At 35.9% G+C, this 64892-nt stretch overlaps 4 protein-coding genes across 6 annotated transcripts; 2 read left to right on the forward strand and 2 right to left on the reverse strand.

Annotated features, from left to right (window-relative positions):
* Positions 1-7998: 7998 nt before the first annotated feature.
* Positions 7999-11812, forward strand: LOC145087834 (uncharacterized). Of its 3 annotated transcripts, XM_079025918.1 has the most exons (7): positions 8000-8345; positions 8445-8512; positions 8928-10320; positions 10415-10642; positions 10725-10805; positions 10896-11201; positions 11294-11352. In XM_079025918.1, the coding sequence occupies exons 3-7, from the start codon at positions 9220-9222 to the stop codon at positions 11345-11347; spliced, it is 1770 nt and encodes a 589-aa protein (XP_078882044.1). In that variant the 5' UTR covers positions 8000-8345; positions 8445-8512; positions 8928-9219; the 3' UTR covers positions 11348-11352. The 3 variants fall into 3 exon arrangements, with proteins under 3 accessions (XP_078882045.1, XP_078882044.1, XP_078882043.1); XM_079025919.1 differs by adding an exon at positions 11547-11812 and having other exon boundaries at positions 7999-10320; positions 11294-11354; XM_079025917.1 differs by lacking the exon at positions 8445-8512.
* Positions 11813-16415: 4603 nt separating this feature from the next.
* On the reverse strand, positions 16416-17212 carry LOC145087835 (nucleolin). The gene has a single exon (XM_079025920.1). The coding sequence runs from the start codon at positions 17163-17165 to the stop codon at positions 16623-16625; it is 543 nt and encodes a 180-aa protein (XP_078882046.1). The 5' UTR covers positions 17166-17212; the 3' UTR covers positions 16416-16622.
* Positions 17213-29342: 12130 nt separating this feature from the next.
* LOC145087837 (uncharacterized) lies at positions 29343-32533 on the forward strand. Its single transcript, XM_079025922.1, has 6 exons — positions 29343-29909; positions 31129-31218; positions 31328-31428; positions 31527-31573; positions 31653-31729; positions 31816-32533. Exons 1-6 carry the CDS (start codon positions 29577-29579, stop codon positions 32170-32172), a joined length of 1005 nt encoding a protein of 334 aa, XP_078882048.1. The 5' UTR covers positions 29343-29576; the 3' UTR covers positions 32173-32533.
* Positions 32323-34926, reverse strand: LOC145087836 (mitochondrial phosphate carrier protein 3, mitochondrial-like). Its single transcript, XM_079025921.1, has 5 exons — positions 34529-34926; positions 33338-33743; positions 33021-33235; positions 32805-32929; positions 32323-32713 (listed from the first exon to the last, which is right to left on the reverse strand). The coding sequence occupies exons 1-5, from the start codon at positions 34820-34822 to the stop codon at positions 32662-32664; spliced, it is 1092 nt and encodes a 363-aa protein (XP_078882047.1). The 5' UTR covers positions 34823-34926; the 3' UTR covers positions 32323-32661.
* Positions 34927-64892: the final 29966 nt, after the last annotated feature.

Genomic DNA, 64892 nt, shown 5'->3' on the forward strand with positions numbered 1-64892 from the left:
TATTCCAAAAAAAAAAAAAAAAATACTAACCACCCGTTGGATAGGGAAAATTAAGATCTGGTCTCTGTAAGGCTTCATTGAAAATTCTTGTATCGTGTGCAGTCCCCTCCCAACCGGCCCAAACAAATGTAAAGCACATGTTAAAATCACAAACAGCCATTATATTTTGTGTTGCATATCCTTTTCGACCAATGTACTTCACTTCATCTTTTTGTGGAACTGATGCCCTAACGTGTGTCCCATCTATAGCACCAATGCAATCCTTCAAATTCAAAAATATATCATAAATAAATTATTTGTTAAAGTTTGACTACCAAGAAAATAAACATTGGATAATACCTTGAACATTGGATAATACCGAGGGTTATTTAATATATATTCGGGAACATCATCATTATAGTTTGCGTCTGGCTTGATGATGTCGGCACTCAGTTTTAGCACGGCTTCCAAAACTGTATGGAAATGCCTGTGAATCGTTTCCCCTGAATGATTAAAAAATTCTTGCACAAATCTATTGCTACACCCATGCGCCAAAGTCATCAAGAATATTCCTACAGACTCCTCTATAGATACTTTTCGGCTTTGTTGTAACCCGTAATTTGTAGCAAGATCTAAGCATAACTGTCTAAAAACCGGTACGTTAAGTCTAAACAACTCATAACAACGTCTACGATGGCCATTTAGTACTTCTGTAATAAACATGTGCCCTGTGCGATCTGAAGTGTGACATGGTGTACGTAAGTTACGAGCGAGTATTATCCCTTTCAAAGCTAATCCACATAACATTTCAAATTCTCTATCCTCTTCCATTACACATTCTTCATTATCATTTGATGAATTAGAATCATCACTATCCATCCTACATAATACAAATAAAATGATGTCAACCATTAACACATAACATAAAGTCAAACAATAACACATAATATAAAATGTCAAAGGACAACACATAATGTCAACGGATAACACATAAATGTCAAAACATAACACATATGGCTAAATCATTATTTCATAAGTAACTTAAGAAACTCCATCTTGGCTTCGTCGGTCGTTGGAAACATAAAAGCTTCACGGTTTTGCTTTTTGGTGAAGACAAACAAGGCTTGTGAAAAATTGTTGGACCCTTCACGAAAATCGGGGAACTTGATGACAATGGCCATGCAATCTGCTATTGTTGGGGACGGATTATTTTGTGGATAAGTTTGTGTGCTTTTTGATGATATGGCATCCAATAAAGCATCAACTTTTTCTTCATAAATAGAATTTTTACTCTTGGTTGGACGGTTGTTGGAAACAGACTTAGACCTCTTCCTTTTACTTGAACTACTTTCATTGAGACTAGTAAAAAGAGGCTCATCATCATCTAAATTGATTTCATCACTATCTCCTTTGCCCTCCATATTTTCTTCGTTTGGATTGCTATTGTTTTGAAATTGTAATGGAGTCATAGTCTGATCTCCAACGGCAACAGAATCCCGAAACAAAAAAGCATATTTCTCATCAAATATGCTCAAATCTGTGTTCCTAAATTTGACATAATCTTTATTCTCCTACAAGACAAAAAGATATTGTAAATCAAATATGTTCAATCTATATGCAATCATAACTTAAAATAATTAAAAAAAAAAGTAATCATACCTTTATTTTCTCCTCCCACCACTCGGGGGACGCATCTATTAGGCTTCTCGTCCCACCGAGTCCGGTTTCAAGTCTCATTAAGCGGTCATAAAGCTTCCACTCTTTTTTCATGTTCTCCCATTTGTTTGTTAGTTGTTTTTTTTCAAGGCTATAACCTGTTTTCTCCTTAATACGTCTTTGTATATTTTCCCACCCAATTCTATCAAAGGAGGAAGTGGCTTTACGACCTTTTTTTTTTCAATCAAACACGAATCAACAAACACCATGAAGCTACGATTATCCCACCCAAATTTTGGTTTTTTCATTTTTAAAGATGTTTCACAGTCAACATTTGTAGTGTTGTTTTCATCCATTATCTGTGAATACATATAATATTAACATTTAAGCAACAAACCAATTTCATTAACCCTTCTAAATGATTTCATTATTTTATCAAAATTCTAATCAAAATAGAAAAAATAGATTATCACAACATATCAATTTCACAATATAGTCAATTTCGCTTAAACCTATTTTGGCACACCAATATTTTCAACAAAGAGAAACTTGTATTGTTTGTAATGTGGATGAAGTATATAAATAAGTGATCTTACAAACGACATTTAAGATGGTATTTAATATGCTTATTTTGCAACAAAATGATGTACAACATGATCCCATATAAGATGGTAAAAACTAAAAACCCTTTAATATTTCTTGTAATTTATTGCTAACTTGAAAAGTAAATTCAATTTTGTTTTTCAATCAAAATAATTTTATATGACATATAGTAAATTCTTGTAATTTATTAAATAATTTTCTAAGTAAATTCAGTTTTGTTTTTCAGATTTGGGTTTGCTTATGATGAAATTCTGTTTGTATGTTGACTTTGAAAGTCAATTCCCAAAATCTTGCAACAAAAATCGATGTGAACTTTTTTGTTCAAATATATAACTCTATTGCTATAATCCAATATCTAATGACGATAACATTTTGGTCTCAAATCAATTTCACAGCAAATAAATCGGAAGGAGCACATTTCACAGCAAATCAATTTGACAGCAAATAAATTTCACAGCACATCATATCAATTTCAGCAATCAATTACACAATATCAATTTCAGAAATCCTAAATCAAATTGAAATCGGAAATCAAATGGAAATCGGAAATCGGATATCAAATGTAACATCATAGATCGGAAATCAAATGGAAATCGGAAATAGACAAGAAGAGATTGCAACATCTGAGATCGGAAATTGAATAGAAACAAACCTGTTCGCGGGGTTGCAGGTCGCCGGCGTCGCCGGTGTTGCAGGTCGCCGGCGTCGCCGGTGTTTGTTGCAGGTCGAGAGGTCGAGATGCGAGAGAGATCGAGATGCGAGAGAGAGTGCTTGAGCGGAGAGAACAAGAGAAGCTGTGAATGGACGTGAATGAATGTGGCGTTAATTAGGGTAGATAAGGGCATATTGGTAATTTCCAATTTTTAGTTGCTGAAAAGTTAGGAAAAGTCATGTATACGTGACTTTTCAAAAAGTCTCAAAATACTCTATACAAAAAGTCATTTATAAAAGTCATTTTTACCTTACCAAACATCTTTTTGGACTTTTTCCAAAAGATAAAGAAAAAGTCATTTTAAAAGTCAATCCAAACACCCTCTAAGAGGGTGTTTGGTTTAACTTTTGTGGGGCAAAAGTCCTTTTTGTAAAAGGACTTTTTGGAAAAGGACTTTTTGGAAAAGTTATTTTTTAAAAAGTGTTTGGATTAACTTTTGAAGGGAAAAGTCAAAAGTTAAAGTGTTTGGTTTAACTTTTATATGTAAAATGACAAAAAAGGACATGTTTACATATTTACATTGATTTACTACTTTACATATATTATTTTATATAAATTTTTTTTAAACACATATTACAATTTTATAAACATTTTATTAGAAAATATAAAATATAAATTTTTTTTAAAATATTTCTAATTTTTTAGATCATACCATGAAAATATTAAAATTAGTACGATCATACAAATTGTAAATAATTTATAAGAGGATTTTTTGTATTAGATCATGACAATATTAGAATTACGTTCATATAAATGTAAAATATAAATTACGTTCATACAAATTAAAATATTTCTAATTTTTTGGATTAGACCATGACAATATTAAAATTACGTTCATACAAATTGTAAATAATTCATAAAAAATATCATAGATAATATTACATTCATCTACGTAATGTGATTATATCTTGTGCAATAATATCCCGTCTCGCTGCCATATATAAATCATCATTGCTCGTGCGACGTGTACTTGGACCTTCTTCATAAACATCACTACCGGTATCACCTCGTACGGGATTGTAGGATTCTTGTTGTGCCCTATTAAACGCTTCATCAAACCTACCAACCTTTCGAATGTAGTTATGGATCGCCATCGATGCTATCACAATTTTCACTTGGTTCTTGTACTTGTAATTAACATGCATGTCTCTTAATAACGCCCACCTAGCTTTCCACACTCCAAAAGTTCGTTCAATGATATTTCGCAATGATGAATGGAGATAGTTAAATTTCTCTTTCGGTCCACGAGGTTCTCGAATAGCAGCCGTGTGTCCACGTCGAAAATCTGGTAAATGATAACGAATATTTGTGCCTTTGTATGGAGCAAGATACCCTCTCGTATTTGGATATCCAGCATCAACAACGTAATATTTATCTGTAAATAAAACAAACATTTATTATTCGTTTCAAACAAGTAGAAAAAACATAAAACTTGTATTCCAAAAAAAAAAAAAAAAATACTAACCACCCGTTGGATAGGGAAAATTAAGATCTGGTCTCTGTAAGGCTTCATTGAAAATTCTTGTATCGTGTGCAGTCCCCTCCCAACCGGCCCAAACAAATGTAAAGCACATGTTAAAATCACAAACAGCCATTATATTTTGTGTTGCATATCCTTTTCGACCAATGTACTTCACTTCATCTTTTTGTGGAACTGATGCCCTAACGTGTGTCCCATCTATAGCACCAATGCAATCCTTCAAATTCAAAAATATATCATAAATAAATTATTTGTTAAAGTTTGACTACCAAGAAAATAAACATTGGATAATACCTTGAACATTGGATAATACCGAGGGTTATTTAATATATATTCGGGAACATCATCATTATAGTTTGCGTCTGGCTTGATGATGTCGGCACTCAGTTTTAGCACGGCTTCCAAAACTGTATGGAAATGCCTGTGAATCGTTTCCCCTGAATGATTAAAAAATTCTTGCACAAATCTATTGCTACACCCATGCGCCAAAGTCATCAAGAATATTCCTACAGACTCCTCTATAGATACTTTTCGGCTTTGTTGTAACCCGTAATTTGTAGCAAGATCTAAGCATAACTGTCTAAAAACCGGTACGTTAAGTCTAAACAACTCATAACAACGTCTACGATGGCCATTTAGTACTTCTGTAATAAACATGTGCCCTGTGCGATCTGAAGTGTGACATGGTGTACGTAAGTTACGAGCGAGTATTATCCCTTTCAAAGCTAATCCACATAACATTTCAAATTCTCTATCCTCTTCCATTACACATTCTTCATTATCATTTGATGAATTAGAATCATCACTATCCATCCTACATAATACAAATAAAATGATGTCAACCATTAACACATAACATAAAGTCAAACAATAACACATAATATAAAATGTCAAAGGACAACACATAATGTCAACGGATAACACATAAATGTCAAAACATAACACATATGGCTAAATCATTATTTCATAAGTAACTTAAGAAACTCCATCTTGGCTTCGTCGGTCGTTGGAAACATAAAAGCTTCACGGTTTTGCTTTTTGGTGAAGACAAACAAGGCTTGTGAAAAATTGTTGGACCCTTCACGAAAATCGGGGAACTTGATGACAATGGCCATGCAATCTGCTATTGTTGGGGACGGATTATTTTGTGGATAAGTTTGTGTGCTTTTTGATGATATGGCATCCAATAAAGCATCAACTTTTTCTTCATAAATAGAATTTTTACTCTTGGTTGGACGGTTGTTGGAAACAGACTTAGACCTCTTCCTTTTACTTGAACTACTTTCATTGAGACTAGTAAAAAGAGGCTCATCATCATCTAAATTGATTTCATCACTATCTCCTTTGCCCTCCATATTTTCTTCGTTTGGATTGCTATTGTTTTGAAATTGTAATGGAGTCATAGTCTGATCTCCAACGGCAACAGAATCCCGAAACAAAAAAGCATATTTCTCATCAAATATGCTCAAATCTGTGTTCCTAAATTTGACATAATCTTTATTCTCCTACAAGACAAAAAGATATTGTAAATCAAATATGTTCAATCTATATGCAATCATAACTTAAAATAATTAAAAAAAAAAGTAATCATACCTTTATTTTCTCCTCCCACCACTCGGGGGACGCATCTATTAGGCTTCTCGTCCCACCGAGTCCGGTTTCAAGTCTCATTAAGCGGTCATAAAGCTTCCACTCTTTTTTCATGTTCTCCCATTTGTTTGTTAGTTGTTTTTTTTCAAGGCTATAACCTGTTTTCTCCTTAATACGTCTTTGTATATTTTCCCACCCAATTCTATCAAAGGAGGAAGTGGCTTTACGACCTTTTTTTTTTCAATCAAACACGAATCAACAAACACCATGAAGCTACGATTATCCCACCCAAATTTTGGTTTTTTCATTTTTAAAGATGTTTCACAGTCAACATTTGTAGTGTTGTTTTCATCCATTATCTGTGAATACATATAATATTAACATTTAAGCAACAAACCAATTTCATTAACCCTTCTAAATGATTTCATTATTTTATCAAAATTCTAATCAAAATAGAAAAAATAGATTATCACAACATATCAATTTCACAATATAGTCAATTTCGCTTAAACCTATTTTGGCACACCAATATTTTCAACAAAGAGAAACTTGTATTGTTTGTAATGTGGATGAAGTATATAAATAAGTGATCTTACAAACGACATTTAAGATGGTATTTAATATGCTTATTTTGCAACAAAATGATGTACAACATGATCCCATATAAGATGGTAAAAACTAAAAACCCTTTAATATTTCTTGTAATTTATTGCTAACTTGAAAAGTAAATTCAATTTTGTTTTTCAATCAAAATAATTTTATATGACATATAGTAAATTCTTGTAATTTATTAAATAATTTTCTAAGTAAATTCAGTTTTGTTTTTCAGATTTGGGTTTGCTTATGATGAAATTCTGTTTGTATGTTGACTTTGAAAGTCAATTCCCAAAATCTTGCAACAAAAATCGATGTGAACTTTTTTGTTCAAATATATAACTCTATTGCTATAATCCAATATCTAATGACGATAACATTTTGGTCTCAAATCAATTTCACAGCAAATAAATCGGAAGGAGCACATTTCACAGCAAATCAATTTGACAGCAAATAAATTTCACAGCACATCATATCAATTTCAGCAATCAATTACACAATATCAATTTCAGAAATCCTAAATCAAATTGAAATCGGAAATCAAATGGAAATCGGAAATCGGATATCAAATGTAACATCATAGATCGGAAATCAAATGGAAATCGGAAATAGACAAGAAGAGATTGCAACATCTGAGATCGGAAATTGAATAGAAACAAACCTGTTCGCGGGGTTGCAGGTCGCCGGCGTCGCCGGTGTTGCAGGTCGCCGGCGTCGCCGGTGTTTGTTGCAGGTCGAGAGGTCGAGATGCGAGAGAGATCGAGATGCGAGAGAGAGTGCTTGAGCGGAGAGAACAAGAGAAGCTGTGAATGGACGTGAATGAATGTGGCGTTAATTAGGGTAGATAAGGGCATATTGGTAATTTCCAATTTTTAGTTGCTGAAAAGTTAGGAAAAGTCATGTATACGTGACTTTTCAAAAAGTCTCAAAATACTCTATACAAAAAGTCATTTATAAAAGTCATTTTTACCTTACCAAACATCTTTTTGGACTTTTTCCAAAAGATAAAGAAAAAGTCATTTTAAAAGTCAATCCAAACACCCTCTAAGATCTTCCCGAAAATAATGTGTTTTTCCCGATAATAAAAAAAAAAGATCACGACATCGATTATCCATTGTGCCTAGAAAGGTTTCATAATTGTTAATCACATTTTGTACGGTTTAAACATTTAAAGAAAGAAAAACCTAAAACCATTGTATTTCGTTTATTGCAAGTAAAGGTTATTGCCCTCCAATAAAATGCAAACCATTTTTATTTGTTCATCGATAATAGTTATAAAATATAAGTACTTAAAATTAAGGGATTTATTGTAATATAGTTATAATCTATTATTTTAATATGTTCAACCTACTTATCATATTCACCTAGAAATTAGAAAGATGAGCTTAAACTCGAGCACATCTCAGCTTGTTTTAAAAGAGCTGGAAAATTAATTGCATCTTTGAATTTGGTTGTGTCGAGCTGAGCCGATCCCACAAGACTTGAATATTTACCCCTGAACTTCCATTAAATTACGTTTACACCCTCACCTCCTCACGTATATACCCCCACCTCCACCCCGATTCTGCCACTTCTCTTTTCCCCTTTTCTTTTGTGCGTTCTGGTTCGTTTCTGCGGTGGTGCTGCTCCTCCAAACCTCGTTGAAGGCGGAGGCGGAGGAGGATACATACTGAGATAAACATAAGGAATTGAAAGATACAGAGCCCATGGGATTCCAATGAAGAAACAAGTGTATAAACAATAACGATAAAATACAAAGCCTACTGTTCAATTCATCTTTTACTTTCTTCTTTTTCATTCCACATTTTAATATTTTGATTTTTACTTTAGCTTGCTCTGTGTATACATCATTGCATTGCATCGGGTGATTATCGGAAGATGATTGTTGACGCTAACATGTAATTATCCTCAACGTAGTTGTATCCATCGTCGACCACCTATCATTTCGTATTATTCATCTCGGCTCCAATACTTTGCATAACCAAGTCAATTCAGATCCTTCCTCAAACCTTTTTCCATCATCAATCTCACTACACTTTGCTTCAAACCGGATGCCGATCTAATCCTTTATTGCCTTCCCGTTTATTTATTCATCTCTATCTGGATGTCCTATGTGTAATCATCTCCGTTTTCGTGGAATCGATTTTGATTGCAGCTACATTTGTTTATATTCATCGCCCTTTTGACTTTAAATGCCTTTCTCTTCTTCATTATCACTTTAATACCATCGCCGCATGATCTATAGATTTTGATTTCACCGTATTGTCTACATGTAGGCTGGAAAAACTTATAGATGCCTTTGCTTAATTTCAGGCATGGACATTGGTTAGGCTGCACCCTCTGAGTACGGATGCATATCCATTTTGTACTTAAAGGTCTTGACATTTCAATCCGTGTTTGAGAACCATCATGAGCTCAGCAGAAAAGAGAAAGGGATTCGTTGATTAATTGCAGAGGCTAGGTTTTGCTTTTGGTTTAATGTGTTGATCGAACCACTAATACTCATAGGATAGTTACTTAGTTGTATACAGTAGTTTGATAGAAGAACAAGGTATACAGCCCCCAAATAAGAGAAGAGATTGCTAAGAATAACTTGCTAGATACTATGGGATTGCCACAAGATCCTTACATTGGAACCTCTGAGGTTGCAGGGATATCAAGCACCTTGGAGCACAGTTTTCCTGTAATTGATGAGGAGAGTTGTAAGTTAAATGAGATGAAAGCAGAAAATACAAGAAGAGAAAGCGTTGGATGTTCCCTTGATTCTTTATTTGGTGATTGTGTTGTTAAAACCTCATTGGACAAATTTCAATTTCCAGATGCTGTAAGTAAAGAGTCCACTGATGTCAAAGGGACAAGAATTGGTTCAAAGAATAAGCTTGATTTGTCAACACCCAAATCTACAAAAACTGTTACAACTTCGTTTTCAAGAATTGTGGGATTTGAATCTGGTAAAAAGGATTCATCCTCAGATGCATTTGATGGAGCTTCAACCAGACAGGTATATGAAAAAGTAACTGATGTGCCTATTGCCAGGAAAAGGATGTTGTCACCACTGAACAATATGCTTTCTTCTCAACCATCTGACAATGATGATATAGATATAGCCTCCTGCAACAATCACCAAGTTTCTGGTAATGTTAAAGCTGATGATCACAAGATCAAGCTTTACAAGAAAGCAAATACCTCTAATCTTGTGTGGCCTGTATCCGATGGGCCAGTTCTTGATGCAAATGAAGTGCCATTTTTTCCACCTGGATTTAAGGATTTTAAAGACTCAAGCAAGCAAAGATTGCAGACCAGGCCTATCCCAATATCCACAGATAAGTTGACCTTGTTGACCTGTTCTTCTTCATCTCCCCTTGGTCCAAGATCTTCCAATGAAAGAAAACATTCATCATCCAACAATGTGGAGAATCCAGATGGAGAAACAATAATCTCAGGTACCATATTTGCATCAAGCGAAGTGGATTACAGGATGCCAAGCAATTCACTTGAAGAAATCAGCTATTTATGTGAGGAAATTGGGTCATCATGTTCTCCTAAAAGTTACACAGGAAAGAGTTGGCCTTTCCACAAACACAAAGAGTTAGGATTTCGGAAGTTAAGGCAAAAATCAAGGGGTCTTCCTGTTAGGAGATCATTAGTTGGTTCTTTTGAAGAATCATTGTTATCTGGCAGACTCTCATCAGGAGACATTAACAAGGTTAGGATCATTTCTTCTCTTACAAAATAGGAAGTTTCTTTCATTCAGTTAGGGTTTATCTCTAACACATTCTGCACATCACATTCATGTGCAGAAAATCGATGGTTTTCTAGCTGTTCTAAGTGTAAACGGGGGAAACTTCTCACCAAAAGCACGCAAACTTCCCTTTGCAGTTACCAGTGTTGATGGAGATAGTTACTTACTATACCATGCTTCAATAGATCTTGCAGGAAACAACTTATCAAGTAGCATTCTTCACAATGATGATTCTCAAAATGCTAAAAGCCGTTTGCGAATTCCAATGAAAGGTCGCATACAACTGGTATATGATATGATATGATATGTTCTTTAAATTTTAATTCAATTTGAAATTAGACTCGTATGATTGGATTCAACTCTTGCAGGTTTTAAGCAATCCAGAGAAGACACCTCTTCATACTTTCTTCTGTAATTATGATTTGAGCGACATGCCAGCTGGCACAAAGGCAAGTTATTATATCTATTAATAACATGAAAATTAAATTCAAAATGGAATGGACTTTATGAAATATATTTTGTGGATTTTGAAAATGTAGACATTCCTACGACATAAGGTCACCCTTGCAACTTCCAGACAGGGCACAAAAGTGTGCAATGGTGCTGGTTGCCAGGTGGATGGTGACATGGCGTCCAGTGTATGTTCTTCAAGGGTGAATGGAAGTGCTGCCATTGTTGGTGCTCTACGCTATGCTCTTCATCTTCGTTTTCTATGTCCCCATAGAAAATGCTCAATATATGAAAAGAATAAGTTAGATAATGATCAATTGGAGCGTAAGTTTTTCTTGTGCAGTGATTTGAAGGTGGTGTTCCCACAACGCCATTCAGATGATGATGAAGGGAAGGTATGTATGTTCATATTGTCTGTATGGTTCTCATTGTTAATCGGGTGTAAATCAAGAAGTAATGTGGATTTATTGGATGTTGTTAATGACAGTTAATTGTAGAATATCATTTTCCAGAAGATCCAAAGTACTTTGATATCGGGTGATGACACGGTATGTTGTTGTGTAGGTTTGTTTTTATAGAGGATGTGTACATGGGGTTGGTGAATTTTGATATATATATATATATATATATATATATATATATATATATATATATATATATATATATATATATATATATATATATATATATATATAAGGATGTTGATTACTTATGATGTGGTTGTCTCATTTGTGATGTAGGTGAGGCACCATATAATATATTATACACATATACATATATATAGGAGTTAGAAAATAAATGTGAAGGACTGTTTGTATATGCTATTTACCAGTAGATAGATAGATAGATATGGTAAATTAGAAATATGATTCCCTTGATTTTTGGTTTACTTTAATGTAAAAGCATTTGTGTTCTTTTGTTTTATGATGTTGAGTTTAGACATTACAATTCATGTAGAATGTTGTTTTTCACATGGTAATGTAAAAAAGAGGTATGGGAAGGTAAATCATATTTATGTGGGAACTACATAGAATATGTATGGTAAGTGCATACTAATTGATGGTTAGATTGTTATAAGTAGGTTAGTAGGTTTGGAAAGGAAGTGGATACACTTTAAAAAGAGTTAACTCACTTTTAGAATGATTGGTACGGGGTGGAAAATGGCAATGTAAATCGTGTCAATGTAGCATGAAGCGGGTTGTACTATTGAAAATGGTATGGTCTTGAAGGGGATATGATACAGCTATATCATTGATTGTATAGTGCAAACCGTAGTACACTCATACATGATGTGTACAGTTTGTAATATATCTATATAACCCATACGAGAGTAATGTAACTCTGGTTTATGTCAAAACACGGTACAAGACATGTCTTGATAGAGAGAGTTCAGAGCCCGGTTCTCCCATGGGTCGTATGATTGTAGCAGGAGTTATGTAGACTGTACACAGGGTAAAGTGTACGGTCTTGAGGAGGTAAAATGCGTATTAAAGTTGTCAAGATCGGGATCCTATGTAGGATCGTTTTTGGGTTTGCAAGATCGGGATCGGGATCCTAAGATCCCATAAAATAAAACATAATTTTAATTTATAATTTTTAATCATGAAAAATATTTTAAACATTTAATTTTTGTTCAAAAGTTATAAAAATTTCAAAATATTAGTCATAAGTCACAACATAAAATGATAAACGGTAAATTGGTAAAGGGTAAAAGACATAAAGTGGTAAAAAAATTCATTTACAAAAAAAATAAATAAGGGAAGATAGGATCGGATCGCGATCCTACGATCCTACCTACGATCTTATGATCCTACCTGCAATCCTACCCAAAATACGATTCGTTTACGATCCGAATCGTTTTTCATACCTATGATCGTAGGATCGTACGATCCTACGATCAGGATCGCGATTTTGACAACCACGATACTTATATATGGGTGTTCATATAGTATGCAAAGGAATTTATGGGTTTTCCGTTTGAAAATGGTACAATCATACAATAAAATGGTAAAGTGGTTAAAATATTGTTGGACTACTATTGATCAAGTGTTTGATTTATAAATTAAAAGAGGAAATAAATCATTATTCACCTATTTCAGTTCTAGAGATGTATGTGTTCAAGGTGCAATGTTGGAGTGTTTTGGGGTGCATAGAAGATCAAAGGAGGAGATTAAACAAAAGTTTGTAGGGAGAATCATCATCAAGGAAAGACCATCTTATCATCTTCTTAATTGTGTCATTCCTAAGATTTTGGCACATTTAGAGGAATTTAAGAAAAGAGCCAAAATTTGAGAAATCTTCCTTCTAACCTAAGATTACGAGTTATCAATCACTAGTAGTGAGAATAATAAAGTTAATAAGACCATTAAAATCCTTTGCATTATGTGTATATGGGGTGGAAGCCTAGGAGACCTCAAGGTTAATTACACTTACCTATTGTGAGATTCAACTTAATATGATAAGTTGAAGGAGATAAGCTTATGTATAATCCAAAGATGAAAGTCATCATAGGATGAGAAGCTAATTTGTTAATATGATGACTTGAGTTAAGTCATCTAAAGGAAGAAATTGTGTCTAAATGGCATAATGGTAGATATATCATATTGGGCAATCGTATCATGTTTTTGTTTGATATAATACTTCACGATGTGACTTGATTTGTTTTTTACTAACATAAAAAAGACCCAATTAAAACACGACAAAGATAATATGAAATAACCATTAGTTTAATTTAATTATACAAAACACGACAAACATATGTTAAAATCGTGTTAATTTCTTGTCAAAATTTTCACATTAACACGACACAACACAACTTCGTGTTTTTTTAAGCTAGACATGAAACAAATTCGAATTTCAATTTCATCTTCGTATTGTATTTTTTCTGTGTCGTATCATCAATTGACACCCCTATATAATTATGTTGAATATGGTAAGTGAAGTATGTACTTGATGTTTTAAGGACAAATATATCAAACCATAATGTGCACAAGCAAAATCAACCTCCCTTACAAGGTGAATAACATGATAAAATGGCAAACATAAGTCTATATGAATCAGTGGCGGATCTAGGGGTTTGAGGGGTCCCGAACCACCACTTGATTTCAGCTTATAAGTGAGAAAAAAAATCTTTTTTTTTTTTGTGTGTGTTAAGGTGCAATCACTAAAAAAAAATATGTGCAGCTATTAATATATGTTGAATGAAAAAAATGATGTTACTATTGCTATAAATTCTTGCGTCCACCCCAGATGGGAGTCGTGAGTGAAGAGTTAGTTGTTAGTTTATAACGGAGACTTGAATGCAAGGCAAACTTGACTTAAGTTATTCCATCCGGAGACCAAGCTTGGGTGGAAGGCCAAAGATAAAGAGCAAAACTCAATTGGCCATGTGGGATCGAGATCAGAATCCCCTAATATCGAATTTAAAAATTGCTGCCAGGTTGCCAAGTTGAAATCAAATCCAAAAATCGGTGGCGATGTGTAAGTGGAGGAGCTTGTAATAGAGACAATCAAATGAAAAAGGTTTAATGGGTATCAACGGAGACTATGATCAGAAACTATGGCTCGACTCAGTGATGACATGGAAGAGGAGGGTGGCATGAGGGGCAATAGAGAAGGCGAAGGTAGGAGTGTGGCAACATGTGGGGGTTGGTATGGAAGAGGTTGGCGGCATGGCGGACAACAAAAGTCTCTGATGACGTGTTGAATTTGAAATATGCACAATACAAAGCTTACGCTGATTAACATAAATTCTTGTAACATTTTTAGATCAAGGATTCTCTAATACTTATGTGTGTGTGTGTGTGTTATGATCTTAACATGATTTGTTCTAAAAATTGGGCTCTGTCCTGTATTTAGGACCCATTGTTTAAGTTTTGTTGTGGGTTTGTGTTTTTAGTATGAATTGAATGTAGAGGTGCACAACCGGGTTGCCAAAAGAAACACGAAGTTGGACTTGAGGCGGTTTAGAATTGGGTCGAGATGGAAAGCCCAGGTTGCCTGGGCCAATGTGCATCTCTATCAACAGCCGTAGAGTACTAGTCTACTAGAGCATCAAATTTGAGAAATCGGGGAATCTGGTTTCGCTGGTCTCAATTAACTACATAACATTTATTAACTGTTATGTAGTTATATTTAGATGGGTATTCAAACATATTACGACATTACTAATTTTTATGTAGTTATATTTAGATGGGTATTCAAACATATTAAGACATTAGTAATCTCAAGTTTGGATGCAACCTATAAATCGTTTTTATTTAAAAAGTTTATCTTATTATTTTGAGTATACTGCTTATATGTATATATCATATTTAATAGGTTAATTATTTATAATACGAAGGCCATGTTTAGGGTGCTAGCTTAATAAACTATATCAAGGTTAATAAAAAGCTAAGTTATAAGTTATTTTAGCAGTCTAACATGTCCTAATAAGATGCACCAAAAAAAAAAGGACAGGTCCAGACTGCATGAACATGGCGTGTTCAGACAGCTGGGTTTGCTATATTAACAATGGAATCCGGTCCAAAAACTAATTCAAAATTAAATTTTTTTGAACTAATCTTAGGGACCTGTTTTTGGCCAAAAAAAAAGTTACCATTCTGCTCCCAAGTGATGTATACATATTGATTTGTTACATTTCGTTTCAATGCACTTAAAATGCCATCTTTTCTTCAATTCTTGTTAAATTATGTGTTCAACTTGCAGTTTTTCGTGATCTGGACTTTCATATTTTGTGCAGTATAGTTGCAAATAACAAGACTTGCAGTCCAATCTCCAATCAGTAGAACTATGAATATGCTTAACACTGGAGAGCCATGACAAGAAGATGAAAATCATGGAATACATATAAAATGAAAAACTTGAACAAGAAATAGCTCAAGCCACAAGTACAAAAGATGATGAAGATGACAATTAAAAAAACAAAACACTTATATTAAATGTAATACTTTTATTCAAATGCTTTGATTCAAATTGGATAGTTTGGCTCCTTAATTACCTATGTTCTATGTCATGTAGTCTTGTAGACAATATATAGATAGCCCACATCACAACATGTAATGTTATGAGTGTTTAAAACACATACACTACTACTCCTTAATGTTTATACTTTATAATAATAACATAAACTCTTCCTTCACTTCACTTCAATTACTAAAAACAAAACATACTATGGATTCAAAGACAATTCTTAACAAATCATAATGTTCATGCATGAAGATTTCCATGTAATGTATGGAGATCTTTTTCATGCCCAAGTGACTAGTGCTGAAGATGATAATTCATAACTCCAAACCAAAATCAAGATTTGACCATGAAAATGAACATTCCAAAGGACATGAAGAGTGAATGAGATTGGATATCATGATGGTGAAGTGAAGTCATTCTGATTAACACTGTGTACAGTGTATTTGATTTCAATGGAGAGCTATCAAGGAGCTAAATAAAGATAGCCAAATATGATCTTAAGAGTAGAAGTATAGAGCAAAACTACTGCAGCTTGATCCCATTTCAGTTTCTTTCGTTTGTGCATTTGGGAGCTCTGCCATAACTAGCCTTCTAATTGTGAGAGTAACTTAAAAGATTCCAGAAATCAAGTAAAGCAAGACTTATCAATGGCAGCTCAATTGATATTAATACGACAGCATATTCAAACCCTAGACGACCTTAATATTTCTTACACCACAGAAATGTGTTCACTCTTCAACAGTAGCAGCATTGCTTGTAAAACCTTAACGTCGGCAAATACGGTTCTAAGTTTAAAAAAAAAATAAGGTGGATTCTTGAAGCGGAAACTAAGCTAACCTCCTTGAAGCTTAGGCATCGTTGTCCTTATCGTTGGTGAACTTATCATTAGAAATGCGCAACCCCGGAGGAGCCGTACGACGCCGTGTCCTTGAAGGAAGAATGTTATCCAAATCGACCTCCGCCAACGGATCATCGGAGAGATCATCATCATCACCGTCTGATTCACTCGCGCCGTCATCATCGGAAGAGTCGTCTTCTTCGGACTCTTCGATCAGCTTTCCTTTACCCTTATCATCCTTCATTATCCCTTTCCCCTTCCGATCAATTTCAGCTCCGCCGTTGGAATGTTCAACTTCGTCTTCGTCTTCGTCGTCGTCATCTTCTTCGTCTTCCGAATCGACATCGTCTTCTCCGTCATAGTCTTCCTCTTCCTCTTCCTCTTCCTCTCCATTGTCGTTGATAACTTTCTCTTCGGCGGCAGCGGAGGCGTCTTTAACGGCACAACTCTCTACTTGGTGCTTCTTTGTGGACTCGACATCTGCGTCCGTGGCAGTTTGCTTTCGCTTGGACGGCAATACATGTGGTTCTTCGTTGCTATTCAGCTCTGCCATGGCTTCTTCCAAAATCCAAACTCCCAACCCTTCTTCTTGTATTTAGGGCTTTTAGTAGTAGCAATGAAACTTGAAAACCTGCTCGCATATGGTCTCGATACGGGTTTCGACATAACTGGACCCGGGCCCAGCCCACGGACTCTTTTCTCTTTTTTCTAATTTTCAAAATGATTTACTATTTAACTCCAACAAAATGAAGATATTTTTACTGGTTATTAATTCATGTATTCTATTTTGTAACTATTTAACGTAACGGACTTATATGTGTTTTTTTCAAACACATTACATCAACGCTATGGTTTACTCAAAAATGTCGATTACAGCATTAAGCAAGCGTTACGGGATGATTTGTGAAGGTATTATATTGTCATGATCAGTAATATCGTTGTACTTATCGGACAAAAAGAAAATGGATATTGTCCCATCTAGTTCGGTTGTTCTTGGAATCTAAGGGGGCAACACGAGTGATAATGTGGTGTTTGTTTAATCGTTGGAGTTTGGATGAGTAGTAGTAAGTGGACTTAACTATGTAAATGGAATCACAACAAGTTAGGAGTAACTCATGGAGAGATATTGTTGCTTCATTTCTCATCATGACAAGCCCACCGCAAGACAAAACATGTTGGCATACATATATGGAAAGGCTAATCCCATTTTATATAAGGGTCGGTACGACACCATAAAATCCCGATGATGGGGTATTTTCAATTTTAGCCTTGAGTATGAAAGAACAATGCATTTTGGCCTTTAGGTTTGAAAAGATTGCAAGAATGGTCCATAGTGGCATTTTGGTAATTTTGGTTAGGAGGTAGTACCTTGAGCGTACATTGTGTATGCTAGGAGTATTGGGGCGGACCCTAGTACGTTGGGCGTACACCGCATATACAGGGCGGACCCTAGTACGCTGGGCGTACACCGCATACGCAGGGCGGACCCTAGTACGCTGGGCGTACACCGCATACGCAGGGCGCACGTGGTGGAACTTTAAACCCTAATTTTTAGGGTTTTGTCCATATTTAAGCATCATTGTCTCTTATTTCTCATTCCCTTACTAGCCTCCATCTGGGAAAAGTGACTCCCAAGCTAACCCTAAGTGAGAAGGGTGCATCTTGAGCTTATCTTTGTGTTTTGTGACATTCTTGAATAATAATAAAAAGAAGAAGGTGGTGAGAAGAGCTTGAAGCTTGGAAGCAACTTGGATATGAGATTATCACCTTGCTAGCAACCTCCAGGAGATAAAAAGTTCATAACTTGATCATTGTATCTAGTAGATCTAACCATGTCTTCATTTAGGGCACTTTTGGTGCCAAATATGGTGATTCTTGAGCATGGCATGCTCTTAACCAAATAATTCATCCTTTCAGACATTGTGACGGCTCTTGAGTCATAAAAATGTGATCTTGGTGCTTAGTTTTACTCCATGCATGCTATAGAAGGTCTTAAGGCATTAAGATGTTGTGATTTTATGTATTAAGCACTTAATGAACATGCAAAGTCATAAAGTTGAAAACTTTATGACTCTTAGTGGCATTTTGCCTTGGATTTGTATTTGGATATATTAAGTCGGAGAAATAAGCTCATAATAGATTAAGAAGAGGACTATTGCGTACGATGGGCATACCGAAGGGTACGTTACGCGTACGCAGATTTGGCCCCGACGCCTCGGACAACAAGTACGCCCCGCATACATCCGGAGTACGCCCCGTGTACAAGCCCTGTGTTGACTCGATTGAGTTGACTCGTTGACTTGTTGATTTTGACCAATTATGACCAGGGGTATTTTGGCAAAATTTTATTAATTTAGAATGGGTAATGTTTTGACATTTAGGATTAGGGTGAGTCGGTATTTGGGAGCAGAGTATTGATCAACTATTCGTCAGACTGTGAGGTTAGTTTCCATACTGTTCTTGTGGCTCGAAGGCACCAATGCCGACCCTTTTGGTTATGTATCCTAGTATTTAGGATGTTGTTATATAGTAGTAATATGTAGATCTGTATGTTATTCTATTAACTGGTTATATGATTATCTGTTGTTGGATATCTGTTATTTGTTATGTGCATGTCGACATGGTATGATGGGGTTGAGATTGTACTACTTGTTGTTGTAAGCCAATAGTCTGGGGTATTCCAACCGAAAGGTTGTGGGCCGAGGCATTCCAACCGGAAGGTTGTGGGTCAAGGGTAATCCATGCAACCAGGAGGTTATGGACCCGTTATGTATTGGACATTCCAATTGTAAGGTTGTGGGACATGGGTAATCAAACCATAGGTTATGGACATATTATTAGTTTGATTATATGCTTGTGTGGTGGTACTTTAGGAGAACTCACTAAACTTTGACTTACAGTTTTAGTTTGTGGTTTCAAGTACTTCTGAGAATCGTGGGAAGGCGAAGGCATGATCGTACACAGCTTCCTGTTTTGTCAGTGGATCTTGGGGAAAAACTCTGATTTGAAATAATACTTTGAAAACAATGATTGTTTTGTAAACAATGTTGATGAATGGTTGAGTTTCAAAGATTTTAATTTTTTGTGATTTTTGAGTGTTACAAGTTGGTATCAGAGCTTTGGTTTGAGTGCATTGGATGATCATTCGTGTTAATCCAGACTCAGACTAAGGAATTGCAAAAGTTTTTTAAACTAATTTTCCAAAAATTGTTTTTAAAAGTAAATAAGGAAGGATGTGATGCGTACGATCATCCGGGGCAAGAAAGTATACCCCAAATTACCCACATTGTTATTTGCTATTATGTTTATGGTAGAACAGCATGCTAGTGATAGGCTAGGGATCTTCAGGAACTGCATGATAGAATTGCCTAATAGCCTTGGGTTTCTTCTTGTATTGAATTGACATCATTACTGTAGTTGCTTAGTGTATACATCATAGTTGTACATAACTAAGATTTTATAGCATGAGAATGTTTGGTTTAGCCTTATTTCCTATTCTTATCTGATGAAAGGCTTAGGTTTGAATTAGGTATTCGACTGTCTATAGGATCCAATGTTATGTATGATTAACATACACGAGTGTTGCAGGGTTGGTGGAAGTTTCATGGATAAGTACCATTAGGTGCGGAAGGTAGTATGGGCACGTAATCTTGTAAGCACAGAACCCGTATGCGTAGCAGGGAAGTCACAACCCCTAGGGTTTTGTTGTGGAATGGGTTATATGGTATGATATGCGCCTCATCTAATATTTTATGGTTTATTTTCAGTATGGTGGTTACGAGGCGATTTGAGTTAGGATCCGTATCAGGAGTCGGAACGAGTGGCTAGGATAGGCCAGGGTTGTTTGAGGATCAGGTTAAGGAGATGATTCACGCTGAGGTTGTTTCTATTTTTCGGGGGCAGATATCGGAGTTGTCTGGGTCTATCAAGACCTCCATGATGGAGTTCTTTGACGACCGATACGCGACACTTTCTGAGGTTGTTGCTGATGCAGCTACCGCAGATGTCGTTGGTGTGGGGATTAGCGCGGGGATAGCCTTTCAGTATAGTGAGGAAAACTCACCTGAAGCAGCAAGACATATAATAAAACCTTTGAAATGTATAAGATGGGTTGTCCACCTCTCCGAACACCTATATCCCAACAAAATCTCTACTTAGCTCACATATCAAGTATTAATGAATAACTTATATTATACTTAATCGTTACCCCCCCCCCCCCTCACTTTGTGTGTATATATATATATACACACACACACACAACAACAACAACAACAACAACAACTGATCCAAGGATTGATTTACCCCCCCCCCCCCCCCCCAAGAAGGTTAATGCCTACTAATAAATGTCATCCTTTAATTTTAATACATAGGCTCCTATATTAAATTAAGTTTCAAAAACTCTTGTTTTTAAGTGCAAATAATGTTTACAAGCAAATATACTAATATGTTTATACAAACCTCTTTTTATTTAGAATATGAGCAATATGTGGATTAATTATAAAATAATACATTTAAGTATTTGATAAGTAAATGATTTGACAATTATATACAAAATATGGAATTTTAATTAAAAGAAAACAATTATTAATTGGGCTAATAAAACACTTCATCGAGTCCAATCTCAATTCATTGAATCCATCAGAGAAGTCGAAGGCCAAACTACTTACTAATACCTACTAGGTTAACTAAGTCAAAAATATTAAAGGCAGCCAAAAGAAGTTACATGTGAAGGAAGATGCACAAAACGCATGCTGACAGGCATCAAGACTGGTCGACGGGGTACAACACCTTCGATACAGCTATCTTTGGTGGATCCTTCTTCTCTGGGGGCAAAACCAACCCCAATCTTGGCTCCCTCATTGGTGGCCCCATTCCAACGATCTTCTCATTCCAGTAATAGCGCCTAAATCCATCAAAAGACCACATGCACCTCGTCGGAGCTGAAGCAGATCCCATCACTGATGCTTTAAATTCGCCTAACTCCGACGTCTCCCCTTACTCCGGTGTCGATGGTCCTACTCCATCTCTCGTTGTCTCTGTCAAGGTTCCTGCTCGACAGGTGGCTCGAGAGAGATTCACTGCGAATCTGACGCCTTCATCATCACCGGATGTTGAGTCCCCCAGAAAAACTAAAACCCATGGGAGGGTGTATATCTCGCCAGTCGCCACATATGCACACCAGAGACCAAAATCCGAGATCTCCATCATGTGCCATGCTCCACGGAGATTCGAAACAACCACAAAAAAATGCCAAGAGGAATGAAGACCACACACACACACACTTGGTTGTCAATGCGGTTCACTCTCTTCTTCTCCTTCAACCCTACATTCTCGATACATATCTCATATATATGGGTTATGGTAGTTGGCTCTGTTCTTAGAAGGAGAATTATAACACCCATAAAAATCAAGCCAATTTAAAACTTTTTCAACCATTCAAAACCATTAAGTTATTACAAAGTGTTTTCAAAATAGTTTAAACATCAGAGTATCCTAGAAATCCATATCATAAAAATGTGAGTAGGTGTACGATCACGCGTTCGCCTTTCCGCGATCATCTGAAGTGCCTGAAACAAAATCCAAAACTGTAAGCTCAAAGCTTAGTGAGTTCCCCCAAAATACCCATACACACAACAATATACATATAATCACAAACAACATACTATAGGCCCAATCAACCATCGGGTTGGAATGCCAACATACTATGGGTCCAGTCATCCTCAGGATGGAATACCCTCGGACCACAACCATCAGGTTGGAATGCCCACATACTATGAGTCCAATCATCCTCGGGATAGAATACTCATGGCCCACAACCATCGGGTTGGAATGCCTTGTCTGTTGGCTCTCGCATAAAGCAAATAAGCCTCAACCATAAATCAAACATGTGCACATATATCAGATAATCACATAATAGTCTATAGACAGACAACCCAATCTAACATATCATAATAACATGATAACATCCTATCTACCAAGATACCGATCTAACAGATCATAATAGCATAATAACATCCTATCTACCATGACACCGATCTAACAGATCATAACAACATAATAACATCCTATCTACCAAGATACCAATCTAACAGATCATAAGATACTCGAGAATATAACATATCAGGATAACAATCCAAAAAGGGTCGATCTTGGTGCCTTAGACCCTTGAGTATAGTGAGGAAAACTCACCTCACAATGTCGAACTGTAGTGATAAGATCAACTCTCGAATCACAGCCATGAACTCCACCACCTACATTCACAATAGGACCACTTCCATAAATTCCCAATTTACTAAAATACCCCCAGAAGTCAAAATGGTCAACCCTTGGTCAAAGTCATAGTCAACGGTTAAGGTCAACAATCCGTGTTGACCCAACTCATCGAGTGTAGCTCACTGACTCTTCGAGTCCTTCCAGAACTCGAGAAATCGTGAAAACCCTAGTTGACTCGCCAAGTTTCCAAACAACTCGTCGAGTCCATACGGTGTCCAAATGTCGGGAAAACCCTAACTGACTCGTCGATTCGTCTCACTGACTCGCCGAGTCCATGCAGAAACCAACAATAGACAATCTTCACTGGACTCGTCGATTTGACCATGCAACTCGTCGAGTCCCTTCAGTTTATTTATCATTCAGAGGTTTTTAAGTTATCCCAAAGCTCCAACTTGTTGATCTAGCTTCCTAAGGCACAAATTTCATGTAAAGTTGCAAACTTTACGTGCATGCAAGGTCTTACAGGCTTAGAACACCAAAAACCAAGTCTAGAATGAGGTTGAGGGCATGGTGAAAGGTCAATACAAGATAAATTTGATAACTTTATGAAGTTGGGACCTAGAGGAGTCCAGATCTGAAGTTACAACTTCAGATCATGACCAATACTCGAAATGGTTCACAAATATACTAAAAATGGCCTTAAACCCAAGAAAAATGGGATCTAATGCTAAAATGATCAAGGTAACAACTTGTTACCTTCAAATGGATGCCCAAATGTTGTAGATTTTGGATATACAAGCTCCTTCCCATTCCAAGCTTCTTAACCTTCCAACTTTTTCAACAAAATACACCAAAAACACTCTTTTAGTCTCACAAGCTCAAGGGAACAACAAATAACGGCTAGGGTTTCCTCTTTGGGTAATGAAGTGGTAAGGGAGGCCACAAGAGGTTGATTAAGTTCTTTATATAGGGGAAAAACCCTAAAAATTAGGGTTTCATTTCCCAGCTCCTACTCGTCGAATCGAGGTCCTCCAACTCGTTTAGTAGACCTCATAAATCACGCAGCCTGATCCACTTCTACACGACGAGTTGGGGGCAACCAACTCGACGAGTAGGTCTAAGAATATGACTTTAAGCTTTTAAATTTTATACCTGGAAGTCGGGATGTTACAAGAATATAACAAATCCAAAGCACATAACCAACACCCCCATACATAGTGTCAAGTACTAGGAGGCGGGAAAAAGAAGCAATTGAAAACGGCACAAGTGGTCCCTCGAGTTTACCAAGATGGCAACAATGGTCCCTTTGACTCATTACCTTAACATTTAAGTTTCTTATTTTGACATCATATAGTCCCTTGAAGAACAACTCTTATATATTCATTTTATTGTTATTATTATTATACCATACTTATTTGCTCCATTAATTAAATGGTCATTTGTTGGCATAAACTTTAAAATACCCTTTTTAAATTAATTAAAATCCAACTGATTCCTTATTAAATATATTTAATTATTCTTATATTTATATTCTTTATATATATATATATATATATATATATATATATATATATATATATATATATATAAAAGTAGGTTAATGCGAAAACATAAATATCTTGCGAAAACGTGAAAACAGATTTTATCTTATGGAAATCAAACACATGTACTATAAAAAAATTATTAGCAATGAATTAAAGATAGTAAGTTTACATTTGGTGGTGTTATGGTAATATAGATTTAAAGAAGGTTTTAATAAAAAAAATTTCACGTCCTTAATAATTTTAAATTCATGTCTTCATAATAAAAATGTTAAAAAATATACTTTGCTAATATGAAACAATTTCTCATCTATCATCGATTATCATCATGTATTTCAAAGTTTGAATGAATTATTTTCCAAAATATAATGTTAAGGTGACACAATATCATAGTTTTTTTTTTGTTTTCGCGTTTTCGCAAATTATTTGCATTTTCGAATGAACTCTCCCCTATATATATATATATATATATATATATATATATATATATATATATATATATATATATATATATATATATATATATATATATATATATATATATATATATATATATATATATATATATGGTTAAATTCTTTCATTTTTTCATCTTTATAAAAATAAGATTGTCAACACAATTATTACAATATTCATTTATACACTTTACTAGGATAATAAAAACAATATGTAAATATATATTTATTAGAGATAGAAAGTACAAAGACTTGAGTAGTATAAAGATGACAAACTGAAAATGTATTGTGGTTTTTTTATGTTTGGCCATTAGTTTTTTTCTTTTGTTTTAATCCTTTGTATGTATGTCATAAATTTTGTGTATAAAAATCGAAAATAAAATCTTTTTAACATTCAAAATAATAAAATTATGCTTCATAGTGATGATGTTCGCTTGTGATCAAATTTGGTATATATTCTCTTTTGTGAGTGTTCTTTTAAAAACCTATATAACAACATAAGACTAATATTATAAAAGCCCTAAACTTTTAACGCGTAATTGGAAAAAACCCTAATAATTTTTTTTATTATTGCTACGGCCATAACTTTCTTGCAGAATTATCACGCTAGCATACTTAACGAGTTTCATGGTTAACTTTGTTAACTTTTTTGCAAAATCAGTCCTAAAAAGTTCAAGTTTGGTCCTTGAGTTTGCAAAAAATTACACCACATGATTTTTTAACTTTATTATTTGTGTTTTGTATACTTTATTTATTTTCGGTTTTTTTTATTAATATATATACATTTTTTATTTTCTTTTTTTGTATATATTTTATTTATTTTCATTTTTTAATTTTATTTTTCACAAATTTGATTTTTTTACCTTTTTACCTTTTGTTTTCTATTTATTTAGTGTATATATATAGAGTATACTAGAGTTTTTTTTTTTTTTTGTTTTTTTCATATTTCTTTTCGTCTTATATTTTAATTTTTTCATCTTTTAATTTCTTTTTTATTTTTTTAAATTTTTTTTCTTATTTTTATTCCAATTCTTATTTTCATCTTTTATTTATATTTTAATTTTTTCAGCTTTTATAATATTAGTCCTAACAACGTATATTTATTTTAATATGAGGCAACAATTCAAAGTAAAAAATATAAACTATTGGCAGCGGTGGTCATAAAATAAAATATTAAATTATAAATGGAACGGCTTTTACATATGAATTAACAAATATTGAAATATAAGTGGGTTTTATATAATGTAATTTTTAGAAAAATAACAAAATGACAAAAGTTTGAAAGAAAAAAAAGGTTAGAAATTATATATGAAGTTTTGAGATAAAGGTTTGAAATGAAAATAGATAAAGTATGTACATTAAAACTCATAAAATAACGACAAAACTGCAAAACTGGTCCCTGTGGTTTCTCATTTTATGTGGTTATGGTCCAAACGTTTGAAAAGTTGCAGATTTGGTCCTTTTCAACAAGTTTTGTTGTGATTTTGGTCCCTCGTCCGTTAAGTTCCTTAAAATGATAATTTTACCCCTAGGGACCATTTTCACAGTTTTGTCTTTTACTATACTATAAGGACCATTTTTGGATATATTATTTTTTATTTTAATAAAGTATTATATATTAATAGATATTATTTTTAATATATAATATTATATATTAATAAATATTATTTTATTGGATTATTAATTTATTTTAGTTGATTTTTTTTTTTAAATTGTTGGAGTAATTCTTTTTTATTAAATTATTATATATCAATACATATAGTTTTTAATATATAATATTTATATCGTAATAAATATTATATTATTGGATTATTAATTTTTTTAGTTAATTTTTATAAATTTTAAACATTTTTATTGTATTATTACGTTTAATTTATTATTTTCTTCATATACTAAATGTTGTTTTATTGGATTGTTAGTTTATTTTAGCTAATTATTTTTTTTATAATCTTTTTTGTCGAAGTAATTCTTTTTTATTGAATTATTATATATCTGTACATATAGTTTTTAATATATAATATTTATATCATAATAAATATTATATTATGGGATTATTACATATTACAAAACAATATTTTATTGGACTATAAATTTCTTTTAGTTGACTCTTTTTATAATTTCTTTTTGTTGGAGCAATTTTTTTTATTAGATTATTATATATCAACAAATATTATTTTTAATATATAATATTTACATCATAATAAATAATACATTATTGGATTATTAATTTTTGTAATTTTTTTTGAATTATTAATTTATTGAAATATTACTTTTAATTTATTATTTTTTTTAATATAATAAATATAATCTTATCGAATTATTATTTTATTTTGAATGTATACTATTAATTGGTTTTAAATTTATCAGTTTCACCACAAAGTCGCCGAAATACGTAAAAGTGTCGATTATCATCGTCAAAAATTAGCAAGATCACCTCCAAACACCTTCATCGGAGGTTCAATAGATACTATACCCTATTCCACCCAGCGTTGTTGGTAGCCACCTGCGATAACCTCTTTCATAATCCACTGGAATCCTTCATATCTCATATAATGCGCAACAAACCTCGATAAAATTTATAAGTGGTGGTGGTGACCGAGTGATGGTGGTGGTATTTTCCCAATGGTTTCTCATTATAAGCTAGATGAAATGAAAGTGTTTGACAACGATCCAAATGATTTCGATGATGAGAGACCACGATTTTGTGTATCCCATGACTTTGTGGTGGAACCAATAAAATTAACAAAAACTACTATTATAATCCGATAAAATAATATTTAGTATATGAAGAAAATAATAAATTAAAAGTAATAATCCAACAAAAAATAGTTAAAAAAAATAAATTACAAAAATTAACTAAAAGATAATAATAATCCGATAAGATAATATTTATTATAATATAAATATTATATATTAAAAACTATATGTATTGATATATAATAATTCAATAAAAAATAATTACTTCGATAATTTTTTTTAAAAAATAATTAACTAAAATAAATTAATAATCCAATAAAACAATATTTAGTATATGAAGAAAATAATAAATTAAAAGAAATAAAAGAAATAATCCAATAAAAATAATTAAAAAAAATTAAAAATATTAACTAAAAGAAATTAATAATCCAATAATATAATATTTATTATAATACAAATATTGTATATTAAAAACTATATGTATTGATATATAATAACTCAATAAAAAGAATTACCCCAACAAAAAAAATTAAAAAAAATCATTTATAGCCGTTCCAAAAAAAAACTATAATAAATTAATAATTCAATAAAACAATGTTTATTAATAAATAATATTATATATTAAAAATAATATATATTAATATATAATACTTCAATAAAATAAAAAAGAATGTATGTAAAAATGGTCCTTATGGTATGGTAAAAGACAAAACTGCGAAAATGGTCCCTGAGGGTAAAATTGTCATTTTAAAAAAGTTAACAACCAACCGGTTAAACTTAACGGACGAGGGACCAAAACCACAATAAAACTTGTTGAAAAGGACCAAATCTGCAACTTTTCAAACGTTTGGACCATAACCACATAAAATAAAAAACCATAAGGACCATTTTTGCAATTTTGTCTAAAATAACTATAATAACTTTAAAAAGATGCTATTTCTTAAAAATGAATCGGCGTTTAGAAGCTGTCATTTCTTTTTTGTATTTATTACATATTTTACATATTAGTTAAAAAAAATTATATTATTTGAAGCCAAACAATGAAGGTCTCGAAATCAAGTTAAAAGAAAGTTTTTTTATACCAAAAAAGTTAACCAACGTATAAAACCATACAAATTTTTTATTTGCTGTTGAGAGGTTTTGGAGAGACAAGTTTTCACCTCTTGTGTTTTTCCGGATGTCTAAAAAATACTTCTTTAGAAATTAAAAGTTTGAGAAAAATCATAGATATAAGTTTATGAGCTCATCTTACATTCAAACTTATAAACTTACTTGAGTATGTTCTTTCCATCAATGTGGGATTCATTTTCACACATACTTCTCTTGTTAACTTTTATTCTCAAATACTCAACTTTAAGTATTAATATCTCATTCATACATATTCAATTTTGCATATATATGATATATCTTTTTGAAGCTCTCACGGAGTAAAACACAAACCCACTTAAAATTAGTTATTTATACAACATATGTATATATTTATATCCGTCCAAAATCTTGGCACAACTTAATACATATTATACCTATAATTTCTTTTTTCTAAATGGAGTTTAGTCCCTACACCAAATTAAATACCTTTTCTACCCTTTATATATGTCATTTATTTATTTTTTTAAAGGTAAAAGTAACTTTTCTTTTTTACCCCTTATATATCATTTATTTATTTTTTTAAGGATAAAAGTCTAGAAAAAGCATGAAATAAATAAAGTAAAAGTTGTTGATGTGGCAGATGCAGAATAGATGCAGAATGCCTCTGTGACCATTCTGACATCACTGGTGTCATCTGAGTACAATATTTTACGTGGAGTAAAGTGCTCGCAGAGAATACGAATAAGAATACTCCACCGCCAAAACACCTCCCTTCTCTTCCACACCCGTCCTCCATCTCTGAGATTACTCTCAGGCATACACTCTACGTGTATTAATGGTGGCAAAAGGGGTTTAATGAGCATAAATCCAAAGCCCCTAACAAACAATTTTTCGTCTCAGGTCATCGTTGCCTTTTTCCTCTTAAATTTCACTCCAATTAATTAACACCAGTACAAATTTGGCAACACCATGGATGCACCATGTACAATCCTTAACCTCTTCTTTCACCAAATCTTTGCTAAATATAGAGATAGCTTTGATCCACCCTACTACAACCAACAAACACCGCTCTCTATTCAAAATTTCCTAATACTAGAAAAAGAGCGAATGGAGAGAAACGGTTATGGTATGCTGGCGGAAAACCCCATCGCTGCGACGAAGGAAGGTGGCGACTTCACCGCTGCTCCTGCTGAAGTCAGCCGTCGGCGCAAGCCCGTGATGAAGAAGGATAAATGTTTTATTAAGAAGAAACGGGTGTCCGACAGTGACGATGCCTATGTTCCTCCTCCTCTCCCACCAAATGTATGATCTCTTCTTCTTAAACCAATCTTATTTTCCGGAATTTAAATTTCTAACAGTAATGGAATGGCTTATTATGATTTGATTATTTTTGTTATTTAAAAGTGTTTCACATTTTCTTGAATTACGATCGGACCTTTTCCGTGTTGGAGGGCGATTGATCAACAACCTAAGCATCAATTCTTGTAGTTAACCATTAATTCTAATCAATGGTTCTGTTTTCTTCTTTTGTTTGATTTTCAATCAACCATCATAGCTTACAATCGAATTGATCTTGAAACTGAAATTAAGTGATCCATGATCGTGGGAAATAGAAATATTAAACTTGACCAGAAATCCAGAAGAGAAGAGAATAGCCCGATGGTATTTTCGTTGTTTGATGCTAAAATTTGAGTCATTCAAAAAGGAAAAAACATGTTTTAAAAAACGAGTTATTACTTGAACTTTTTTGTTGACAATAATAAATTGTATTAAATACTTTATCCACGTGGCAAAAACAAAAAGGTTTTATTCTCTTTCTTTAATCTAAAATTGGAAATGAAAAATACTCCAGCAAACAAAATAATTTCCTTATTTATTTATTTTTATTTTATTTCTGAAATCTGGTCCATGCAAATATATAGCTTATGTTTCATTCATGGAAGGAATTCCATCAAAACATTCCCAAATAATTGATTGTTTTCCATGTAAAAATCTCCACCAATCGATGAATTATTGTGTCAAAGGTCTCAAAAGTCAAACCCAAATGGATGTAGGTAAATAATTGATAACTTGTATCCTTTCGTATCTTTATTTACTCTTAGTTATTATACAACTTTCAATCTTTTTTTATTAGTGGGGTTTTTTGTTGTTGTTGAAGGCATATATACATGAACAATGACATGATATAAAAACTTGGTAACTTATGTTATTACATCATTAAATTTGAAATTAATGTGTTACTAATTGCTATAATAGATAGATATTTCAAAGTACAATGTCTTAACAAGAGCAGAAAATACAGTAAGTTGTTATTTCTTGCATTTAGCCCTATCTACAGAAGCTTAATCAGTAGTTTGTCATTACTAAGTCCATGTGTTGAAGCTTAATCAGTAGTTTGTCATTACTAAGTCCATGTGTTGTTACCATGAATGGAATGATGTTGTTCTTCCCACATCACATGATGATCTTGTTTTGTTTCAAGATAACTACTAGTTATACAGGTTTGGTTTGTCTATATTAGATTACAGAGCGTGGGAGGTTAGCATTTCTGTTCTACAAGAAGCTTCACAAAAGTGATGTCAACAGTATCGGCAGAATCGTATTGCCAAAGGTTGATTTTATTTAATTTTTCTATCTTGGAAACAATTAGTAAGTAATTGAGAGGTGGCAATTTCGACAGCTTCATCTGCATTTAACCATTTATTTAATTAATAATGTAGAAACCAGCAGAGGCTCACCTTCCTGTGCTCTTAAAAAACGACAGTGTCATTTTGCAAATGAATGACCTGAACACTGGGGATGAATGGTCATTCAAGTTTAGGTTGGTTTATGCTGCTTTATAAAACAAAAATAGACTTGCCAATTTTACTCATTATATTTTGGTTGGTTGGCTTCATTTTAGAATTTGAATTTTGACAGGTACTGGCCAAATAACCGCAGCCGCATGTACGTGCTTGAGGGCACAGGTAAGTTATTTTCAGTTTTGTTTCTATATTGATGTGTGTGTGTGTGTGTTTTGATATTCATTCATCTTGATCTTGTTAGGGTCTTTCACCAAGAAGCATGGACTGGAAGCGGATGACTATATACTGCTATACCAGGATTTGGTGGATCAAAACTATGTAATAAGCATTTTATACAACCACCTACCTAAGCTTATTAAGATGGGTTGATTAATCCAATGCTGTTTTGGTTTGTTTCTAATCAGTTGATTCGGGCTATTAGAAATGGTTATGAAGAAGAATATGAAAAAGAAGCAACTGAAGTTGAGGGAAACAAGGCAATAGAGAAGGATGATGCTAATTTGATGAATCAAGCTGTGGCTGGTGGGCTCGAGTTTAATTATAATCTCCCTAACACTGACCAGCCTACCAACTTCCCAAACATGGATGGTTATGGTGGTGATGGTGGTTGGAGTTTGATGAATGATGATTGCGACATCTACTTTAACGAAATCATCAACTCATTCAGTAGTTCATGGGATGATGAATTCATGTACCCACCACCGATTCAACAGATTACTTCTTTTGAAAACCTGTCCAGTGAGGATCTCTCCCAGGTATAAATGCATCGTATGTCTGCAACCCAACCTACTAAAATAATCAATCAGCTTAAGACTCTTTTGTGTTGTGTGGTGTTGTTTTGGACAATAGTATCTGTAAAGCACTAGTTTCTTCTTCGTTTATGATAACTAATAAAAGATGAAAACATCACATGAACAAAAACTTCTCCAAATGTATATTGTCCACCCATTATTCATTCTCCAATCCTGTGTCTTTTCATCATAACAAAAACTTCTCAACTCATGAAGCAGAGAACTACACAACCCAATCCTCAATGTTACCCAAAAAAAAAGTCAGAAATAAAATAACAACAATTAAAGTTGAAACGGGCACCACATTCTAGTGTCCCGAACAAAAAAACAAGAGATTACTCTCCAAATCTACTGTGGTGCCTGCCAATGCCATCAAGGAAGTAGTAGAATAATATATCCTATTGTTTATTGACTCATTTAAAATAAAGAAACGCAATTCTCAGGCTTCCCAGTAAACTTCTATTCCTTGGCAGCCTCAATAGCAACTGGTGCAGCACCACCTGTTGTTGGCCTGTATGTTGTAGTAAATGAAATGAAGTCAGAAATGAAGGAAATGGTGTTTGACAAGAGAAATAAAAGACTTGAGATGAGATAAAACTTACAGGCCAACAAACACTTTAAAAGCATCATAAATTCCCCATTGAGCACCAGTCAGAGTTCCAATCATCACAATACGTAGAGGAAGCCCTCGGGTGAACAGACCCAAAACTCCAAGCTTCTTCACAGCCTGATAAATAAATAAAAAAAAGTTCAAGAAGAGTTCACTTTTGACTTTTGAGATGATAACTGATCAAAAACATATGAGTAGTACTACTCACATCTCCAACACTTGCTCCCTTGGCATTGTTAAGGAAGGAGACAAGATTGTCAGCAGGATGAGACACAATAGCACACAAAACACCAGCCACATATCCACCAGCAAAACTAACTCCAAGTTGAAGGGATTTGCTGCACTCGTTCTTTGGTGTAGGAATCGCATACTTGTACATCATCTCCACAATTGTCTCAAACGAAGCAAACTTCATCATTGTATCTGTTTGCACATATCAAACACTACTAAGTGTCCCACACACAAATCAAGCTAACTAAACTTGTAACCAAAAAAAAAAAAAAAAAAAGTTTCTTATCAACTTACATGGTATTTGGCGTCCCCAAAGTGGAACCAATCCCTTGTACAACCCAAGTACACCATCAGATCTCACGAATTTTGGAAGCCCATCACTCAAACCTCTGGCAAAACCAGGTTGTGTTTGGACACGGACCTTCACTGCTTCCATGGGGCAAAGGGCCACGTCAGCAATGATTTCTGCAGAGGCTGAACCAGCAAGGTAGATCAGGGTCTTGTATTTGGTTGCATACTCTGGTCCAGCAATGTCGGAGTAGTATTTCTTGAAGAATTCATAGAACCCAAACTTGCAGGCGCCCTGGGCACTGTACCCAAGTAGGGTAGGGACCCATCCCCTGAAGAACCCCCTTACACCTTGTTCCTTCAGCAATACCCCAAAACCAGACGATATGCTCTTGTATTTAACTGGATCGATCTGAGTAACCAAAACAACAAACCCATGAGATTAAGATCAACACGTGAGAAAACCATGGGATGGAATGAATTTCAAAACGGATGTCATGCCATAGGCTTTGATGATGTTCAATGGTATTTTATAGAGAACACTTGTATATCTAATTCAAGAAGAATTGTGCATCAAATTTGATAATCAGTCGTCGACTCTATTTCAAAAAGAATTGTGCATCAAATCTGATGTGATAGATGCATGATTTGAGAAAATAGAAATACCAAGTAACTAGAAACTACTCGAGCTCTCGGCTAAGCTCTACTTCATGAAACTTCAATCCAATAGGTTTCTGGTTGTCAGAATCCACAGTCACATGATGTAACCCAATTCGTTTTATTACTAAAACTAGCCAGAAAATGAGAACACGATAGAAATAAACTTGGAATGACAAACAAAAGGTTGGAAGAATAATTTTATGACAATTAAGAACCTTCACTGAACGGATCGACATCATAAAACATGAATTAGAAGGTGAACAGCAAGTACCAGATATAATATTAAAAACACTATCACACAGGTAATCGGATGCAATAAATTAAACACAGATCAAATCACCGACGTAGATGAGTAAAACAACCAAATTATCCCGAACTGAGTTTGACGTAACAGATCTACAGTGAGCTAGCAGTAAACTATTGCACATCCATAGAAAGAACATCATAAAAATACACGAACATAAAAAATGAAAATTATCTAGACAGAATAATATAAAACTAACCAGATCTAAAGAAAGAAATGATTGAAGGAATTACCTGCATGTTACATTTCACAAGATCAAGAGGAGTAACGGTCATGTGCGTGAGACCACAGCTGAGAATACCTCCAACAGTACAAGCAGCGTAGAATCGAGGAGAGTACATCTCGATCTTGCCTAGAGGCTCGTTGGGAGCAGGAATCACAAAGTTGTTGTTCTGTTTGGCGGGTGATGTAGAAGGAAACAAGGTAGGGTTTGAAGTGTTGCCCATGAGTAGGCTGCTAGGCGAAGCAGAAGAAGTGTAGAGGAAATTAGGGATGAGAGATTGACGAGAGTTGTCGGAAAACGCCATGGCCGAATATCAGAGAAAAGAACGGAGAAGATGATTGTGGGATGACTTGAGTCGACCCAGACCTCTCCGATTTCTCCTCCGTTCCGAGAATCTCAACGAAAATGGTTGGCTTTTATATACAAGTTGCTCAAGCCCTAGACACCAGCCAATAGCATGCCTGGTTGCGTTCCGACGTCGTATTGGTCTAATCGCCAATGGCATATTCTCGCAATTTGCTTGGGAATTGGAACAAAGAAAATGTTTTATTTTGGAGACATATTTAAAAAGTTTATAACATGATTTGATTGTTTATAATAAAAATTGATATATTAACTATAAAAATTTCATATTTTTTGAATCTTCTCTTTATTTATAAGAATATTGACACAAAAATCATATATATTTATAGTATATAGATTTTTTAGGTTTACTAGAAATAACCATTATGTTTGGAATAGATTAATTTGGTGATACTCTTGCATTATTGGGGTGTTGCAATTTTATAATGTGTGATTTGTCATCAAGACTGCATTGTGGTCTAGTCTTTTGCAATGGAGTTCGGTTGTTTGATGGGTAAACTACTAACTAATAAAAACAAATATGGTTAATATAAGTTTTTTTGATGTGGACGATGTTTCATAAAGGAAATGGTAAACCTTATCATCTAAGCGACTCACGTTCATCTGTCTCAAGGTCCACATAGGAGTGGGATGTCAATTGATGGATACTAGTGATTTTTTGATGTGTGTCAAGATTTAAACCTTATACCTCTTATGTGGAATTTCATTCATCAACCGACAGGCTCTCATCCCAGAGGCAAACGTCATTCCATAAGAACAAATGAACAAGGGCACATTAGGATTTCGTAATTGTTGTCCCTAATTTGTGTATGTTGTGAAAGAACTATTATGGGACCAAAACTCATCCATCTCCTTTTCCATATTCCAATTGACTTTACAAAGAATCGTAACCCTTTGAAACCCTAAGATCAAAACTTCATCGACATATATTTAGTTAGGGTAAATAAAAGGAAAACAATGAAGATGAAACATTGAAGTGGACAAGAAGATAAACCATATGGCACCCTTGCTCCCCCCTTAATTTGTTCATTTGTAGTAGACATGGTAACATTGTCGATGAGTATCGAGGACCTCAATTTTCATCCCTGAACTCTGACATATCTACATGAAACGCACATCACTATGATAATTTAAAACAACTTAAAAAATCATTTCATTTTTAAATAAAGTGTTTTAAAGTTTTGAAAGATTTAAACGTGTGGAGTAGAGGTCCCAGATACCAAGTAAATGTAACACCCATAAAAATCATTGGTAAATTTAAACTTTTTAAAACCAACCAAATTCATAAATTGTTTACAAACATAGTTTTCAAACATCAGAGTCTCCCAAAACCATAAGTCACAACAAGAGGATGTGTACGGTCACGCCTTCGACTTCCCGCAGTCATCCAGAGTACCTGAAACATAACGCAAAATTGTAAGCCAACACTTACTTAGATCCCCCAAAGTACCAACACATAACCAAATCACATATACAATAACAAAATGTAATGGGTCCACAACTAAAAGATTGGATTACCCCTGAGCCCACAAACATAAGTCTGGCATGCCCTCGGGTCCACGACTTATGTCTTGCTTGCTCCCTGACCAGGTCAGTCATCGGACTTAAATACCACCAAGCCCTCAGTACGATCCCAACATACCTCCCTGTCCTCAGCTCGTATCCGGAATGCTCATAAGCCCTTAGTATGAGTCTGGCATGTCGTACCCGACCCTTAGCTCATATCTGAAATGCACCGGAGTTTGTTGGCTACATCACAAAGCAGTACAACCTAAACAGAACATAACATGTCGACATATAACATATAATAAACATACACAATTAATCATGCAGACAGAATCACATGTAGTCCTCCAGATGTACCAGACTAGCATATCAGTGAATATCACGATGTCAAATCAGTGGGTCGGTATTGGTGCCTTCGACCCGCAAGTACAGTGAGGAAAACTCACCTCACAAACTGGACCAAAGCCGAGGAGGTCTCGACTCCAGATCTCAGCTCTCCCAGAAGTCCAAAAATCCAATAAGTGCTTAATGGTTAAAGCTCTTACTTCCATATCTCATATCCATGGCTAAAATACTCTTAGGAGTCATAAAGTCTCCGAATTTATGACTTAGCATGTCCAATAAGTGCTTAATTCAAAGTCTTAATCCATTAAGACCTTCTAAATGATGCATGGGGCAAAACTAATCACTTGGAATCCATTTGATGACTCAAGATCCTTCCACGGGTCTGAAAGGATAACTTAATGGGTCAAGAACTTGCTTTGTTCAAGAATCATCATTTTGGGAAAAAAAGACTTTAAAAGAGCAAAAACCTAGATCTACAAGATGACGTGGTAAAGATGCAAGCTTTATACCTTTTTGAAGTTGCAAACAAGCTAGAAATCCCAAATCTACAATGCATTCCACTCCAAGGTATTCACACCACCTTCCTCCTTCTTTTAAACCACGCCAAATCTCACTTAAGGCTTAAAGTTGCTTCCTTTTTCTCTAGGGTTGCTTGAGGGTCGATATTGCAGATGGAGGTTGAGTAAAAGCGGGTTTGTGTGACAACCCGAAATTTATTCCGTCACTATAACCCATTTCCGTTAATAAAATTTATTTTTATTAAAATTTTCCGTTAACTTTTGGATTAAGTTAATTAAATTGGGACTTTTATTTTGACTTCATAAGTGTCGGAACGCATTAGAAACACGTTGAAACACCCTCGATATTCATTTGGAAAAGTGTTAGTTACAACTAAGTCGGGTTACGACAATTTAATCGGGTAAAATTTTAAACCCCGTTTAACGTCAGTATTGGGTGGATTCCCACTTGGCCACAAACTCAAGCCTTATATAAAGGATGAGTGGCTTTCATTTAAGCTTTTTCCCACCTCCTCATAACTTTCTCTCTCTACTCTCTCTCTAAAACTTGAGTTTTGATCCAAAAATGCCCCTTCAAGCTCCAAAATCGTAAGTAATCTATCCTAGCTTGTTGTTTAACTTGTTAAGCATGCAAATTTGTGTTTAAATCATCCAAAATACTCAAGAACTTGTGTTTACGGTTTGGGAACATCTCCTAAAACCGTAAACTCCCTTAAAGGGGTTTTGAAGCCCCAAAACCCTTCCAAATCCCTTCTAGTGTTTAGCAAAGACTTAAGGACTTGCATGTATGAGCTTAGAACATCAAAATCATGTCATTTGGGTAGTAAACATGAGTTTACAGCCCAAGTGATGGGTTTTATACAAACAATCATATGTGTGCATGCAACCCTAGATTTGGATCTATGTTTTGCTATTAGATACACAACATTATGAACACAAGAATAAAACCCTAAAGTACAATGCTATTTTTGAAATTAATATACAAGGTTAGATTACATACCTCTTGTTGTTATATTGCAATAACAACTTAAATCTTCAAACCCTAAGTCTTGAAAGCAAGCACCACAAGTGTAATGCCTCTAATGGCTCACAAACACCACAAGCAATTGGAGAGGCTATAGAGAGAGAAGGGAGGAGGTAGAAATCGTCCTTAGATGCTCTGGGGATCAAGTGGACGAAATTCTAAGGCCTTAGGGGTCTTTATATAGGGTTGGGATTAGGGTTTCAGTCCTTATCCTTATCCAGTTACTTGCCCACCAAGCAACCACAAGATAAGCCTTGAAAAACCTTTATTTCTTGGGCCTTGGACGATTTTAAGGATATCCCTATCCTTGAATTCGTCCATCCTTCAACAAGGATAATTATTTCCCTATCTTGCAACTATCTCATAATTACAATTCAGCCCCTTTATTTTAATTAATTACACTTGATCACAAAATTAATTCTTAATTAATTATTGACCAGTATTAATTAAACAAATATGATTTTTCCTTTAATATATTATTCTTATAACATATTAATAAATCACAATAACCTCTCTCTCTCTTTATTTAATTTCTCCAGTCAAGTTGCTTTGGTGAAGGCAACCCAAAAGGACCATGCACAACCGGGTCAAGTACTTACCAAATATGGTTACGAACTTACACACTAATCTAACAGTCTCCCACTTGGATAAGTCTAGTAACCACAAATGCAACGTACAACTCGATTGGCAATCGTAGCTCTCAAAGACGCTGTTAAACTCTGGTCTTATCAATAACCTGTCCTTTAGATAAGGGATCGTATAGTCCTCTATTTAGATATTATGCGGACAACTCTATGGAATCTTTTGTCCAGCAGTTGGTTTCTCGATCTCAGATTTATTCGACATAGAACTTAGTCGAACACATCAATTTAGTTCTGACCGGGCCCGACACATAAGTCAAATCAAATCATCGAGCGGCCGAGATATCGCTTTTACCCTCTTAGGATAAAAGTAACAGATAAACTTCGACTTATATGCATTTACTTATTCATTAATCAAATATACACAACAATGCGTTTTATAACATCAAGTTACTGATGCGGTTTCGCATTGTCAATGTACAACCAATTAACAAATAACAAACCATATATCTAGGTTTTAAGACCATATGATATTATCGTCTTGCGATCACCCTTTTTATCACATTCCATAAGGTGATCACAGCAAGCGCGGGTTTGTTCCAATGCTCAAAACTAGTTCATAAGCACTCATGAACGTTGCAGCAAACCTTTGCTATGTCTAATACCATTTAGACAATCTACATACCAATTCATGATTACTTCCTAAGCCTTTGATTTTGTAACGCCTGTGTTTCCGGGCTTGCCATTTTTAGCAATGTAATAGTCTAGGTTAACTTTTGTAACCCGTTTTGAAATAATAGAAGTATATTATTTGAGTATTATGTGTTTTGTGCCTAATTGCTTAATTATGTAGTTTGATTAATTAAGAATAAAAGCAAGCGTCAAAATTTAAGTGTAAAATAAACTCGTTGTCTTTGGGTAATGTTGTAGTAGTTGAAACGAGGTTTCTGAATATATATATATATATATATATATATATATATATATATATATATATATATATATATATATATATATATATATAGAACGCCCAAATCTGACTTCGTATGAGGAAGTTATGATTTTCTGAAGTTTCGACTTAGCGGTATGCAGCATGAAATACTCGATTTGAGATCGAGCGGTTTTTAGCCGAAACAATCTAAACGAGGATAGAAGGTCTCGTTGTTGGTATCGAAGCGGTGAAAATTTAGGCGAGAACGGACGTCAAACGAAGAAGTTATGAATTTATAACGAAGTTTTTCTGTCCCGGCCTATTAAAAATAAATAATAAAAATAAAGTCAAAATTAGCCGACGGTGTCTAAACGAAAGTTGTAGAGCGTAGTCTCACCTTCACGTGGATATAAAGAACGTCGAAAACGGAGTTTGTATGAAGAAGATATGAATTTCTGAAGTTTATTAAATATTTTGTATTTAAATTTAATTGGAAAATCCGGCATTATCCGAAGAGGAGTCATCGGACTCATTCGAAGTACGCCCAACGTACTAGCGTACGCCCCACGTACAGTGAAGCATGACACTCCTCGCACTCGAGTTCTTCGGATACATAAGCAATGACGATTCTGAGGCAGTACGCCCCGCGTACTCCGAGGCTCCAGCCTCCTATAAATAGGATGCGAGGGCAGCCGACTCCTTTGCTATTTTTCTCTCTTCTCTCTCCCGTTTTGCATCGATTTGCGTGCCAGAAGTACCCCGAAGCCCTGGTATCATTCTCAAGCCCCGAAGAAAGTCCCGAGATCCCGAAGATCCCGAGAAGTAAGATTCCCGAGCCGAAGCTCTGCCCGCGAGAAGTTCGATTTTTGTAGAGATCTTCCAGATCTGCTGAGGATTACTACTTCTTCAAGTCGTAGTGTTGTCCGATCATCTTCTGATAAAGTGAGTGTATGCTACCTTTCATAAACACGATAATAATACAAGTATGGTTTGAGTGTACTAAGTATATTGTGGTTTACACGTGTGAGTGTGTGGTTACTTTCTTCTAACGCGTAATTATGAAGTATTTTATATGAAATACGTGTTATGTGTATAATATTGTTGCTATATGTGTGAATGTATATTCATTCTCTTATATCTCATAGATCTGATTTATTTTCTATGAAATACGTGTTATGTGGGTGTGCCTCATCTGTTATGTGGAATATGTATTGAATGAAAATACTATACAGGTTTTAAAATATGTATGAAAATATATATTTTTATCTACTAATATGTTAGGTAGAACATGGGTAGATAGTTGGTGTGTAATAAACAGATGAGAGACATCGATGTTGTTGTTGTTGTTGATCTAGTTATTCAGCGGAGTATGGATAACGACCACAGACTTTTTTCTAGACAGCCTTGTGGAACGCTAGCAGGTTCATAACCTGTAGGTGTTATGAACGATGTGTTCACCGGGTACTCTATCCCCCTCATGGTTGTCTTTAGGATATCTATTGTTGAGGAAACCCCTTAGCAGTAATGTCCGTCCCGATGAAAATCCTAGATTAGGTCCCTTGAGATAGATGTTGTTTTAGGGACGTAAAGTGAGGATAACGGGAATGGGTAATCGGGATAGTGATTGGTTGGTGAAATTAAATATAATTAATTTATTGTGGGTTGAAAACCCTATATGCTCACCAGGCTCCCAATCCTGACCCACTCAGTTTTATTTGTATTACAGTTAAATCAAATTTCGATAGAAAATTACGAAAAAACATATGAACTAAATAAAATCATAAGTATTTCATTGGTTCATAAAAGTAAGTACCAAAGTAATCAAAGATACCAAAAACAAGAAAATGTTGCTAAAAATATAGACAAAAAGAATTCTGATTTGCTTGTTCCTGAAAAAATTTTATCGTCTAGACGCCGTAGAGAATTAAGAATTCTCATTTCTTTTAATTTGAATTTAAAAAATAACACTGGTGTGGATAGAAACACATTAGTTTACAACGAGAACAAGAGAAGTGGCGCAAGGGCGTAAGATGGATGAATCATCGAGTTGTTTTGTTTACAAGTCTGTATATGTATATATTTGTTGAATGACTTGTAATGTTATCGTTTATGCTTTATGATCTGTATCGGAACATGACATCCCGACTTTTGATTATGAAATGAAATCATATTTCTATATGAAATGTTTTGATAAATATCTATTTTATCATGTTTTGTTTTTGGGAACAAATTCTGCATCTCTTTTAAAATTAAAAATGATTTACTCTGAAAATGTTTAAAAAACATAAATGAAAATGGTCTTTTCTGGCCGAGATTTTGGGGATGTCACAGTTGGTATCAGAGCATTAGTTTAAGCGAATTAGGAATTTGTAGGATTTCTAGACTTAAACTTAGAATGCTAAGTGGAAATTTGAGTTAAGTGTCTGAATTTTAGACACGAGCACTAGCTTATTTTAGGAAAGTTGCCTAAAATGCTTTTATGTGCTAAATGTTATATGTTGCCATATATGATATTAATTGTTCGGATCTACGGTCTGTTGCCGACCGGATCTGGAAACCTTATGTGTGTAGGATTCTAAGCGTATGTCTACGGTATTAGAACTAGCATGTAAACGTTTCGGAGTAATAAGGATGATTTGAATATCTATCGTGAATGAAGATCTAAATTTCACCTTATTCGGTGTGTAGATCAAAAATGGTGAGAACAAGGAGTGGCGTTGGAAACGTGGATGAAAACAGGAATCAACCGCCAGTGATTGAGCAAATACCTGTTGTAGCAGCAGCACCAGAACCAATAACAATGGTTAGGGTGCAAGCCATGATTCGGGCTATGTTAGCCGAACAAAGGGATGAAATGCGACAGATGTTGCATGATAATAGGGACGAACCTATCATACCTATTGAGGAACCCGAATTGATTACCGAATCGGAGGAAGGGAACAATAGTCGCATTATGAGTCAAGTTGGGACTCAAGGAGAACGAAGGAACGATCCGGAAAGGAGAAACAACAAGGATGGGCGAATGTACAAGAACTTCTTGGTGCCAAGCCGCCAAGTCTTTCTGGAAGCCCAAAGCCTGTTGAGATAATGGATTGGATCTCCGAAATGGAGATGGTATTTGAAAGTTGTGGCTGTAGCAACAAACAGAAGACCGTCTTTGCAGTTAGACAACTGAAGACTGGAGTCTTGAGTTGGTGGAAGTTGTTGGCAGATACTATGCCATGAGGAGAAGCCCTGAAAATGTCATGGGAGGAGTTCTTGGAACAACTAAGGGTGTAGTATTGTTCAGAGATAGATCTGATTGATCTGAACAATGAGTTCCAAAACATGAAGAAGGGGAAAATGAGCATAGACGACTATGCTACTGCATTCACTGAGAAAATGAAGATATTTTCGTACCTAGTGCCAACGGAACTCTCCAAGATTGAGAGGTTTGCTAATGGACTGCCTGCCGACTTTGGTCCGACAGTCAAGATGGCAACTACTCTGAAAACGGCTTTTCGTGCAGCTAAGAATGTGGAGGCCTAGCAGAAGGAAAAGGGTTTGGAAAGGATAGAAGTTGGTGAAAAGAGGAAGTTCGATGGAACTTCAGGGTCCAATAAGAAAAACAAGTTCTCGAAGTCTGGTTCGAGAGGAGGAGGAGGAGAAGCGAAATGGTGCGACAAATGTAAGAAGAAGCATCATGGAAAATGTGAGGTAGCGGCCACATGCTACAAATGTGGAAAGCCAGGGCACTATGCAAATGAATGCACCCTCTCTAAGAAGGTTTGCTATGGTTGTGGTGAGGAGGGACACATGTCGAGGGAATGCCCGGAGAAGAAAGAGGCAGCTAGACCCAACATTCTGCCAAAGCCAAAGGCGAGAGCATTCCAGATGACACTGGAAGTTGCTAAAGATGAAGCTGATGCCGCTTCAGGTACCTTTCTCGTAAACACATTGCCTGCCCAAATTTTATTTGATTCTGGAGCCAACTACTCCTTTATATCGCATGAATTTGGTAGAAAACTAGCTTTGCCTGTTGTTAGACTAGATAATGCCTTATTAGTCGAAGTTGCTAGTGGCAAGTTTGTACCTGTTAGCCATCGTATGAAAAACATCTTAATTGATCTGAATGGGAATAAGTTCCACGAAGAATTATTGCCTATAGAACTTAACGGTTTCGACATCGTTCTGGGAATGGATTGGCTTAGCGCCAATGATGCCGAAATTTTATGCAAGAAGAAAATAGTCAAAGTAAACCCGCCTGGGAAAGAGTCGTTTATGGTGTATGGAGATAAACGCAGAGTAAATTCTGGAATCATTTCATTGATGAAAGCCAAAAAGTGTTTGGCTAAAGGATGTACGTCGTATCTAGCATTCGTGATAGATGCTAAGAAGGAGAAAAAGACAATGCAGAGCATTCCTGTCATATGTGATTATCCGGAAGTATTTCCCGAAGATCTTCCTAGATTACCACCTGATAGACAAGTGGAGTTCAGAATAGACTTGTTACTAGGAACAACGCCAATTGCAAGAGCACCTTATCGATTAGCACCGACAGAGATGAAGGAGCTAATGATGCAACTTCAGGAGTTATTGGACAAAGGTTTCATAAGACCTAGTTCATCACCCTGGGGAGCTCCGGTGTTATTCGTAAAGAAGAAAGATGGAAGTATGAGAATGTGCATCGATTACAGAGAGCTGAACACGGCAACAATAAAGAATAGATATCCGTTGCCGAGGATTGATGACCTGTTCGATCAACTACAAGGTTCAAGTTATTTTTCAAAGATCGACCTAAGGTCAGGATATCATCAGCTGAAAGTAAGAGAGCAGGATATAGAGAAGACTGCATTCAGAACACGATATAGACACTACGAGTTTTTGGTTATGTCATTTGGACTGACCAATGCTCCAGCAGCATTCATGGATTTAATGAACAGAGTTTGTAATCCGTTCCTAGATAAATCTGTGATAGTGTTCATAGATGACATTCTGATTTATTCAAAAAGCCAGGAGGAGCATGGCAGACACTTGCAATTAGTGTTAGAAGTTTTGAAGCGGGAGAAGTTGTATGCTAAGTTCTCCAAATGTGATTTTTGGATTCGTGAAGTCCAATTCTTGGGTCACGTGGTCAACCAAGAAGGGATAATGGTTGATCCAGCAAAGATTGAAGCTGTAATGAAGTGGGAGCAACCGAAAAGTCCCACGGAGATCCGAAGCTTTTTGGGATTAGCCGGATATTACCGAAGGTTTATCCAAGGTTTTTGTTTGATCGCTAGTCCATTAACAGCTTTGACCCACAAAGGAGCTACTTATGCTTGGAGTGATAAGCATAAAGAAGCTAAAGAAGAAGCTATGCGAGGCACCGATACTTTCTCTACCCGATGGAGTTGAAGACTTCACTTTTTATAGCGATGCGTCTGGGGTTGGATTGGGTTGTGTTTTGACCCAAAGAGAAAAGGTGATAGCATATGCGTCTCGACAGCTGAAGGAGCATGAAAAGAACTACCCGACTCATGATTTGGAGTTGGCAGCGGTAGTTTTCGCTCTGAAGATATGGAGGCATTACCTCTATGGCACGAAGTGCAAACTTTTCACTGATCATAAGAGTCTCCAATATCTCTTTAATCAAAAAGAATTGAATATGAGGCAACGATGCTGGCTAGAGTTACTCAAGGACTACGACTGTGAGATACTTTACCATCCCGGTAAAGCTAATGTTGTTGCTGATGCTCTCAGTTGGAAAGTCAATCTTGAAAGGAAAAGGCCAAGAGCGTTGAGAATTGAAGTTGTCTCGACTATTTTGGAAAGTATAAAGAAAGCTCAAAGCGAAGCTTCTGAGAAGAATGACCGAAAGGAGGAACGTTTGGGGAAAACGTTGGTGTTCGGTGTAAACAGTCATGGACTGAAGGTGTTCCAAGATCGGATTTAGATACCTAAGATAGGAGGAGTCAGAGATCTTCTGATGGAAGAAGCTCACAAAACCATGTACTCGATTCATCCCGGTAGCACTAAAATGTATAGGGACCTGAAACCCTACCACTGGTGGTCGACGATGAAGCTTGATGTTGCAAAGTATGTGGCTGAGTGTGTGACTTGTGCGAGAGTAAAGACACAACATCAGAAACCGTACGGGAGTTTAGAACCTTTGCCTGTGCCTATGGGTAAGTGGGAAGACATTGCTATGGATTTTGTCACTAAACTGCCCATAACAAAGAATGGTCACGACATGATTTGGGTGGTCGTTGATCGATTAACTAAGAGTGCGCATTTCATAGCAGCCAAGGAGAAATGGTCTATGGAAAAGCTTGCAAATTCTTACGCGAAGGAGATTGTGAGGCTTCACTGTGTTCCGTTAACGATTGTGTCGGATCGTGATAGCCGTTTCACCTCAAGGTTTTGGAAAAGTCTACAAGAGGAATTGGGTACCAAGTTGTGTTTAAGTACAACTTACCATCCGCAGACTGATGGTCAGGGTGAAAGAACGATACAAACACTTGAAAATATGCTGAGAGCATGTACCTTGGAATTCCTAGGTAATTGGGATGAACATTTACCTTTGGTAGAATTTTCCTACAATAATAGTTTCCACTCGAGCATTAAGATGGCACCTTACCAAGCTTTGTATGGACAGAAGTGTCGTACGCCGTCTTGTTGGCTTGAGGCTGGGGAAAAGCAGTTTATGGGACCAGAGATGGTTCATCAAACTGCTGAAAAGTTGAAAATAATTAGGGAAAGAATGTTAGCAGCTCAGGATCGTCAAAAGAGCTATGCTGACAAGAAGCGAAGACCGATGACTTTTGAGGTTGGGGATTCGGTTTTGCTTAAAGTCTCGCCGTGGAAGGGACTTATAAGATTTGGTAAAAGGGAAAAGTTGAGTCCAAGGTTTATTGGACCGTTTAAAGTTCTTCAGAGGATTGGGAACCAAGCTTACAAGCTCGAACTACCAGAAGAACTAAATGGAATTCATAACACTTTTCATGTGTGTTATTTGAGGAAGTTCACGGGAGAAGTTCCCGACATAATTCCAATTTCTGAATTGAGAATTGATGAGAACAAAAGGTTGATTGAAGAACCAGAGGCAATTGTTGACCGAAAGACTAATAAGTTGCGACGCAAGATAGTTGGGTTAGTGCTTGTCTGATGGAAACACACGAATGGACCGAATCTCACCTGGGAGACGGAGAGTGACATGTTGAGTCGCTATCCGCATTTGTTTGTTGATGTGTGATTCCGGGGACGGAATCATTCTAAGGTGGAGAGAATTGTAACGCATGTGTTTCCGGGCTTGCCATTTTTAGCAATGTAATAGTCTAGGTTAACTTTTGTAACCCGTTTTGAAATAATAAAAGTATATTATTTGAGTATTATGTGTTTTGTGCCTAATTGCTTAATTATGTGGTTTGATTAATTAAGAATAAAAGCAAGCGTCAAAATTTAAGTGTAAAATAAACTCGTTGTCTTTGGGTAATGTTGTAGTAGTTGAAACGAGGTTTCTGAATATATATATATATATATATATATATATATATATATATATATATATATATATATATATATATATATATATATATAGAACGCCCAAATCTGACTTCGTATGAGGAAGTTATGATTTTCTGAAGTTTCGACTTAGCGGTATGCAGCATGAAATACTCGATTTGAAATCGAGCGGTTTTTAGCCGAAACAATCTAAACGAGGATAGAAGGTCTCGTTGTTGGTATCGAAGCGTTGAAAAGTTAGGCGAGAACGGACGTCAAACGAAGAAGTTATGAATTTATAACGAAGTTTTTCTGTCCCGGCCTATTAAAAATAAATAATAAAAATAAAGTCAAAATTAGCCGACGGTGTCTAAACGAAAGTTGTAGAGCGTAGTCTCACCTTCACGTGGATATAAAGAACGTCGAAAACGGAGTTTGTATGAAGAAGATATGAATTTCCGAAGTTTATTAAATATTTTATATTTAAATTTAATTGGAAAATCCGTCATTATCCGAAGAGGAGTCATCGGACTCATCCGAAGTACGCCCAGCGTACTAGCGTACGCCTCGCGTATAGCGAAGCATGACACGCCTCGCACTCGAGTTCTTCGGATACGTAAGCAATGACGATTCTGAGGCAGTACGACCTGCGTAACGCAGTACGCCCCGCGTACTCCGAGGCTCCAGCCTCCTATAAATAGGATGCGAGGGCAGCCGACTCATTTGCTATTTTTCTCTCTTCTCTCTCCTGTTTTGCATCGATTTGCGTGCCAGAAGTACCCCGAAGCCCCGGTGTCATTCTCGAGCCCCGAAGCAAGTCCCGAGATCCCGAAGATCCCGAGAAGTAAGATTCCCGAGCCGAAGCTCTGCCCGCAAGAAGTTCGATTTTTGTAGAGATCTTCCAGATCTGCTGAGGATTACTACTTCTGCAAGTCGTAGTGCTGTCCGATCATCTTCTGATCAAGTGAGTGTATTCTAAGGGTAATGTTTTGGCTGCAAAGCCAAACACATTCGACATCGCTAAATGCCTGGCGCAAACCCTGATCGACCATGGGGATGATCTTGATGAAGTGGCCACCGCTCCTGAACCGGCAAAAAGGAGTGGTGAGAAAAGAAAATTTTGGAAGCAAAAAAATGGTCAATCTTCCGAAGAGCCCTCAAAGAAACAGCAAACAGTGGCAGTCCACACTGCTACTACTCCTACTGCTGTTTCTGCCGTCGCTTCTACTGCTCAAGCACCTACCAGCAGGTATGCTGGTACCCTTCCTCGATGTGACAAGTGTAACTTCCACCATAACCCCCGTCCATGTCGTGAACTATCGTGCTCCAATTGTGGTAAAAAAGGGCATACAATCCGATTCTGCAAAGCACCAACGCAATCAACCAATCAAGCTTCCGGAGCGGGTGTTGGTCAGGCCTGCTACGGTTGCGGTGAAGTCAGGCATTTCAAGAGAAACTGCCCCAAGGCAGCAAAAACTGGCAACACGGGGAGAGTTCTAACTATGGGAAGAGATGAGGCAGTCGCCGACCCCACCGTCATCACGGGTACGTTCCTTCTCGACAACTCTTATGCTGGTATCCTTTTCGATTCTGGTGCTGAGCGAAGTTTTGTTAGACATTCATTCAAATGTCTCCTTAAACATAATCCCCAACCATTAACCGAAATGTTTACCGTCGAGATAGCTAACGGTGAGACATAAAACTCTAACGATATATTCATAGGTTGTACCCTTACCCTTAACGATCATTCTTTTCCCATTGACCTTATGCCAGTTTCCATAAAGAGCTTTGATGTTATCATCAGCATGGATTGGTTGAGTCCCAATCATGATGATATCCTTTGTTATGAGAAATCCATCCGTCTCAATCTTCCCTCTGGCCAGACTCTCGTGATCTACGGCGATAAACTTAGTTCCAACCTTCGCATCATTTCGTGTATCACAGCTTAAAAGCTTCTGCGAAAGGAGTGCTATGCATTCCTAGCCCATGTAATCAACGAGAAAGAGGAAGTTAAAGATCTCAAGAGCATCCCCGAAGTCTGCAACTTTCCTGATGTCTTTCCCAAAGAGCTCCTGGGAATTCTTCCCGAACGCCAAGTCGAGTTTCGCATCGACCTGATTCCCGGAGCTACCCCCGTAACCAAGTCTCCGTATCGATTAGCGCCAAAAGAAATGCAGGAGTTATCCAACCAGCTCAATGAGCTACTCAGCAAAGGGTTCATCAGACCGAGTTCCTCACCCTGAGGAGCCTCGGTTTTATTTATGAAGAAGAAAGATGGATCCTTTCGGATGTGTATAGACTACCGCGAGTTGAACAAATTGACCGTCAAAAACCGTTATCCTCTTCCTCGAATAGATGACCTCTTCAATCAACTTCAGGGAGCCAGTTACTTCTCAAAGATAGACCTTAGATCAGGGTATCATCAGCTACGAGTTCATGAGAATGACGTTTCCAAGACAGCATTCAGGACTCGATATGGTCACTACGAGTTCATAGTGATGCCCTTCGGTCTAACCAACGCACCGGCAGTGTTCATGGACCTGATGAACTGGGTGTGTCACCCCTTTCTGGACAAGTTTGTCATAGTATTCATTGACGACATACTTGTCTTTTCCAAAAGTGAAGAAGACCACAAACAACACTTGAGGATAGTGTTGGAAACTCTTAGATCGGAAAAGTTGTACGCGAAATTCTCCAAGTGCGAATTCTTGATTCGGAAGGTAGCTTTCTGGTGGTTGTCGAGGCCAACACAAATAATAACCCTAAATATTACACACTAAAATAGTGTATAGTGGTAAAGGGATCGAATCCACGGAGATTGGTTCAATTTATAACTCTATGAAAAATCTCTTTGTAAAAATACTTGTAAAATGACGATAAAAATAAAATGGGGGGGGGGGGGGTTTGGTGTTTTGAAATACTTGAAACAAACTAGAATTAACTATGATTTAAATAGACAAATGCAACAAAAATAAGAGTTTGATGTAAAATCAATAAGGGAGAGATGGTTGACTTAAAGTTTCCTCACTTTGACTTTTGATGAACATACCATTAGAATCCAATGGTGCAATACTTTGATTTAAATCCTTAATTTGGCTATAGTAATCCAAGGAGCTTGAGATTGCCTAGAATTTTCTTAATTGTTGAAATGGCTAGAGAAGCTCATAACATTTTCCTTAGTCAAAGTCACGAATTCCAAATAGCATGTAATTAGTGAAAGTCAACTAGCATTAAGAACCAAAAAGTCACCAAATCCAAGAGGGGTCAAATGCTTTCACCACCATGTTGGAGGAAATGTTTTTATGATTGTGTGAAGCAAAAACAACACAAAAATCATTTGTTGATTGCTAATTTGAGGATCATTTACTTAATCAAGAAATTAGCCAACTAATCACCACAAACACATTTAAACTCATGAATAAAAACATACTAGTAGTGATAATATGGTAAAACACAAAACATTTCCATAAAGATTTAAGAACAAGTTCATGGATTCTTCAACATTCAACAAAAGTTCAAAGGATTCAACAAAAAGTCAACCAAGATTAGTTTAGCCAAGCATGACTAAACTCAAAGAAACAAAGTTAGAGGAAATTATACCAAACATTTTACAATAATCAAGAGGTGAAATCAAGATGTTCTTGAGGTGTTCTTGGCCTTCAAAAGCACTCCAAACTCCAGAGAGAACAAGTCAAACTCGGACCTTCAAGATAAGGCTGAAGAGGCACACCAACCTTCCCAATATAGTGTTGGATTAGTGTCTAAGTCCATAACTATTTTGGTATGTACTTGACCCGATGGTGCATGGTCCTTTTGGGTTGCCTTCACCAAAGCAACTTGATAGGATGAATTATGGAGAGAAAGGATTAAATATGATTTATTAATATATTATGAGAATAATATATTAAAGGAGAAATCATATTGTTCGATTAATATTAGTCAGTAATTAATTGGTAATTAGTTTTGTGACTAAAAGAGATTAATTAAACTTAAGAGACTGGAATTGTAATTATAAGATAATTGCAATTTGGGCCATGGATTGCCTTATATTAAGAAGTGGACGAATTCTATGGGGAAACCCTAGAAGAAATCGTCCAAGGCCTTAAGGAAAGGAATCTATGGGTTGCTTAGCATCCAAATTAGGGTTTCCTTGTTAGATAACCCTAATAGCCTCTTATATATATATATATATATATATATATATATATATATATATATATATATATATATATGTATATATATATATATATATATATATATATATATATATATATATATAGATCCCTTATGACCCAAAAACGTGGCTAAGCATCCTTCTAGGGTTTTACACGTTTTAGGGCAGCCTCCATCCTCTCTCATTCTCATCCTCTTGCTCTTGGTGTTTGTGAACCGTTAGAGAAGTGATATTTGTGACTTTAAGCTTTCTAAAGTCAATACAAGGAGGAATTGGATTGTTATTGCTACATAACAATCAAGGTAATATCTTAAACCCATTCTTATGTTAATATGATTACTTGTATGCTAGAATTAGGGTTTATAGTCTTGGATAACTTGCATGTACAATAGAGAAACCTAGATCCAAACATTAGGGTTTGTATGAGCACATAGGATGTTCTTATGACCAAAACCCATCAGTGGTATCAGAGTCTAGATTGGTTTCTATTATATTGATGCCTTGTATGTTGAAAAAATTCGTTTTTTGTGATTCTGCTTGCTGAACTCGCCGAGTCTCTAGATGAACTCGTCGAGTCCATGCTGACTCGACGAGTCCATGCCTGACTCGACGAGTCGGCTGGTCAGAATGAGGGAAAACCAGGATTTCTTGTTGTTTTTGCTTGAGGATACTTTCCTTATCATATTAGATCAATATAAATCCGATTTTTTGATATATATGACTATATTCTTGATCTAATTAAAGGTATTTATCAATTAATAAAAATATTTGTTTCCTTATGTGATAATTGATTAATTATTTTGATTAAATTGGTAAATTGTTTTGCAAGAAATCATTAAATAAATCAAATATGGATAATTATGTGATTAATTGTTAATTAAGATTATTTGTTATTTGATCCTTGTGTTATGAAAAGTTTCACATTTTCCCCTTTAGGTTTTATAGTTTAAATTTGACCTCAAAAGTTTTGTTGTTTTGAAATTTAAATAGTTGAAACCCTAATGTTTTGAAAAAAGGTTTCAAAACTTGCCCTCAAGTTTTGGGAATTTAAATTTTGATTAATTGTTTAATTTTGATGTATATTTAAATTCTAAACCCTAATGTTTTGAAATGTTTCAAAACTTGCCCTCAAGTTTTGAAATTTAAAAGTTGATTAAAAGTTTAATTAGGAATGTTAAATTCTAAAACCCTAGTATTGTTTTTAAAAAGTTCAAATCACACCCTTATGGTTTTATTAATTAATTAAGGTGTATAATTAAAAGAGGTTCAATAAATCCATAAAAGTTTTGGTTTACAATTTAATTAAATTAAAAGTATGATTATTAAATTTGACCACCTAGTATTTTAAAAGTTGTAAAGTACACCCTATACTATGTATAACATTAAAAGTCTAACATTATATATATGTATGAGTAAAGGTCAGTCTTACCGTTAGTAGGCCTCATTCACGAAACTAGTCTATAAGGGGTGTTTAAGGAAATTGCCTATAAAATGGCGATTGAATGGGTATCCACTCTTACCCACCGCACTCTTGACTAGTGGAGGGTCGTTAGCCGAACGGGTAGGATAGGACGAAACATTCCATTATAAGTATAATGAATTACAAAAGTAACTAAATGTTTTACAAATTCCTAATTTTAGTTACTTAGGCAAAGTGAATTGATGCAATTCCATGAAATTACACTTTGTGCCCTTGCGAAGACGTTAGTGGAGCGTGTGTGGTTTACCGGCACACTAAATGGTTCTAAGCAAAGGTAGCAAAGGGTGACTCAATGTTTGTTATAGTTCGGTGGAGCGTGTGTGGTTTACCGGCACATCGAATAGGTGACTGTAACATGTGAGGGCACCATGTAGTTTGCATGGTTATTCACACCCGCTTTGTGATCCTCGGCATCCCAGTCACAAACAAGAGGGGCATATCGAGATTTAAACATGCCATTGAAATGTTCAATGAATCTCATAGGATCTAGGAGTTTTCATAGATTTAAAACTTAAATTTCTTTTTCATTTTTCATGGTGGAAATTAGTGAATCGTCATTCACTTACCTTTAAATGTTCTGCAATTTGGGTTACGACATCCCTCTCCCGAGTTGTAGAATATTGTGTTGGGTCCTAGCCTTAGTATCTCATTTGGGTGATTTACTAAGGACTCAATCAATCAACTAACTTGAATTCGTTTTCTCCCGTTTTGTAGATGTCAAAGTTCGACAACTATGGTCTTCCCAAATCCCGTGGAACAAGCTTTCCACATGAAGATGATATTCCACGATTCGTTCGAGGAACAAGAAATCATGCTTCACTTCCTCCACCTCCTCCAATTATTCTCCCTAACCCACAAGTTCAAAGGCTTGAAAAGTTCAAGATCACTCAAGCCCTTTTGGCAAGTAAACATAAAGAAGGAAAGTCGGTGTGTGCACACGTCCTAGGGATGAAGTCACACATTGATAGGTTAAGAATGTTGGGATCCGTTGTCTGTGAGGAAATGGCTGTTGATTGGGTTCTTCAGTCACTTCCCAACTCATATAGTGAGTTCGTAAGAGAGTACTATATGATGAACCGCGATGTGACCCTTATAGATCTCACCTATATGCTTATTGCTGCTGAATCAACAATGGTTTGGCGCAATAGAAAAGCAAAGTTGATTGGTGAATCTGCCTTCAAGACCTCTATGGATATAGACAATGGCAACGAAAGACATGCTATGATCGAAAAGTTTGATCATAAGAGAAAGGCAATGTCTGAAGTAGTTCCATGTCATGTTCCAAAAGAATCAATTTGCTTTTATTTCCAAGAGAAAGGGCATTGGAGACGAAGCTGTCCCATTTACCTAAGAGATCTAAGAGATGGGAGAGTCGAAACGTATGGCTCTAATATAGGTAAAATCCATTAACTAACTCTTTTAAGCTTCTATTCTAGATTCTTAATAAATAATGTGATAAGATTAGAATTGATGTTTTTAGGATCGAAGAAAATAAAGGAAGCTTAAGGGAAGAAGTGAGCAGAATCTAACCGTGAAGGAATGGATTTCGATCGCATTTCTCGAAGATTAGATTCTTGAGCTACTACTTAGAGTTAGAATTAGATTGCTAAGAAAATGTATTAGCATAGTTTTTCAATGAATTGCATTGTAAGGACAAATTTTTTCCGCAATAAAATAAATTTTGATTTTATATTATTTATTTATCCTTGCAATGGCGTATATGAAAAATTGATGTTTGAATGTTTCTATTATTAGCAATAATGGATTTGGTTCTTATTATGTTATTTGTGGAAATGTCGAAGAATTTACCGAATAAGGAAAGTTTCTCATCACCCAAGTTTCAATTGGACAGAAACTTGGAATCATGCAACTTGGTTGCACAATGAATGAAAATTTTAATATTTGGAAAGTAGACTAATTCATTGACAATGGGTCAAGTGAAGGACTAGGAGATCGAATACACAAAGTTGCGTGTTGATCAAGTCCACCATAAGAGTAATAAAGATATCCGTCATGATTTACTAAAGGTTTAGTAAATATGATTATACTTATAAGATTAAGTGTAATTCGGAATTGATTAAAAAAAGGTTTAAATCAATAGCAAAACAAATAAGAAGAATCAAGTAGGCAGAAAGGTAAAAGTTTCTCCATTCTAAGAAGAAGGGAGAGTACCTTTTATGCTTTATGATAGGTCTTAATGATTAAGAACCATATCTCAATTGATCCTCTAAGTGAGTCTTAGTACAATTGCATGTCTAAGAAGAGGATTCAAGAATTGAAGAAATGGTTAAATCAAGAAGTCAATCATACTTCGTTCCAAAACAAGTCTTAGAGTTAAGATTGTGACATTGAGTGAAAAGTATTAAGAAGGTTTATAACATTCATCAAATGTGGATAGTTGTGATGTCTTGGATAAGACAAAGACCAACTAAGACCAATTTATGAAGTGTTTTGATAAAAACTACACTAACTCTTGAATATCTGGTTGTCAAGAAATGTTTATTGACAAGAGAATCTTATATGTCAAGGAGTCAGTGGGAGTCTTAATGATCTTGAAAGGTTTCAAGAACAAATCAAAATAGACCTTATAGATCATCACTAGCACACGAGTTGAGGTTTATAACCTATCATGTTGACATTATTTTGTTTCTGTGCTGTTCCAATTAAGTTAATTATGCATGTGAGTTCTATGAGTTCTCATTTGAATGCATAAAAGGCAAGGACCTTGATCAATGAAAAGTACATTGATAGGAAAAGGTGAGCTGCTTAACTACTTGGAAGACATGGTGGGCAGCTGTGTTAGCATAAGGCAAGAAATCAAGATTAAGAAAGTTCGGTCCATATGAGTTTGAATTTGTCGTAAACTTTGGTTTTGACAAATTCACATGGATAGGAACACATACACCATTAAAATCTAAGTGTCATAAGATTTCCTCCTTCATGAAAATGACTGTGAGGAAATACTTTCACTAATAGAGATTTTTAGAAGATAGTGATTGTAAAATTGCATTCTCAAATTCAATTATGGTTACGGTATCCCTTTCCATGATTTGAATTGTGAGGTCTGACAATTAGTCTTAATTGTTTAGACACACATATAAACGATATAAGGCAAAGATGTATAAGTTCAAGAAGCCTTGATAAAAGATTATCAAAGCATTAGGTATTGGAAACATGAACTTAAGAAATTCAATAAGTCTTGTTGTTCTGAAAGTTAGGCTGTTTCTAAATGCATGTCAAAGCTAGTGGGAGCATAAGTGTTATGTTTATAATAATCATCATGATGGTGGGAGCATAAATGTTATAATTGTATGATTATTAAGGAAAGTATTGCAAGTTGGCAATATTAATTATAGAAAACAAGAGTCATTCTTTGCAAAGCTGTAAGGATGGAATAATTGTTTTGCTATAATTAAGGGAGAGAATATTATGCTTCATTTCAAATCTAAAGGCTTAGGTTGTGGAATGTTAATAAATTTAGTCAAGGGTACATAGTGTGTTATTAAAATTTCGATTATGATTACGACATTCCTCTTGACAATTCGAATTTTGAGAACATAGCAAATAAAATATTATGGCAGAAGATTGATAAAGTATCAAATCTTTATGTAAGACATTATGCATCGTGTCCCATACGCTTCAGGTATAGGATCGATTGCAAATGCTATAATATTTGACCATTCTAATTTTTTTCCAAATGTCTAGCGCATTTAGAGTGAAAAAGGACAAGAATCGGTTTTGACTAAGATAATTAAACAACTATCAAAGGACAATCCAAAGTTCGTCGAGGATTGGTCGCTTGTGAGTAGTTGAAAGTATAGTATTGGAAAATATGGAAATGTTTCCATATTGGATGGACCATATCGACATTATTATGAATAGATAAAATTGTATTATGAATGAGTTGTCATATGGAAAATATGGAAACATGTCCATATTGGGAATTAAATATTGAAAACCTATGACTAGATTAGAAACTTTTATGCAAAAGGATGTTCAAAGGAATGTACTTTGAGTGAGAGACATCATATCTAAGGAATTGTATTGTAATAATCTCCGATAGAGGACTTTGTAATTTCATTGGCAATAGTCTTTGTGACTTTGGTGCAGTGACATTACGAAAGGATCATTGCATAAAATGTTAGAATCTGACATATTCCATAAGTGGCAGGAATTCGATATTCTTTCACTTATGAAAAAGGATTTGGAGTTGTGAAATGAGAATGATTGGAAATGTGTTCAATTTGATCTATTTTACAAAGTAAGAACCATAGGTAAACATTGTGTGCATGCTAAGAAGCATAGGACAAGTGTAATAATTCAAGTAAGAAGTTGATTACTCGAAATGACAAATAATGAGTAATCGATATGGTGATAAAAAAAAGGTGTTTTATTTATGTTCAAAGGGTTGAGGCCATATGGGATTAGTATTATTCTTGTGTTTCACTTTGCATGTTTTGACTTCCTGAATAATTTAATTGGTTAAGAACAGTCAAATTATTCGAATGGGCCACAGTCGTTCATATGTTGGAAGTAAGTATGAATGAAGACTGTCATGAATTGGTGTGTGGAATGTCTAAAAGAGTATTAGAGATAAGCAAATGTTTGCTGCAACGTTCATGAGTGCTTATGAATATGATTTGAGCATTGGATTAAACCCACACTCACTTGGATCACTTCATGGATTGTTATCACGAGTGATTGGTGAGACGATAACATCTTATATTCTTGAAACCGAGATGTGTGAGTTGTATCTTGCTAATCGGTTGCACATTGATAATATGTAAACGCACTAGTAACTTGGTGTCATAAAAAATATTGTTGTGTGTAATTCGGTGAGTGAGTGCAAGCAAGCATTGTAGCAAAGTTTATCCTTTCCTTTTATCCAAAGAAGGATAAAAGCGATATCTTTGGGCCACTCGATGATTTAGTGATGACAAACGTAAATGCTCGGCTGGGCTAGGGCTAATTTGAATTGTTCAATTAGTCAGTCGTCATAAATCGGAAGTCGAGAAATAGTACAAAGAGAATGATTTGAAATCATGTCTTATACGATATCTAGAATGGAGGAATATATGATCCCTTATCTAAAGGACACGCGTATCTGATAGGATCAGAGTTGACAGCGGCTTTGGAAAGCTACGATTGCAGATCAGGATCTGAAGTCATACGCATAATAGTTATTAGACTTATCCAAGTGGGAGACTATTGGATTAGTGTCTAAGTGATGGGTTTTGAGCATTCTAACACTTCCTAAGTGTACATGCAACCCTAATAACCTTAAATCTATGTTTTCTCTATATACATGCAAATTTCTTTTTCAAGGTTATTTCCTAACTAGCATGGCATGGGGAATATATGAAACATAAAAACTAGTAGAAATACATACCTTGTTGTTGCTTGGATTCCTTCAAGACTTTGTGAGCCTAGCACCCCAAATGTTATGCCTCAAATGCTTCACACAACACCACAAAACTTGGAATAACTTGAGAGAATACTTCTAGCACTCAAAATCGGTTATGCCCTCTCTAGTAACCTTACTAGATCCGATTTCACTATCCAAAGGGTCCCTTTTATAGTGGTGTCACAATTAGGGTTTTCACATGAATACTCTTAATTGTCATGAGTCTTCATTTCTCATGACCCATGGGGTTGTAACTCCCATGGACTATCCATGGAGCTCCAAGTGGTTACATCCATAACCCATAAACCATGGATCATTAATCCACCATAAAAGATTTGATGATTGTCATAATCAACCCTATATATTTAATTAGTCTCACTTTGATCACCAAATTAATACTAGATTAATACTTGATCAAATACTAATTAAATAATACTGTTATTAATATATTAGAACTTATAATATATTAATAATCATAAGTGCCATATTCTCTCATTTAGTCTATCCAAGTATTGCAATGCCATGCAACCCAAATGGACCATGCCGGGTCGGATCAAGTACATACCAAATAAAGTTATGGACTTAGACACTTCCTGAAGGGATAGAGGATTTCGTTGTCGACTGCGATGCATCCAATCAGGGCTTAGGCTGTGTGCTTATGCAATGGGGAAAAGTTATTGCTTATGCCTCAAGGCAGCTAAAGGCACACGAAGCTAACTATACAACTCACGACCTGGAATTAGGAGCAGTGGTCTTCGCACTGAAAATTTGGAGACATTATCTCTATGGAACCAAGTGCACGATTTTTACTGACCATAAGAGCCTGCAACATATCTTCGATCAGAAAGACTTAAACGTGAGACAACGGCGATGGGTAGAGTTGCTTAGTGATTATGAGTGCGAAATCCGCTACCATCCCGGCAAGGCCAATGTGGTAGTAGATGCCCTTAGTCGAAAAGAAAGCTCAAGCAACAAGGCAAACTCATTAACAATGACCATCCATTCCCACTTATCCTCACAAATCCGAGAAGCCCAGTTAGAAGCCTTAAAACCAGAGAACGCATCGAATGAAGCCTTGAGAGGAATGGATAAGAAACTTGAGATCAGAGGTGACGGAGTCTATTGTTTCATGGACCGAATCTGGACCCCAAAGTTCGGAGGTTTCAGGGAAGTTGTCATGAACGAAGCTCACAAGACAAGATACTCCGTTCACCCGGGTTCATACAAGATGTACCTGGATCTCAAGAAGCTATACTGGTGGCCAAACATGAAGGACGAAATCGCTACCTTCATGGGCAAGTGTCTAACTTGCGCCGAGGTGAAGGTCAAGTACCAGAAACCCTCGGGTCTGCTCCAACAGCCCGAGACACCTGAGTGGAAATGGGAGATGATTACTATGCCATGCAACCCAAATGGACCATGCCGGGTCGGATCAAGTACATACCAAATAAAGTTATGGACTTAGACACTATATCCAACAGTCTCCCACTTGGATAAGTCTAATAACTATATTTGCAAATATGACTTCAAAATCCGACTAGCAATCGTAGCTCTTTCAAAGTCTCTCGGAACTGAGATGATGATGATACGCCATTTAAGATAAGTGATCATATAATCCTCTGCTCTCATGATATCAGTCGGACAAACACATGGAACATGGTCTTACTTATTGTCCAACATTTGCTTCTCGATCTCCGATTTGTTTCGACATAGAACTAAATTGAACACATCAATTAGGTTTTGACCGGGCCCGGTACATAGGTCAAAACCAAATCATCGAGGGGCCCAGATATCGCTTTTATTTCTAGAAGGAACAGATAAACTTCGACTGATATGCTTGTACTAACTACTTGTTGAATTACTCACAAAGGCACGTTTTATAACATCAAGTTACCAATGCGTTTTCGTACAATCAATGAATAACCAACTCATAGTCAACAACTCATATTTCTAGGTTTGAAGATTTATATGATATTACCGTCTCACGATCACTCGAGACAAATTCCATGAAGTAATGCAAGTGAGCGTGGGTTGAATCCAATACTCAGCCCTTATGAGTACTCATGAATGTTGTAGCAACCATTGCATTGTCCAAAGCACTTTAGACAAATCATACAAGCCAAATTCATGACAGTCTTAAATTAATACTTACTTCCAAAGTTTGACTGACTGTGGATGGTTTGAATAATATGATACATACCATAACATAATTATTCTGGAAGTAAAAACATGCAAAATTGAAACATAGTAAACAATCAACACAAGATAGTAACACCTTACTCATAAATAAATAACTACTTTTATTTATCATCAAATGTCAATTACATTTTACAAGTTTCAGGAATCTAATTATTGAAATTAATATCATCCTTCAGCCCAATGCGCCTTGCATGCTGTAAATGCTTAACCCTGCTCAGTCCCTTCGTGAGGGGATCTGCCGGGTTCTCATCTGATGATACCCTCTTTGCCACGAGGAGTCCTTCTTCTATTCTATGTCTGATGAAATGGTATTTTCTGTCAATGTGCCTAGATCTCCCGTGATCTCTTGGTTGTTTCTCCAAAGCAACCGCACTTTCACTGTCACAGAAAATTTCCATTGGCTCCTTTATAGCTGGTACAACTCCAAGGTCTCCGATGAAGTTCTTCAGCCATATCGCCTCTTTTGCTGCCTTGCTTGCTGCTATGTACTCTGATTCACAAGTCGAATCAGCTACTGTCTCCTGCTTGGAACTTTTCCAGGTAATGGCTCCTCCATTTAGGATAAAGACCCAGCCTGACTGAGAGCGGAAATTATCCCTGCCAGTTTGAAAGCTAGCATCACTATATCCTTCCACTCACAAGTCATCATTGCCTCCGAGGGTAAGGACCCAGTCCTTAGTCCTCCGCAAATACTTGAGAATGTTCTTTACCATTGTCCAGTGTGTCTTGCCAGGGTTCCCTTGATATCTACTGACCATGCTCAAAGCAAAGGCCACATCAGGGCGAGTACAAGTCATAGCATACATGATCGAGCCCACAATGGAAGCATATGGTATCTGACTCATTTCAGCTATCTCAGCCTCTGTACTCGGACTCTGAGTCTTACTTAGCTTGGCATTACTCTGTATTGGTAATTCTCCTTTCTTGGAATCTTGCATACCGAACCTCTTCAGTATCTTATCCACATAAGTACTTTGACTAAGTCCAATTAGTCTCTTACTCCTATCTCTCAATATCCTTATCCCTAGGATATAGGTAGCTTCCCTAAGGTCTTTCATAGCAAAACACTTCCCAAGCCAGGCCTTAACCTCCTGCAAAGTTGGGATGTCGTTTCCTATGAGAAGTATGTCATCCACATACAGCACCAAGAAGCTAACTATGCTCCCACTAGCCCTGACATATACACAAGACTCATCTTCACTCCTAGTAAAGCCAAACTCTTTGAATTTCTCATCAAAGCAAAGATTCCACCTGCGAGATGCTTGTTTCAATACATAAATGGATTTTTCAAGCTTACACACTCTATTAGGGTATTTTGGATCGACAAAACCCTCTGGCTGAGCCATGTAAACATCCTCAGCCAACTTCCCATTAAGTAAAGCGGTTTTGACATCCATTTGCCATATTTCATAGTCATGAAATGCAGCTATGGCTAACAACACTCTAATAGACTTAATCTTAGCTACTAGTGAGAAGGTCACATCATAGTCAACTCCCGGAGTTTGAGTAAAGCCCTTCGCAACCAGTCGTGCTTTATAAGTGTGTACTTTCCCATCCATGTCGGTCTTCTTCTTGAAGATCCATTTGCACCCAACTGTCTTACGACCTAATACATTATCAACCAAGTTCCAAACTTGATTGTCATACATGGACTGAATCTCGCTGTCCATAGCCTCCTTCCATTTTGCAGACTTAGGGCCTGTCATGGCTTCCTTATAATTATTAGGTTCATCCAAATCTATCAGTGTACTATCACTGATAAATGTATCACCTTCAGTGGTGATGTGATAACCATAATAAAATTCAGGTGTGTTCCTCACCCTAGTGGAACGTCTTGGAGGTACAGACTCGTCTACCGGCTCAATAGGAGTTTCCTCCTCAGGTTAACTGACAATATTTGAGGTTCCTTCACCACTTGACTCTTGAAGCTCTTCAAGGTCAATTTGCCTCCCACTGTCCCCTTGGCTTATGAATTCTCTCTCACGAAAGACTCCTCTTCTTGCTACAAAGACCACATTATCACTGGGTCTGTAGAAGAGGTAACCAAAGGATCTCTGTGGGTAGCCGATGAAAATACACCTCTCGCTTCGGGGTTCAAGCTTGTCATGAGTCTCACGCCTCACAAAAGCTTCACAACCCCAAATCTTGATGTGGTCCAAATTGGGCACTTTCCCAGTCCACATCTCGTGAGGTGTTTTGGCAACCTTTTTAGTAGGGACTAGATTAAGGATATGGGCGTCAGTCTCTAAGGCATACCCCCAGAAAGAGATTGGTAACGAAGCTCGACTCATCATGGAACGAACCATATCCAACAAGGTTCGATTGCGCCTCTCAGCCACACCATTCAACTGTGGTGTCCTTGGAGGTGTCAATTATGAGACAATCCACATTCCTTAAGATAGTCAAGGAACTCAATGCTAAGATACTCTCCTCCCCGATCGGATCAGAGCATCTTGATGTTCCTGCCCAATTGATTCTCAACTTCCTGCTTAAACTCTTTGAACTTTTCAAAGGTTTCTGACTTATGTTTGATTAAGTAAATATATCCATATCTACTGTAATCATCAGTAAAAGGTACATAATAACGATTAGCATCCCTTGTAGCAACTCTGAAGGGCCCACACACATCCGTGTGTACAAGGTCCAACAAACCTTCACCCCTATCACAAGTACCTGTGAAGGGCGACTTTGTCATTTTTCCAAGTAAACAAGACTCGCAACTATCATCTAACTTGAGGTCAAATGATTCCAAGACTCCAGCCTTTTGGAGTTGGCCTATGCACTTCTTGCTAACATGTCCAAGACAACAATGCCACAAGGATGCTTTATCCAAGCTATTAGAAGAATCAATATACAACACATTATTTCCTAGATTGTCTACAACATTCACGGCTTCATATACACCATCACAAGGTATTGATTTAAAGTAAAATACATCATTGTAATAAACATTAATAGCACCATTTTATTATCAAATGAAAATGTAAAACCTTGTTTGTACAAGCCATGAAAAGAAATAATATTTCTCGCCATTTCGGGCGAGTAACAACACTTATTCAAATCTAACATTAACCCATTATTAAGCAATAAAGAATAAACTCCTATCTTGGTAACAGGTGATGCTTTCCTGTTGCCCATGACTAAGTTTATCTTCCCGTGCTCTACTTGCTCACTTCTTCTTAGTGCCTGCAAATCAATACAAATGTGAATACCACACCCTGTATCAAGCACCCAAGAATTAGCATTAGATGAGTTGTTAGACAATATTGTGTAAATACCTGCATGAGTGGGTTTAACCTTCCCATCCTTTACATCTTGCAGATATTTGGCGCAGCTTCGCTTGAAGTGTCCCTTATCTTGGCAATAGAAGCATTGTGCTTCCTTTGGGTTCGAAGAAGGAGTAATGGGACCTTTCTTTGTCCCACTTGAAGAGGAACCATCAAGAGTCTTACCCTTGGTACCCTTTGAAGGGCTTTTCTTCTTCTTACCCTTCCCTTGCCCAATTGCAAGAACAGGGGATGTTAAAGGAGTAGAAGTAGCAACCGCTTTACCCTTAAGGCCATTTTCAGCTGTCCTTAAGAGTCCTTGAAGTTTGCTAAGTGTGACTTCCTCCTTATTCATATGATAAGTCATATGAAACTGATCATAACTTGAAGGTAAGGAATGGAGAATGATGTCAATCACCAATTCCTCAGGGAAGTCAACATTGAGCTTTAGCAACCGGTCAACGAACCTCTGCATCTTCTGCAAGTGACCGGTGATGGGTTCACCATCCTTCATCCTTGCGGTTATCATGGAGGAAATGATTTCATACTTCTCTTGACGCGCGCTCTGATGGTACCTTTCCATCAGATCTAGGTGCATCTCATAGGGGTAGAAATCTTCATAAGATTTTTGGAGTTCCGGAGTTATTGTGGCCATCATGATGCAGGACACCTTGGTGGCATCCTTCTCATGCGCAATGAACTCTGCAAGCTCTTCTGGAGTAGCAGTGGCTTCATTAACAACCTTAAGCTCCCTATCAAGGACATATTCTTTGTCCTCATAGCATGTAATCATCCTGATGTTTCTGATCCACTCATTAAAGTTGGATCCATCAAAGATGACCTTACCACACAAGTTCATTAGGGAAAAAGAGCCTGTAGGGTTTGAGCCAGCAGCGTTATTGGAAGACATCTGGAATAAAAGGAAGATAAGTTTCATTAGATTAAGAATCCTTAATAAGTCACCCAAATGAAATATTAAGGCTAGGATCCAACAAATTATTTATAGGTGGAAGAGGGATGCCGTAATCCACACTACAAAATATTTGAAGGTAGGTAAATGACGATTTACCAATTTCCACCATAAGAACGAAATATTTTATTATTAGGCTTTATTGGTTTTGA

The sequence above is a fragment of the Lactuca serriola genome, chromosome 2 (assembly GCF_051521515.1).
Source record: "Lactuca serriola cultivar US96UC23 chromosome 2, Lser_US96UC23_V15, whole genome shotgun sequence".
NCBI lineage: Eukaryota > Viridiplantae > Streptophyta > Magnoliopsida > Asterales > Asteraceae > Lactuca > Lactuca serriola.

Excerpts from the sequence above, each read along its gene's own strand:
- LOC145087834 (XM_079025919.1), top strand. The coding sequence starts at position 9,220 with ATGGGATTGCCACAAGATCCTTACATTGGAACCTCTGAGGTTGCAGGG. Across the intron at positions 10,806-10,895 it reads ACATGCCAGCTGGCACAAAG|ACATTCCTACGACATAAGGT; the intron begins GCAAGTTATTAT and ends TTGAAAATGTAG. Across the intron at positions 11,202-11,293 it reads CAGATGATGATGAAGGGAAG|TTAATTGTAGAATATCATTT; the intron begins GTATGTATGTTC and ends TGTTAATGACAG.
- LOC145087835 (XM_079025920.1), bottom strand. The coding sequence starts at position 17,165 with ATGGCAGAGCTGAATAGCAACGAAGAACCACATGTATTGCCGTCCAAG.
- LOC145087837 (XM_079025922.1), top strand. The coding sequence starts at position 29,577 with ATGGATGCACCATGTACAATCCTTAACCTCTTCTTTCACCAAATCTTT. Across the intron at positions 31,219-31,327 it reads GCAGAATCGTATTGCCAAAG|AAACCAGCAGAGGCTCACCT; the intron begins GTTGATTTTATT and ends TTAATAATGTAG. Across the intron at positions 31,574-31,652 it reads GTACGTGCTTGAGGGCACAG|GGTCTTTCACCAAGAAGCAT; the intron begins GTAAGTTATTTT and ends TGATCTTGTTAG.
- LOC145087836 (XM_079025921.1), bottom strand. The coding sequence starts at position 34,822 with ATGGCGTTTTCCGACAACTCTCGTCAATCTCTCATCCCTAATTTCCTC. Across the intron at positions 33,744-34,528 it reads TTGTGAAATGTAACATGCAG|ATCGATCCAGTTAAATACAA; the intron begins GTAATTCCTTCA and ends TTGGTTACTCAG. Across the intron at positions 32,930-33,020 it reads AGGGAGCAAGTGTTGGAGAT|GCTGTGAAGAAGCTTGGAGT; the intron begins GTGAGTAGTACT and ends TTTATTTATCAG.